This window comes from Bubalus kerabau, chromosome 16 (genome assembly GCF_029407905.1).
Source record: "Bubalus kerabau isolate K-KA32 ecotype Philippines breed swamp buffalo chromosome 16, PCC_UOA_SB_1v2, whole genome shotgun sequence".
In the NCBI taxonomy this organism is placed as follows: domain Eukaryota; kingdom Metazoa; phylum Chordata; class Mammalia; order Artiodactyla; family Bovidae; genus Bubalus; species Bubalus kerabau.
The window spans coordinates 48,100,763-48,172,851 of NC_073639.1; the positions used below are offsets into that span (position 1 = coordinate 48,100,763).

At 42.0% G+C, this 72,089-nt stretch overlaps 2 protein-coding genes across 12 annotated transcripts in view; one reads left to right on the forward strand and one right to left on the reverse strand.

Moving 5' to 3' along the window:
- Positions 1-13,661: 13,661 nt before the first annotated feature.
- Positions 13,662-43,800, reverse strand: ZNF605 (zinc finger protein 605). Of its 10 annotated transcripts, XM_055549446.1 has the most exons (11): positions 43,731-43,800; positions 40,835-40,867; positions 39,148-39,222; positions 38,925-39,046; positions 38,121-38,144; positions 36,882-37,042; positions 31,768-31,844; positions 26,624-26,745; positions 20,315-20,435; positions 19,982-20,074; positions 13,662-16,583 (listed from the first exon to the last, which is right to left on the reverse strand). In XM_055549446.1, exons 8-11 carry the CDS (start codon positions 26,657-26,659, stop codon positions 14,788-14,790), a joined length of 2,046 nt encoding a protein of 681 aa, XP_055405421.1. In that variant the 5' UTR covers positions 26,660-26,745; positions 31,768-31,844; positions 36,882-37,042; positions 38,121-38,144; positions 38,925-39,046; positions 39,148-39,222; positions 40,835-40,867; positions 43,731-43,800; the 3' UTR covers positions 13,662-14,787. The 10 variants fall into 10 exon arrangements, with proteins under 10 accessions (XP_055405421.1, XP_055405420.1, XP_055405426.1 ...); XM_055549445.1 differs by lacking the exon at positions 31,768-31,844; XM_055549451.1 differs by lacking the exon at positions 31,768-31,844 and having other exon boundaries at positions 39,148-39,278; positions 43,731-43,769.
- A 5,710-nt stretch (positions 43,801-49,510) lies between these two features.
- The window catches only part of ZNF26 (zinc finger protein 26), a 26,610-nt gene continuing 4,031 nt past the window's right edge, over positions 49,511-72,089 (forward strand). The window contains exons 1-5 of one of the 2 annotated variants that reach the window (XM_055550114.1): positions 49,511-49,645; positions 49,810-49,862; positions 68,128-68,254; positions 68,492-68,587; positions 70,729-72,089. The exon at positions 70,729-72,089 is cut by the window's right edge and continues 1,314 nt beyond it. In XM_055550114.1, coding sequence (XP_055406089.1) covers positions 49,830-49,862; positions 68,128-68,254; positions 68,492-68,587; positions 70,729-72,080 — 1,608 coding nt within the window. In that variant the 5' untranslated portion in view covers positions 49,511-49,645; positions 49,810-49,829 and the 3' untranslated portion in view covers positions 72,081-72,089. The remainder of the gene's footprint in view (positions 49,646-49,809; positions 49,863-68,127; positions 68,255-68,491; positions 68,588-70,728) is intronic. The other variant, XM_055550115.1, reaches the window with a different exon arrangement.

Below are 72,089 nucleotides of genomic sequence, written 5' to 3' on the forward strand. Positions count from 1 at the left end.
ACTGAAGTGACTTAGCAGTATGCAAGTACATAAAAATGTCTATTGTGTACATATAAAATCACATGTGTATTGCCTGATCAACTTCTGTTCACATTTGAGGATTTAAAAATCTATATTTATGACAAAGACAAACTTGTAAAATTCTTTTTTTAAGGCCCATGTGTAGTATTTTTATCACTAGACCATTTTTTGGAGCAGTGTCAGTTTTACATAAAAATTGATTGTAAAGTACAAAAAGTTCCTTTATATCCTCCATCCCCTATCTTCAGACAGTGTCCCCTATATTTACACTTTTATTATTTTTTTATATATGATATTATACGTGTTTCAATGCCATTCTCCCAAATCATCCCACCCTCGCCCTCTCCCACAGAGTCCAAAACACTGTTCTGTACATCTGTGTCTCTTTTGCTGTCACATATAGGGTTGTCGTTACCATCTTTCTAAATTCCATATATATGCGTTAGTATACTGTATTGGTGTTTTTCTTTCTGGCTTACTTCACTCTGTATAATAGGCTCCAGTTTCATCCACCTCATTAGAACTGATTCAAATGTATTCTTTTTAATGGCTGAGTAATACTCCATTGTGTATATGTACCACAGCTTTCTTATCCATTCATCTGCTGATGGACATCTAGGTTGCTTCCATGTCCTGGCTATTATAAACAGTGCTGCGATGAACACTGGGGTACATGTGTCTCTTTCATTTCTGGTTTCCTCGGTGTGTATGCCCAGCAGTGGGATTGCTGGATCATAAGGCAGTTCTATTTCCAGTTTTTTAAGGAATCTCCACACTGTTCTCCATAGTGGCTGTACTAGTTTGACTTCCCACCAACAGTGTAAGAGGGTTCCCTTTTCTCCACACCCTCTCCAGCATTTATTGCTTGTAGACTTTTGGATCACGGCCATTCTGACTGGCGTGAAATGGTACCTCATTGTGGTTTTGATTTGCATTTCTCTGATAATGAGTGATATTGAGCATCTTTTCATGTGTTTGTTAGCCATCTGTATGTCTTCTTTGGAGAAATGTCTATTTAGTTCTTTGGCCCATTTTTTGATTGGTCGTTTATTTTTCTGGAATTGAGCTGCAGGAGTTGCTTGTATATTTTTTATATTAGTTGTTTGTCAGTTGCTTTATTTGCTATTATTTTCTCCCATTCTGAAGGCTGTCTTTTCACCTTGCTAATAGTTTCCTTTGTTGTGCAGAAGCTTTCAAGTTTAATTAGGGCCCATTTGTTTATTTTTGCTTTTATTTCCAATATTCTGGGAGGTGGGTCATAGAGGATCCTGTTGTGATGTATGTCAGAGAGTGTTTTGCCTATGGTCTCCTCTAGGAGTTTTATAGTTTCTGGTCTTAACGTTTAGATCTTTAATCCATTTTGAGTTTATTTTTGTGTATGGTGTTAGAAAGTGTTCTAGTTTCATTCTTTTACAAGTGGTTGACCAGTTTTCCCAGCACCACTTGTTAAAGAGATTGTCTTTAATCCATTGTATATTCTTGCCTCCTTTGTCAAAGATAAGGTGTCCATATGTGTGTGGATTTATCTCTGGGCTTTCTATTTTGTTCCATTGATCTATATTTCTGTCTTTGTGCCAGTACCATACTGTCTTGATGACTGTGGCTTTGTAGTAGAGCCTGAAGTCAGGTAGGTTGATTCCTCCAGTTCCATTCTTCTTTCTCAAGACTGCTTTGGCTATTTGAGGTTTTTTTGTATTTCCATACAGATTGTGAAATTATTTGTTCTAGCTCTGTGAAAAATACCGTTGGTAGCTTGATAGGGATTGCATTGAATCTATAGATTGCTTTGGGTAGTATACTCATTTTCACTATATTGATTCTTCCAATCCATGAGCATGGTATATTTCTCCATCTATTAGTGTCCTCTTTGATTTCTTTTACCAGTGTTTTATAGTTTTCTATATATAGGTCTTTAGTTTCTTTAGGTAGATATATTCCTAAGTATTTTATTCTTTTCACTGCAATGGTGAATGGAATTGTTTCCTTGATTTCTCTATTTTCTCATTATTAATGTATAGGAATGCAAGGGATTTCTGTGTGTTGATTTTATATCCTGCAACTTTACTATATTCATTGATTAGCTCTAGTAATTTTCTGGTGGAGTCTTTAGGGTTTTCTATGTAGAGGATCATGTCATCTGCAAACAGTGAGAGTTTTACTTCTTCTTTTCCAATTTGGATTCCTTTTATTTCTTTTCCTGCTCTGAGTGCTGTGGCCAAAACTTCCAAAGTGTTGAATAGTAGTGGTGAAAGTGGGCACCCTTGTCTTGTTCCTGACTTTAGGGGAAATGCTTTCAATTTTTCACCATTGAGGATAATGTTTGCTGTGGGTTTGTCATATATAGCTTTTATATATACACTTATATACACATATATACACTTTTATATTATTGAAGTATAGGGCTCCCCTGGTGGCTCAGGGGTAAGAGTCTGCCTGCCAATGCAAGAGATGTAAGAGATGTAGGTTCAATCCCTGGGTAGAGAAGATCCCCTGGAGAAGGAAAGGCACCCCACTCCAGTATTCTTGCCTGGGAAATCCCATGGACAGAACAGTCTGGCGGATTACAGTTCATGTGGTCGTTCAGAATCAGACACGCCTTAGTGACTAAACAACACACAACAACAGTCAACAATTACTGTGGTATATTTGTTACCTTTGATGCACTAATATTGATATATTTATTATTATTACTATTATTAAAGCCAACCATTCCCTATTGCAAAATTCAGACTTAATTTTTTCTTTTTTTTCTTTTTCTTTTTTGCAGGCTTAAGTTGAAGAAAGGAGGGAAAACCAGTAGGCCATTGAGGTATGTCCTAAATCAAATCCCTTATAATTATGCAGTGGAGGTGACAAATAGATTCAATGGATTAAATCTGGTAGACACAGTGCCTGAAACCTATGGACAGAGTTTGTAACACTGCACAGGAGGCGGTGACCAAAACTATCCCAAAGAGGGAAAAAAATGCAAGAAGGCAAAGTGGTTATCTGAGGAGGCTTTACAAATAGCTGAGAAAAAAGAGAAACAAAAAGTGAGGGAGAAAAGGAAAGATATACCCAACTGAATGGAGAGTTCCAGACAATAGCAAGGAGCAATAAGACAGCCTTCTTAAGTGAACAATGCAAAGAAAGAGAGGAGAAAAAACAGAATGGGAAAGACTAGAAATCTCTTCAAGAAAATTAGAGATATCAAGGAAACATTTCATGTAAGGATGGGAATGATAAAGGGCAGAAACAGTAAGGACCTAACAGAAACAGAAGCAGAAGATATTAAGAATAGGTAGCAACAATACACAGAAGAACTATACAAAAAAAAAAGTCTGAATAACCCAGATAACCATGATAGTGTGATCACTCACCTAGAGCCAGACATCCTGGAGTGTGAAGTTAATTGGGCCTTAGGAAGCATTACTATGAACAAAGCTAGTGGAGGTGATGGAATTCCGGTTGAGCTATTTCAAATCCTAAATGATGATGCTGTTAAAGTGCTGCATTCAATATGCCAGCAAATTTGGAAAACTTAGCAGTGGCCACAGGACTGGAAAAGGTCAGTTTTCATTCCAATCCCAAAGTAGGGCAATGCCAAAGAATGTTCAAACTACCATATAATTGCACACATTTCACATATTAGCAAGACTGCTCAAAATTCTCCAAGCAAGGCTTCAGCACTAAATGAACTGAGAATTTCCAGATGTACAAGTTGGGTTCAGAAAACGCAGAGGAACCAGAGGTCAAATTGTCAACCTACACTGGATCACAGATAAAGCAAGGGAATTTTAGAAAAACATCTACTTCTGCTTCACTGACTACATGAAAGCCTCTGACTGTGTGGATCACAACACACTGTGGTAAATTCTTAAAGAGATAGGAATACCAGACCACCTTACCTGTCTCCTGAGAAACCTGTACACAGGTCAAGAAGCAACAGTTAGAACTGGACATGGAACAACAGACTGGTTCAAAATTGAGAAAGAAGTATGACAATGCTGTATATTTTCACCCTGATTATTTAACTGCTGAAGAGTATACCACTCAAAATGCTGGGCTGGATGAATTACAAGCTGGAACCAAGATTGCCTGGAGAAATATCAACAACCTCAGATATGCAGATGATATCACTCTAATGGCAGAAGGTGAAGAGGAACTAAAGAATCTCTTGATGAGGGTGAAAGACAGGGGTGAAAAAGCTGGCTTAAAACTCAACATTCAAGAGGCTTCCCTGGTGGCTCAGTGGTAAAGAATCCACCTGCTAATGCAGGAGACACCAGTTCAATCCTTGATCCAGGAGGATGCCACATGCCTCAGAGAAGCTAAGCCCATGCACCAAAACTACTAAGCCTGTGCTCTAGTCTAGGAGCTTCAACCACTGAAGCCCATGTGCCCTAGAGTCTGTGTTCCACAAGAAAATCCTCCATAATGAGAAGCCCATGCACCACAACTAGAAAGTAGTCCTCATTTGCCACAACTAAAGAAAAGCCCACGCAGCAACAAAGACCCAGCACAGCCAAAAAATAAATAAATAAAATCAGGGCCTGAAAGCAACATCTGTACACCCATGTTAACACTGACATCATTCACAACAGCTAAAATGGGTAAACAGCTCAAGTGTCCATCAATGGATAAATGGGTTAGCAATATGGGATGTATATATACAATTGAATATTATCCAGCCTTAAAACAAAGGAAATTCTGACATTTGCTACAACATGGATAAACCTTGAGGACACTGTGTTCAGTGAAATAAGGCAGTCACATAAGGACAAATATTTTACCATTTCACTTGAATGTTACCTAATGTGGAAAGTAGAGAGGAGGTAACCAGAGGCTGGTGGAAGGGGCCTTGGGACATTTAATGGGTACAGAAGTTTAGTTTTGCAAGATGATAAGAGCTATTGAGATGGATGGTGGTAATATATTCAAAATATTATGAATATACTTAACACACTGGAATTGTTGTTGTTCCATCACTAAGTCATGTCCAACTCTTTGCAACCCCATGGACTGCAGCATGCAAGGCTTCCCTGTCCTCCACTATCTCCTGGAGTTTGCTAAAATTCATGTCCATTGAGTCAATGATGCTATCTAACCATCTCATCCTCTGTCGCTCCCTTCTCTTCCTGCCCTCAGTCTTTACCAGCATCAGGGTCTTTTCCAATGAGTCGGCTCTTTGCATCAAGTGACCAAAGTATTGGAGCTTCAGCTTAAGCATCAGTCTTTCCAATGAATATTCATAATTGATTTCCTTTAGGATTGATTGGTGTGATCTCCTTGCAGTCCAAAAGACTCTCAAGAGTCTTCACCAGCATCACAATTTGAAAGCATCAACTCTTCTGCTGTTGTCAGACTTAAAATAGTTAGGGTGGTACATTTTATATTATATGTATGTTAGCACAGTTTTTACACATAAAAAAGTAAGAGGCCTATGCACTATTTTTTACCTCAGTCTTATGAAGAACCTTGGAAACAGTGAAGCAGGTGTAATACCTATTTTAGTCAAAACTCTCTTGATTGCAAGAGACAAAATGCAACTAAAGCAGAAAAGAAACTTAGGAAACAGGGAATTTGAGTGTAGCTACCTCAGGGAAAAGTGGGTCCAGACCTCAAACGACACTAGGGACTTTCCTTAGAGTCACATATCTGCTTCATTCTTGATAATGATTTTACTTATTTATTTATTTGGCTTTGCTGGGTCTTCGTTCCTGCGTGGGTTTTTCTCTAGCTGCGGTGAGTGGGGACTACTCTCTAGTTTCAGTGTGTGGGCTTCTTACTGCAGTAACTTATCTTGTTGTGGCTCACAAGCTCTAGAGCACAGGCTCAATAGTTGTGCCACATGGGCTTAGTTGCTCCATGACATGTGGGATCTTCCCGGATCAGGGATCTAACCCATGTTTCCTGCATTGGCAGGCAGATTCTTTAGCACTAAGACACCAGGGAAGCCCTCTACTTCACTTTAAGTCTTACAACTCTCCATCCTGGCTGATGGCTGGGTTCTCCCTGCAAGGAGCGGGGATGGATAAGAGCAGCTCTGCCCTCCGAGTGAGGTCACTTCTCAGCACCTGTTTATATGGTTTTGGTAAATACACTTCTTGAGTCACCTGCCCAAAACATGGGCAGTCACTCACCACTGGGATAGAATACAGCTGCAGCTAGGCAGGCCACAGTGCTGCCCAAAAGTAAGTAGAGCGTGCCAGGATTCCAGGCCCCAGAACAGGATGAATGGACTGGACACACACTGCAAGACTCCACAACCCCATTTTAATTTAAAGATAGGAAACTAGAGCTCAAAAAAGTTTAATTTGTCAAAAACTATGCAATAGTAAAATGGCTAATAATCCAAATGAGATATGCCTTTTGTGATCTTAATTTTTTCAGACCCTCAACCTTTCCAGCTTTAGCTTGTGACAAATGCCAGTAAGGACTTTGAGGTATCTGAATAAATTAGCTGATTTATACAGGGATGAAAACAGCATAATTAACAGTAGTATAACAGAGAGCACTTCATGTCTAGGGAGATGGAGGAGTTCACGCCCAATCCTGCCACCTGGTGGGACTGTGGTATCAAAATAGCTTAGAGCGAGTGTGGAGCAGCACACTAAATAGATAAATGTAGGAGAAACAAGGGAGGCACCAGACACAGCTCACCTGTCACCAGCACAGCACTGACTGCACCAGAGCAGGTGGTTTCTCATTGCTTCCATAAGGAAAGCTCTCAACAAGGCAAATGAGTGACATATAACACCCATACTCAGGCATGAGTCAAAGATGGGACCTGATGTTCAGTTCAGTTCAGGCTCTTAGTTGTGTCCTAGCCTTTGTGACCCCATGGACTGCAGCACACCAGTCTTCCCTGTCCATCGCCAACTCCAGGAGCTTGCTCAAACTCATGTCCATCGAGTCGGTGATGTCATCCAACCATCTCATCCTCTATCATCCCCTTTTCCTCCTGTCTTCAATCTTTCCCAGTATCAGTCTCTTTTTCAATGAGTCAGTTCTTCATATCAGGTGGCCAAAGTATTGGAGCTTCAGCTTCAGCATCAGTCCTTCGATAGAATATTCAGGACAGATTTTCTTTAGGATGGACTGGTTTGATCCCCTTGCAGTCCAAGGGACTCTCAAGAATCTTCTCCAACACTATAGTTCAAAAGCATCAATTCTTCGATGCTCAGCTTATCAATTCTTCGATGCTCAGCTTTCTTTATGGTCCAATTCTCACATCTTCGATGCTCAGCTTTCTTTATGGTCCAATTCTCACATCCATACAAGACTACTAGAAAAACCATAGCTTTGACTATACGGACTACTGTTGGCAAAGTAATGTCTCTGATGCTTTTTTAATGTCTCTGCTGTCTAGGTTGGTCATAGCTTTTCTTCCAAGGAGCAAGTGTCTTTTAATTTCATGGCTGCAGTCACCATCTGCAGTGATTTTGGAGCCCAAGAAAATAGTCTGTCACAGTTTCCACTGTTTTCCCATGTATTTGCCATGAAGTGATGAGATCAGATGCCATGAGGTTAGTTTTTTGAATGTTGAGTTTTAAGCCAGCTTTTTCACTCTCCTCTATCAACAGGCTCTTTAGTTCCTCTCCACTTTCTGCCATAAAGATGGTGTTATCTGCATATTTGAGTTTATTGATATTTACCTCAGCAATCTTGATTCCAGCTTGTGCTTCATCTAGCCTGGCATTTCACATGATGTACTCTGCATATAAGTTAAATAAGCAGGGTGACCTGCTTACACCCTTGACGTACTCCTTTCCCAATTTGGAACCAGTCCACTGTTCCATGTCCAATTCTAACAGTTGCTTCTTGACTTGCATACAGGTTTCCCAGGAGGCAAGTAAAGTGGTCTGGTATTCTCATCTCTTTAAAATTTTCCACACTTTGTGTGATCCATACAAAGGCTTTAGTGTAGTCAATGAAGCAGATGTTTTTCCGAAATTCTCTTGCTTTTTCTATGTTGGCAATTTGATCTCTGGTTCCTCTGCCTTTTCTAAATCCAGCTTGAACATGTGGAAGTTCACGGTTCACATACTGAAGCCCGTCTTGGAGAATTTTGAGCATTACTTTGCTAGCATGTGAGATGACTCCAATTGTGTGGTCGTTTGAACATTCTTTGGCACTGCCCTTCCTTGGGATTAGAATGAAAACTGACCCTTCCCAGTCCTGTGGCCACTGCTGAGTTTTCCAAATTTGCTGGCATATTGAGTGCAGCACTTTCACAGCATCATCTTTTAGGATTTGAAATAGCTCAACCAGAATTCCATCACGTCCACTAGCTTTGTTCAGAGTGATGCTTCCTAAGGCCCACTTAACTTCGCACTCCAGGATGTCTGGCTGTAGGTGTGTGATCACACCATCATGGTTATCTGGGTCATTAAGATCTTTTTTTTTGTATAGCTCTTCTGTGTGTTCTTGCCACCTCTTCCTAATATCTTCTGCTTCTGTTAGGTCCATACTGTTTCTGTCCTTTATTGTGCCCATCTTTGCATGAAATGTTCCCTTGGTATCTCTAATTTTCTTGACGAGATCTCTAGTCATTCTCATTCTATTGTTTCCCTCTATTTCTTTGCATTGATCACTTAGGAAGGCTTCTCATCTCTTCTTGCTATTTTTTGGAACTCTGCATTCAGATGGACATATCTTTCTTTTTCTCCTTTGCCCTTCACTTCTCTTTTATCAGCTATTTGTAAGGTCTCCTCAGACAACCATTTTGCCTTTTTTCATTTAGCAAGGAAATTAAGACAGGACAGCACCAGACGTGGGATGTAGAATCTGGGCCTAGCTGTGACATCCCTGGTAAGACTACCCTATATTCAGTGGGGATGTGGATTCAGCATCTGATGGGTTTCCAGCTTGAATTGTCTATGGCCCTACCCAGACCCTCCTCTTCAGAAGGTGGAAGGTAGGTGTGGGTGATCCTTATTATATATGTTTCATCTCTTTTTTCTTGAAAGTTATGCTCTTGGTATGGCTAATCTCTAAGTATCCTATGCTTGTTTAAAAAATTATTTATTTCTGGCTGGGCTGCATCTTTGTTGCTGCTTGAACTTTTCTCTAGTTGCAGCAAGTGGGGGCTACTCTCTAGTTGTGATGTGTGGGCTTCTCATTTCAGTCACTTCTCTTATTATGGTTCTCAGGGTCTCTAACACAGGCTCGGTAGTTGTGACACACAGGTTTTGATCCGTGGCAGATGGAATCTTCCAGGATCAGGGATCAAACCCATGTTTCCTGCATTGGCAGGCAGATTCTTTACCACTAAGAAACCAGGGAAGCCCTATCCTTCTCTTTTAAAACTCAGAGAATTAGGGGAGTCCCCAGATTAATTTGTAAAAGAAGCAGACTATTTTCCTCTGTACAGACCCCAGGACCCACGCAGGTGAGCTAAGTTCTGGGCAGAGTATGAACTCATACCATCACTACCAACTGCTTTTTCTCTGTGACAAGTGTATCTGCATCATGACAGGTTGGAAAGTGGTGTGACTTCAGACTGTTTGCAATACCTCGTTGGCAAGGAAACTAAAGTTTACTGTTCCTAATGATCACACTCACACATATTAATTCATCAAACTGTTTACTCAGTATATATATATGGGTACAGATGTTTTCCTTTCAAATGTAGCACTGAGGAAGTATCAGCAGCAGGCGTGATTTGACACAGCCATGTTCTGATCTCTGGATGCCCCAAGTCAGGGCAGAACCTGCTCCTCAACAAGGGGCAGCAGCCTGGCTTCATCATCAACCACTGACCCCACCCTCACACCGGAGCACATGGTCCTGACTGTAGACATCGCCATCACCGGATGCATTCTGCTTTCTATTAATGTTATACCCAGGAGGACAAAAATATATGATTTGCTTTTGCACTCATAGCTGTCTGGTGATGTCTTGGTTTGAGGACACATCCATACCACTTTGGATGGCTGCAGTACCAGCATCTCATCTCTGGTTTCATTGTTTCCTTTTTTTTTTTCTTTTTTTTTTTTATTTTATTTTATTTTTAAACCTCAAACACTGTCATTGTTTCCTTCACATGGTCTCTAACAAGCACGCGAAAGTTAATCCACTTTGCACATCTTTTTGTGAGTCTGAGCTTGATGTGTTTTTTAATGAAAAATTTAAATGAGAGTAGTGCTTTAATTGAGACCCTCAATTTACAAACGTCACCTCATTTGTGTTTCTCTCCTTTTCATCTCACCAGTGACTGATTCACAGCTACATTATCTTTGCTGGGCACCTTTAATGATTTGGGGGCTTCCCAGGTGGCTCAGGAGTAAAGAATCCACCTGCCAATGCAAGAGACACGGGTTTTATCCCTGTGTCAGGAAGATGCCCTGGAGGAGGAAATGCAAACATACTCCAGTATTCTTGCCTGGATAATCCCATGAACAGAAGAGCCTGGAGGGCTACAGTCCATGGGGTCACAAAGAGTCGGACACGAAGGAGCAATTGAGCACACATGCACAAATATCTAAATATAATGATGTAGGTATTCAGGCATTAAATAAATTTGTTCCTAGTGTATTTCATCTTAGCATTTTAAGAGTCTTGATAACAAGATGTCAAAACTGCCTGGATGAATTGTGTAGTAATTGTGAAAAAAAGCTACAAAGAGCCCACAGAGAAAATAAAGAGTAATCATATAGCATCACCAAATCTGCAGACTTGGCCCTGGAACAAATCCACTACTTACCAAGGTGACTTGATATGGAGACTGAGCTTGCAGTGTTGAGAGCAATCTATCCCATGTGGAAGAAAAGCACACTTTAACTTGCATTTCATTCTTTTGAGCTAATCATGACATATCAAGGTCACACTGCCTGCTTCTAAGCTATAGACAGACATCAGGAGACAAACAGAATTTTCTAAGATAATCAGAGTGAGAAGGGCTTTTCCCTTCACTATGTGGCCAATAAGGGTCAGGGGAGAATCTCAATGGGGGAAACCATTTCACTATCATAAACAGATCACAGAGTACTATTACAGACAGGCCGTTTGTGTGCAGAAGCAGAGAATGGGTGCAAAAGGATACCTGATAAATGACAGGGAGGGTGCTACACTGGATCTATGCTGGCCTCTTAACAGTCTACTTCAGCCTAACTTATTATGCTTCATGGAGGGCTTACCAAGTGGCTCAGTGATAAAGAATCCATCTGCCTATGCAGGAGATGCCAGTTCAATCCCTGGGTTGGTAAGATCCTCTGGAAAAGAAAATGGCAACCCACTCCAGTTTTCTTGCCTGGGAAATCCCATAAACAGAGGAGCCTGGAGAGGCTACAGTCCATGGGGTCACAAAGAGTCTCACACACACACACACACATACACACGAATCTATACCTTAAGAACCTCTGTTTTAATCTTAGGAAAGTTGATTTTCAATTTGGCATGGTGTCTGTGATGGAATCTAGTATGGAGCCTTTGAAGAGGTTTTCTGGGGGTGATTCTGAATCCTGAAATGGGAAATCATGTGTACAGATGACAGATTGTGAATTATACAGAATTAAAAAAAGCCAAATATGGAATAAGAGTATTTTAATTGCACAGCACAAGTTTTTAAAATAAGAGTACAGGGAAGTACAGTACATCATTCCTTTCTTTCTTCACTCAGTAATGAGTTACCTTCTTCTTGCCCATACATATTTAACAAAAATAATAATGCTTTCTTGTAAGGTCAACCAACCCAGAGGTAGCACAAAGACCTCATGATGTTCAGTCTATTGCTGCAAGACCACCGGCATACGGAGCAAATGGTAACAATCTCCAGAGTCATTTATGTTTGCAGCAAAACAAAACAAAACACACAAAGAATTCATAATTTTTACTGAATTATTAAAATACAAAGAGAAAATACTGATATTGAGTGTGAGAAATCTCAACAGATGTCAGCCTATGCCCCATGGACCAGTAACTGATAACTCAAAATTTGGTCAAACGTTCATCATTTGTAACAAACGTTGTACTCAAAATTATTAACTCAAGAATATTTAATAAACAAACTATTTACAGAAGTGTGTCTAGAATTAAGAAAATCAACCAGCGATGGTGAAGTCCCCAGAAGCAGTTAACACCACCCTTATGTCTGATGAGCAGGGGGAGGGTCTGTGGTGAACATAGGAGCTTCAGCCACATGGACAGACACCCCCAGATGTGTGCCAGCAGGAGAGAGGCAGGGGTGACACACACCTCGCCTGTCCAAACCTAAGCAGAAATCCTAGGAAGCAGTGCACTCCCTCTGGGCATACAGAGAAAGGAGGAAAATGGTGTGGACATGGAGAACACTCAGAACATGAGCACATGTACAGATCCATAACACAGACACTTTTCATCATGTAGCTGCTATAGATACAAGTCATCCCACATCTCTGACTCAGACAACACAAGTATCTTCAACTATTTTTATAGATTCATACTTAAGTACTACTGTAGCACTTTACTTCTAAGTAGATCTTAACCCAAGGTATGCTGTCATTAGTTTGGTTTAAAGCAGTTCATTACCTTTTTAAAGAATTTTAAAATAAAGACAAAAATCTTTCATATTCACCCATGCATTCACCATTTCCAGAACCTTTCATTTCCAGAGTCGTGTTCTCCTGTTGTCCCCAAACTTCCTTCAATGTTTCCTGAAGGCAGGAACTCTCTCTGATTTTGCTTTTTTGAAGTCCTTCTTGGTTTCATTTTTGAAAGATGTTTTTGACAGGCAATTGAACTCCAGGCTGTGGGGCAGGGGAGGTTCTTTATTTTCTTTTGTAACTTAACAGCGTCATTCTGCTGTCCTATAGTTTGCATAGTTTCTGACCAGAAGTATATTGTACTTTTTTGCTCTGTGGGTGTGTCCTGTCCTTTTTTCTCCAGGCATTTTACAATTGCTCAATTAAAAAAAATTTTTTTTGACCGCGCCACACGTCATGGGGGATCTCAGTTTCCCGACAAGGGATTGAACCTTCACTCCCTGAATTGGAAGGCAGACTCCCAGCCACTTGGCCACCAGGGAATTCCCAACAATTGTTCTCTTTAACTCCAGTTTTCATCAACTGACTGTGATGTCCATTGGCATCTTTATGTTTCTTCTGTGTTGGGTTCTTTGAACTTCTTGAATAAGTGCGTTTATACTTTTCATCATAATGGGTATTTTTCAGCCATCATTTATTCAAATCCCTTTTCTGCCGCCTCTCACTTCTCTCCTCTAGACCTTCCATTACATGTATATTACACCACTTTTAACTAATTTCCTATCCTCCTTTCCCCCCACCCACATGTTTTTCTCTGTGTATATCATTTGATAATTTTCATTCTTACTCTTCAGATTCATTGATTTCTTTCCTTCTTCTATGTCTAATATGTTCTTAATTCCAGTTGGGTTTTTTTATTTTTTATTTTTCAGAGTTGTTCTCAACCTGAGAAGTTCCATTTGAGCTTTTAAAAGTGTACCTTACACTCCAGGTTTTGTCAAATTTATGTTTTCTTCTACTTTATACTTACAGTAGCTATTTGAATATACTTGTCTACTACTTCCCATCAATTCAGTCTTTCCTTTTTCTATTGACGGATTTTTCTTGTAGTTACAAGTCATATGTTCCTGCCTCTTGGTGTGCCAGGTAAGTTTCTGGATGTCAGACACTGTGGGTCCAGAGTAGCTTTTAATCTAGGTTAAGTGACTCTCCACCCTCCCCAAGACAACTCAGTTCTGGGAACTCCCCTTGATGCCCCTGTGCAAAAAGCTGCCTCCAAGTGGCTGGTGGGAACATAAACTGTCTCAGCCTGTGCTAAGCTCCAGGGCTTATTCAGCTCCCTGCTGCCTAGCTCCTCTCAGAGTCTCAGTTTTCTTCCACACACATGCAAATAAGGGCTAAAGCCAAATACTCAAAGAGGGACTCACTGAGGATTTATACAGCCTCCTCCCTGGGAAGCTCCTTCTTACCCAGCACCCTTCACCTGCAAATTCTAGCTACCGAGGTTCCTCAAATGCCAACTCAGAAACCCTCTTCGGTTCAGCAAGACCATGTTCATTCAACTCCCTGACCTGCAGCCTTGACAGTGGCCCCCAGGTAGTAGGCTGGGCAGTCGTAGGGCTGTCCTCATTTTGTCCACCTCCTGCCAGGGATCATAAACCTGCACTTGACATATATCTAAAAACCACTATTTAATAAATGGTAGTTTCTAGCTGTTTAAAGCAAGAGAGTTTATGTGGTTCTTATTATACCACCCTAACAGAAAGCAGAAAGAAGTCTTCACACCTCAAACACAGCTACCACTTTAAAAATGCCTATTTTCTTACAATTTATATACAATAAACATAACCTCCTTAAAGAATTTTCAACAGGGATCATGCTTATCAAATTCTTCAATGTACTGGGACTACTCCTCTGTATGAGACGTTACTTCCTTTGTGTATGTATCATCTAGTGTACTCTGGGCTACCATTTCCCAATGAAATTTTCACTCACTCATTACAACAACTGAGTTTTTCTCCTGTTTATATCTTCTAAAATTTAATAGCCTGGCACTTTTGACTGAAAGGTCTATACCTATCACAATACTGATAAGACTTCCACACTGAGGAGCCATCAATATGTCACAAGTTGTGTTTCCTGGGAGAAGACTTTCCTATATTGTCTACTTAACAACAACAACAAAAAAAGGTTCTCTTTCTAAATTCTATGTGGTGAGACAGTCACTGCAGTGACAGAGTTTCTCTCCCATACATGTCCTTGGAGTGTCAGGGACCTGATATCTGATGGCAGACTCCCCACACTCACCACATTCACCCCATGTCTACAGCATATGACTTCTCTGATGAATCAGGAGCTGCGCCTTCCTGTGGAAGACAGTCCCACATTCACTGCATCCATAGTACTTATCCCCTGTATGGATCCTCTGATGCCTCATAAGGTGTGACTTCCTAGTGAAAGACTTCCCACATTCCTCACATTTATAGGGTCTCTCTCCTGTATGAATTCTCTGATGTATAATGAGCTGTGCCTTCTCAAAGAAAGCTTTTGCACAGTCATTGCATCCATAGGTCTTCTCTCCTGTATGATTTCTCTGATGTTTAATGAGCTGTACTTTCTGAACAAATGCCTTTCCACATTCACTGCATCCATAGGGTTTCTCCCCTGTATGAATTCTCTGGTGCCTAAGAAGCTGTGGCTTCCAGGCAAAAGCTTTCCTACACTCACCACATTCGAAGGGTTTTTCTCCAGTATGGGTTCTCTGATGGTGAATGAGACTTGACTTCTCACTGAAGGTTTTCCCACATTCACTGCATTCATAAGGTTTCTCCCCTGTATGTGTCCTCTGATGGGACACCAGGCTGGACTTCTGGGTGAAGGCTTTCCCACAGGCACTACATTCATAAGGTTTCTCTCCAGTGTGAGTTCTTTGATGTGTCAGGAGCTGTGACTTTCCAAAGAAGGTTTTTCCACATTCAACACATCTATAGGGTCTTTCTCCTAAATGAACCTTTTGATGTTTAATTAGTTCTGACTTCTTAAAGAAGGCTTCCTCACAATTACTGCACTGATAATTCTTCTCTCCCGTATGAGTCATTTGATGTTTAACAAGTTGTGGTTTTCTGATGAAGGCTTCACCACATTCACTGCATTCATAGGGTTTCTCTCCTGTATGGATCCTCTGATGCCTAATGAGGAGTGAGTTCCTGCTGAAGGCTTTTTTACATTCACTACAGGCATATGGCTTCTTCCCTGTATGAACCCTCTGATGAGTAATAAGCTGTGACTTCCAAAAGAAGGCTTTTCCACAATCACTACATCTGTAGGGCTTCTCGCCTGTGTGTGTCCTCTGATGTGTAATGAGCTTTAATTTCTGGGAGAAGACTTTCCCACAGTCACTGCAGCCATAGGGCTTTTCTATCGTATGGGTTATCTGATGTCTTTTAAGCTGTGACTTCCTGCTGAAGGCTTTCCCACAGTCACTGCAGCCATACGGTTTCTCTCCTGTGTGAGTTCTCTGATGTAAAATGAGCAGTGACTTCCTACTGAAAGCTTTCTGACATTCCCCACACCCATATGGTTTTTCTCCTGAATGAGTCCTTTGATGAATAGTGAGCAATGACTTCTGGGAGAAAGCTTTCCCACAGTCCCGGCATCCATAGGGCTTCTCTCCTGTATGAGTTCTTTGATGTATAATGAGCTGTGACTTTTTATTAAAAACCTTGCCACATTCCATGCACAAACAGACTCCTGTGTGTGGTATATGGCTCATAATGAGTCCTGGCTCTTTACTGCTGACTTTTCTACATGTATTGCCATCAGAGTATTTTATTCCACCATAAGTTCTGGCAGGTTTAATACAAAATAATAATTTCCTATTAAGCTCATCAAGTTTCTTTCTTTCACAGTTACTTTTTGGAATAAGAAAATCAAAAGGATCCTTCAGACTTTTTTCACCTGTGCCACATTTATGGGATCTCATTCCTAAATGATCAAAGTTAATGCCTAAATGAAACATTCTCTCAAAGATGTCATATTCATGGCCTCTCTCCAAACTTTTAAGCTTGTCTTGATTATCCTGATGCCACATTTTGAGATTATTATCTAGCCAGACTTTTTCTAAAAAGGAAAAAATGAACCATACTGTGTAAATTTCCCTAATCATTAAGCTTATTGAACAAATCAGAAATGGAGCATGAGCCCAGTCCATAAAAAAAAAATCTCCCACATACAATATCTACTTATTAGGCTTTGAACTTTTTAATAGAAATGAAAACAGATTTTGAAATTACAAATGTTTATAAACACAAACTTTAAAATAAGGAAAGATGAAATATATTCAAGTGATCATGATGAGATAAAAAAGACAAACAATTTCTAATCAAACACTGTGCTCATTCCACAATAACCTACTGATTATCTTCTATATGCCCAGACATTATTAACAGAAATCAGAAAAAGGTAAGTAGGTACTCCCATGAGAGAAGACTGAGTACTTCTGAGTATCACAGTATCAGATGTACTGAGTATCACAGTGCAGAGAAGAGCAAGATTAATACACAGTGCTGAATGTCACACAGGAAGAAACACTGAAGACAATGACAGCAAACACAGGATATCAACTTTCATGTCTGAAAGGTGAGATATGTTAGTTTTCTGTACTATCAGTACATTCAAAAAGCATCCTCATTCAAAATCATCACCCAAATCACTGATATCTGTAATTTCACCATCATGAGAACTGCTTTTTTGGAATTATCTAAGAGTTCTCCAGAGGTCAGCATCAACATCTTTATTAAGGTTTCTGATACTTTAATTGAATCATCATCTATATACTGAATCTGTATATGATGTAAATTACTCAAAACCACAAGTATGCTTTGCATAACATTAGGACAGTTTTCTTTTTTACCATGTAAGTACAGTTATCTGTGATCTCCCTTAATGATCTTTTAAGCTTGTTTACTTTATGATATTCTTTACTAGGAATTGTGAGATAATACTCCCAAGATGAAAAAAATATGGCAAGATCTCAAATATAAAGCAATCACTCCTTTTTTGTAGGATAATTTATCTGGGGAGGGAAAAAGCCTCATCTAACAACTCTAAGATATATCAGAATTTCAGAGGAAGAGCTAACTAGAGCTGTGGATATGGAGGAGAAAAAAAAAAGATTCAACGTTTTGAGCTTCAGTGACTACAAGATGATAACACTGTTCATGGGCATTTTAAAGACTAGAGAGGGATGTTAGATACCATTTATATAAGCTTCTCATATAAGTGTGAGACACTTATATGTCCTACAGACATGTAAGTGTGAGATACTCCTTAAGAGTTTATAAAAAATTGTTTCATGAAATGTAAGAGTAAAGAAAAATAAATTTTAATTCAAATCAAGGAATAAGATTAAGATATATATCCAAATTAATAAGTTAAATGATATAAAACCATACTGAGGTTAAACTGTACCCAAAAAAAATATTAAAGAAATTTTTTAAAAATCTTGGCACTTTGGCAAACACATAGACCATGTTTTACTGGCATCATCCTTGGTAGGGGTACAGGTCTGTTTCCCCACATCTCTGTTTCCATTACACTCTGATTCATTCAGCCTTCATTTCATCCTATTTTTCAGTTGATATTCCCACTTCCAGGCTCATGCCCTCCCAATTCTAGTCTCCACACATCAATCTTAGAAAATGTACTCTAACCTTTTGCTTAAACCTCTTGCTTAAAAACCTTTGATAAATCTGGGCTTTTAACACAGCATACACACCCCTGCATGCCTGGCTCCTTCCAGCCCTCATCTTCCTCTCACAACATTGGGCTCCTCCCTGCCCTCAATGACCCCAAAAGCCTCTCCCTGCCCAGCTGCCAGTATGCCTATTTCATATCATTTTAAGGGCACACTAACACCCTGTTTATTCTCTTCATAGCACTTATCAGATAGGTAATCACCTTACTTCTGTCTCTCCCACTGGAATGTAATGAAGGTAGGGAACAGGTTTGAGTTTTTCACTGATGTACTCCCACTACATAGTACATAACAAGCCCTCAATACAACCCTATTCACTTATCATTAAACTTCTAAAGCAATTCCTTTCTATATAGTTAATCCTGATAATGAACTTTGCATTTTGACACAAATGTATTATGTTCAAACTGAATTATTTTATATTATCTTCTAAATTAAAATTCCCTGGTCCTGCAATGTTATTTCATGACTCATACTTTATCTCAACTCCTCTCATTTCACAAAATAGCAGTGGTTCTAAATTAATGGAGGAATATAAAGTCCATCTTGACAGCTTTTCCAAACTACACATACCCAGTCCTAATCATCCATGTGAATGGTGCTGACATCTGTAATTTGAAGTATTTTCCCAAATAAGCTGAAACACTTACTTAGATGAAAACCTTTGTACTAAAGAAATTATTTGAAAAGTAAGACAGATCCTGTTTTACCTGGCCTCACAACAACCAATTAATGAAATATTTAGTAATTACACAGCATAAATGTCATAGAGAACAGAGAATAATAAGTTAGTTACCATCTTTCTATGTAGGGAAAAAACCTCAAGACCTAATTAGTTAAGAAATTCTAGATAATGTGTGATCATAGCCAGGTTCCTACAATACTGCTCAGTAGGTAGAGATTTCAGAAAAGGCTGGGAGTTAAGAAACACTGTGGAAGTGAAAAAATAGAGCTTAAAGAGGGGGAGGGTATCTAATTGAAAAAGTGTGCACAAAAGCCCACATGCAGAGAAACATATGTGAAAGACACAAGGAAGGAATTACTTCAATTGGAGTCAACTGTGACCTCTGGGCACCGGAAAAAACTTCACAGGTAAGATGCTGCCATACTGTGAGGGTCCTCAACTCAAATGGAGGTAAAATATCACATAGCAAGTCTTAAACCCCCACAGACCATTTGAAGGGATAAACAAGAAGCTTTAGAAGCTAAACATCAAAGGCACCAGAAAGATGCCCTGGATGCTGACCCTGAAGTTCTTATATGCAAGGAGACAAGAAGAATGCTTTTAGGCATTAGACTTCTATCCTCTGTCCATAGACTCACAGTCTACTCTATGTGGGTTTGAAACAGAAATTTGATAAATTAGGGAGAGAAAAGCAAAATAATAAAGGAAATTCAAAGGTAACAGCATCACCTAAAACAGGAAAAAATTATGAATTCTTCAAGAGGAGAAAAGAAGCCTACCTCTGCAGATGGGACCGGGGCAGGAGAGAAGAAAAAGTCAACTGGGGAAACTCAAAGAAGGGTCTGATCAAGAATGCAAGGTCCTAAATGACTGTGCCACTAGAGGCACATTTCATCACCAGCTCCAAAGGGGACACATCCTGATGCGGAGCCCAGGACACAGAGTCCTGAGTCAACTCCAAAGATGGAGAAGCTTTAACCGGAGTTATTTACAAATAACATTTCAAAAGTACCAATCTATCATCAAAAACCTGAGATTTAATTTTCACTGTCTGCCACTAAACTGATTATTTCTCACCTGAGAAGTTTTGACTTAGGATTTCTTCATCTAATAACCATGGCTTTTCTTGCTCCAGCTTGAAGATCATCTCAGGTTTGATAACTTGATAACCTGTCAATTGGAAACACAGAGAGTCCCAATTGCTTGGGCTGAGGGGACTCTTAAATATGAAGACTATTTCACCTCAGAGGCTATAAAACAAAGAAAGCATATAAAAACCTTTCACTTGGGTGTCAAAATCAAAGACTCTTTGACATCTGAAACTTAAATCCAAAGTCAGTAATATCTTAGAGGTATGTGCATATCCAGTTACTGGATATGCACCACTGTACTACATGAGAATGTTCTTACCCAATAAAACTAGATTGCTATAGTTCTCCAACATCACGTCTCTGTACAAGGTCTTCTGAGTAGGATTAAGCAGCTGCCACTCCTCCAATGTGAAATTCACAGCCACATCTTCAAATGATATCTAAAAAAGTACAATCCCTGTTAAATCTGAAGTTATTCTCTTTGCTGAATGTAGGCTTTCTTTTCTACAGTAACAAGTGGCCTGAAAGCTGGACCCATGATCTCCAACTCCTGGAAATGTGCTTTTGTTTAACCCTCACTGCCCCACGTCCTGAATATGGGCTGCATTTATCAACTCACTTCCACTGAATGGAATAGGGTAGAAGTAAGGGATCTCCCTTCCAAGACCAGGTTATAAGAGAACGTGACGTCTACCTTGGGAACCCTCTCCTGCTCTCTTTGGGCAAGTCCAAGGGCCACATGGTGAGGCAGCTCTGTGTACAAGCCTACATGGCAAGGACCAGAGGTCTGCCAACACCCATGTGAGTAAGTGTGAAGGGTGTGACCTTCATACCCCAGCAATTCTCAACACTTTGAAGACAGGGTCGTGTGAGATTCTCCACTAGAACCAAATGGGTGAGCCACTGGCAGATTCCTAACTCACAGAAACTGCGATAAATGTTTAAACTTCAGCCACTGAGGTTTGGGATAATTTTCTCTGCACAGTAAAATGATATCCTAATCTTGCATTATTATACTTTGACAGAAAAAAAAAGAGTTATTAAAATATTCATCATTATGAATTCATAAACTTATCCACCCATCTATCCATAGGATAAGAAGTTGGAATAGGCTGTCTTTAAACAAGCAGTATTTCTCAAAGAAGGTGCCACTGGGATTTGGGAATAATTCTTAGCTGAGCAAGGGCTTCCCCGAGAGCTCAGTGGGTAAAGAATCCACCTGCAATGCAGGAGACACAGGAGATGTGGGTTCAATCCCTGAGTCGAGAAGATTACCTGGAGAAGGAAATGGCAACTGCAGTGGACAGAGGAGCCTGGTGGGCTACAGTCCATGGGGTCACAAAGAGTTGGAGAAGACTGAGCGACTAAACCACTTAGCTGGGCACGTCTGCCCCATGCAGTGCGAGGCCTAAGGGACAGGAATGGTTCTCAGTCACTGTCAGAACTAAAACCACATCTACCTTTCTAGAACACTCTCCTCCCTTTGAACAGTACTGGTCTGAAGTAGGAACTAGCTATCCTTTAGAACGCATGCTTTTTCCCAGCAATTAAGGGGCTTGGAACTATGCCAGGTGCTAGAAATATAAAGATGAGTAGAAAAACATCATATTCTCCTATACTTTTCAGTCTTTTCTGGCCAGAGGCAATAAGGCATTACAGAGGCCATGATACAAGTACATTCAGGGTATGGGGATAAAAGGCAAAGGAACCAGAATATCCAAAACAATTTGGAAACAGAACAGCAACATTGCAGGACTCACGTTACCTGGTTTCAGGACTTCCTATAAATGCACACGATAACAAGGTGGTATCAGTGAGAGGTTACAGATGTTGGTGACCAGAAAAGAATGGAAAGCCCAGAAGTGGACCCCCAGAGGCAACCTCCCTGGCTTTTGAGAGGTGCACATACAATTCCTCGGAGCAGGGAGTTTTCAGCACATGAGCTAAAGTAACTGGATACCCACAAGCAAAAGAACAAACCTTGATACACACTACACCTTACCAAAAAATCAACTCAAAAAGAATCACAGGGCTTCCCTGGTGGCTCAGTGATAAAGAATCTGCCTGCCAATGTAGGAGACACAGGTTCAATCCCTGATCCAGGAAGATTCCACATGCCATGGGGCAGCTAAGCCTGTGTGACACAAATATAAAGCCTGTATTCTAGATCCCAGGAGCTGAAACTACTGAGCCCACATACTGAGACTACTGAAGCCTACCAGCCCTAGGGCTTGTGCTCAGTCATAAGAGAAGCCACCGCAATGAGAGGCCCATGCACCATAACTACAGAGTAGCCCCGACTTACCACAATTAGAAAAAAGCCCGCACGGCAACAAAGACCCAGCATAGCCCAAAACAAATAAACAGATTTTTTTAAAAAAGGAACACAGACCTAAATGTGAAACACAAAACAATGAAATTTCTAGAAGAAAACAAGAGACAACCTGGGTGACTGGATTTTGCAATGAGTTTTTAGATACAACACTGAATACACATGGTCCATTTAAGAAATAATTAATAAAACTGAACTGTTTCAAAATTAGTTTTTTTTCCTCTATGAAAGGCACCATTAAGAGAAAGAAAAGACAAGGCACATACTAGGTGAAAATAGTTGCAAATCACTTATCTGAGAAAGCATGTTAACGGGACTTAACAACACTAAAACTAACATCGTTTAAAAAAAATGGGCAAAAGATCTTACCACAAGCTTCACCAAAAAAGATGTAAGATGGAAAATATATGAAAAAATGTTCAATATTATCTGTCAATAGGGAAATGCAAATTAAAACAATATTGAGTTGCTACTATCCCTAGCCATCCCTATCAGAATGGCTAAAATGAAAAAGTAACAGAACAGAACTGACAAATGACAGTGAGGACGCAGAGCTACAGCAACTCCAGTTCACGCTGTGGGAACACAGGGCAGGGACTCTGGACACTTTCATAGCTTCTCATAAAGTTGAACATACACCTACCCAGCAAGACCATTCGTAGGTATTTACCCAAATAAACTAAAAACTTAGGCTCACCCAAAAACTTATGTTCAAACCTATATGCAGATGAACACAGCCTATTAAGAACTGGAGGCAACCAGGACGTCCTGCACCAGCAAACAGAGAAGCAAACCAGTGTCTCCACACATAGGACCTACTGTATGAAGCCATTCGGCAAATGAAAGGGGACCAACTGGGGCTTCCCTGGTGGATCAACAGTAAGGAATCCTCCTGCTAATGCAGGAGACACAGGTTCAATCCCTGATCCAGGAAGATCCCATATGCCAAGAAGCAATTAAGTTCGTGCACCACAACTATAGAGCCTGTGCTCTAGAGCCTGGAAGCTGCAACTGCTGAAGCCTGTGTGCCTAGAGCCTGTGCTCTGCAACACGAGAAGCCACCACAACAAGAAGTCTTGGCACTGCAACTAGAGAGTAGCCCCCACTTTCCACAACTAGAGAAAAGCCTTGCAGCAATGAAGACCCAGCACAGCTAAAAGAAAAAAAAAAGAACTCTTCCCTGAAATCCATCAGGGAGTTTGCATCTTTTGAAAAAGGGACAAACTACTGAAGAATGAGCAAAAAAGTCAGTATGAAAGGTTATACACTCATGGTTACATTATCTAACATTCTGGCAAAGGCAAGACTATGGAGACAGAGAACAGATCAGTTATTGCCAGAGGTTAGGGATGCAGGAAGGTGACACCCAGGAATTTTGGGAGAGAGAGAACTATCCTGAGTCCTGACTGTGAGGTTAATTACATGAATTTATACATGTTTTAAAACTTATGAGAATTTCGGCTCAGAATTTTTCAGGCTTAACCACAAGCAATTACAAAGGCTCTACCTGACAGGTTGTAGGGCGGGAAGTTGCCCTCCCACCCCAAACCTGACACCCAGCCTTAAGGGCGCCACCAGCTCCAAAGATAACTATCCTGGGCCCCATTACTGAGTGTGCAACTGGCACTGATGGAGTATCTGTGTGCCCCTGCTGGCCTCCACCCCCAGCCGTGATGGAGACTGTGGAGACTGCCACGGTCAGGGTTGGAACACAGAGGCATGTTGGGGACGCTGAGTCTCTCGCCTCATGAGCTACAGCTGACCCCACAGCAAACTTCAAACCCACATAAAACAAGCCCCCCATGGGGGTGACACATTTGGACGAAACCAAGTTCTGTTCCTAACAAGACTGATGTCAGCTGTGTGGATGCTCACCAAAGAGAGTCTGGAATTGCCCCCGTCCGAAGCAAGAGACATGTTCAATCCCTTCTGGATCCAGGACAGGATGCTGTGGAGACTGACACTGTCCCAGGCTGGGCACATATGCGTATGCTGCCATGTTGTCAGAACGGGCCAAAACATTGAGGAAAGCTGTCCCACCTTCCAGATGCTGGACAAGGTGGAAAACACTGCCCCAGGACAGGCTCCTGTTCCAGGATGTACTCAACAGGTGGACCTCGCTGGGCTTCTCATCCCATCTAAAGGGTTTCACTGGACCCTGACACTTTCTTGGGGTCTGCTCTGGCCATCCTCGTGGGTTCCCCCAATGCAAATCACACTCTCAGGCTCCACCTGACCACATTTACTCCCTTTTTGGGTTTTGAATTCACTGCATCTGATCACAGCCCCAGATTTGTTGTGGGGTTCAGTGAGTGTCTTAATTAACAGTTTAAGGAGAGACTTAAGGGGCTGATAAGAGGTCAAGGTAACCCCAGTCTGGAGCACAGAGCCCAGAAAGGCAGCCTGGGACCCAGTGCAGCAGCTCCCACGAGGGCCCTTCTCACTGTGCTGGATGCCTGGAAAGGCTGTCTGCAATCACAGTCCTCCTTTCACAGTCGCTGATACCTCAGACTCTGTGGGAGCCACTGTGAGAGCCTTCCACTCCCTACCACGCCATCCTGAAGACTCAACAAGTGGGAGATAATGTAAAACCATTTTATTTAATTTTTTTTTAATTTTACATTATTTAAAAAATTTACGCCATGCTGTGCAGTATATGGGATCTTAGTAGTTCCCTGACCAGGCATCAAACCTGTGCCCCCTACATTGGGAGCATGATGTCTTAACCCCTGGACTGCCAGGGAAGTGCCCACGTAAAACCATTTTTAAATCTTTTAAAATCTCAGGAGTTTCTGCTAACCAATTCTTAAACATGATCGCTCTACTTAAATTACATAAAAATATCTGCTCCTCTGTGTAGGGACAAAGAGTCTTTCCAGACAGAGTCTGGATAAAAACAGAAGATGATTTCTTTCAAAGTTTTGATTATCATATGGGATACAGTGATGATAACAGAAAAAAGAAAATAAAGCCCAGCACCAGGAGAGGCACAGGGGAGGGAGAAGGATATAAATGATGTTTGTTTTTCAGACTTGCTCCTAGAGCTTTCCCTTTCTTCTGGGGGAAAAAAAAAAAAAAAACAAGAAACAAAAGAAACGACTCCTGTGTTGCTCTGTCTGGATGCAGACTGACACCTTTCTGGCCTTCCTGTCCTGATGGGGCTGCTGGCCAGAAGCACAGGGTGGCCTTGGCCCATGCACTTCCCAGACACCACCGCCTGGGTGCTGTTGCCACCCCATGAGGTGGGAGGTCCTGGACAAACAGTTTGGAACTAAGCACCCCAGGCAGTCCCTCACAAACCAAGGACTGAACTAAATTATTCAGACCAGGCTGATGTCCTGGGAGGCCCACAGAAAGGCCCTGTTTAACCTCACTGCCTGATGAAAATGTATCCTGCTTGGGGACTCTGGGATTGCACTCCCGGTGTGTAGCCCCAGCTATGGGAACCCCACTGTCTCAGCCCCGGCAGGTAGGCATTCCAGCCAGCTTCTACCTGCTTCCAGGGCTGTGCTAAGTGAACCACTGTCCTGTGCCAGATCACAAAAGACTCACAAAGCAACTCCAGAAGCCTCCTGATGGACTGAGACAAGCCTTCCTGATTCAGAAACAGCTAAGACCACCTGGGAGGCAGTCCTCATCACCCTGCTCCAGGGTCTTCCTCAGGGCCCTGTCTGCTGCTGCCCCAGGTTAATTCCCTGGTTCCTGTCTCAGTCCCTCCAAGTCTGACCTGCTCAGGTTCATGATGGGGAGCCTGTTTCTCACTCAGGTCCTGAAAAAATCAAGCGGTGGAACAGAGGAGTCTGGCTCCTGGTTAAAAACCTACATGTGAATCCTCAGGTCTCACCACAAGTCACAAGGGGTTATCTCCAGGCTTCCTGGGTGATGCTGCCCCCACCTCCACCCCCAGACCTGAAGCACAACCTGTGCTCTCCCCAGAGATTCGAGGGGTGAGGGGTGTACTATGTCTACCTGGAACTTCTGGCACAGGCCTTTCTTGGGTACCTCGCTAAAATCCCCTTGTGGTGGCAGGACAGAGTGGGATGGCAGGCAGGGAACCTGAAGACACTGTCCCTACTCTGACCCAGTATCCTGTACTTTCCACTCCCACCTCCTCTTCCCCTCCTTCTAACCCCCAAGTCCATAAACCTGCCGGAACCTTTTGTTCACGGCTCCCAGGCAGTGAGGGCAAGACACCTCTACAACCGTGCTGAGCTATCCACACACGGTCAAGGCACCATTCACTCCTCAGGAAAAGGTAACGGGAAGTTAGCACCTTCATCAGCATCTGGTTCTCACCTGTGCCATCACAGCGATTAGAGGCTTTGATACCATCACCCTGATGCTGCAGTTATCAGCAGCTCAGCCCTCTCAGCTCTGTTGAACTCCTGACTCAGAACACAGCAGGAACAGGGAAAGGCCTACAGTAGTTTAAACAACAGAATTTTTAAAAGAAAGAAAGGGAGGGAGGAAAAGAGTATGGAGGTTAGCTAGGTGGATAGGAATCGCTTTGAAGGGACACTACAGTCCTGTTTCTTGAGTCAACAAAGTCAGGAAGAGGGGGTGGGGAGGGATGAATTCAGAGTCTGGGGTTAGCAGATGCAAGCTATAATATATATATATATATATATATATACACACACACACACATATAGGATAGATAAACCACAAGGCTCTACTGAATAGCACAGAAAACTATATTCAATATCCTGTGATAAACCATAACCGAAAAGAATATGAAAACTATGTGTGTGTATGTGTGTGTGTGCGCATGTGTGTATGCACTTCCCAGGTGGCACTGGTGGTAAAGTGTCCGCCTGCCAATGCAGGAGATGTAAGAGACACAGTTTCGATCCCTGCATCAGGAAGATCCCCTGGAGGAGGGCATGGCAACCCACTCCAGTATTCTTACCTGGAGAATCCCATGGACAAAGGAGACTGGCAAGCAACTGTCCACAGGGTCACAAAGAATCAGACACAACTGAAGCAACTTAGCACACATACATACATACACACACATATATATAAATGTGTAACTGACTCACATTGGTGTATAGAAGAAACTAACACAACACTGTAAATCACCTATACGTAGTAGATCAAAAAAAAGTCAGGAAAAGGAGCTAAAAGCAGACATCTTCCTGTCCAGCTTTTGCCAACAGAAGCCAAAAAACTCCTAGCTAAAATGTACTGAAGGATTCCCTGGTGGCCCAGTGGTAAAGAATCCACCTGCCAACGCAAGAGACATTGGTTTGATCCCTGATCGGGAAAAATCCCACATGCTGCGAAGCAGCTAAGTCCATATGCCCCAACTACTGAGCCTGTGCTCTAGAGCCTGGGAGCCACAACTATGAGTCCATGTGCCGCAACTACTGAAGCCCGCATGCCCCAGATCTTTTTTCTTGTTAACAACCAAATCTTTTCTAAAACGAAGTTAAATAACTCAAGAATGTCTTTCTTACAGACCTGGGAGGTGTCTCTGAAATCATCCAGGAAGACACATCCCTGTCTCCTGTTCTCTGGGAGAACAGCAGCCTGACTGGCCTGACTGGGGCATCCAGTTCCAAGCTGGAAAATTACGTCCCATCATAAAGATATGAGAAGTGTATTTTTCCTTTGGGTGAAGGCAAAAAGCTAATACAGTAGCCACTCCACTTCTCCTCAACAAGAGAAGCTACTGCAATAAGAGACCTGTTCATCACAACTAGAGAGTAGCCCCCACTCTCTGCAACTAGAGAAAAGCCTGTGCAGCAATGAAAACCCAGCACAGCCCAAAATAAATAAATAAATTTTTTTTTAATGTATTGAAATTCCAACTGAGAGAATATTTATGGAGGCCGTTTTAAGGTTTTGTAACAACCAATTCTGCAAGATGATTCAGGTTTTCTTCCCTAAAAGCAGAACAGAAGTAGGGTGTGTGCCCAGGCCTGCTGTCCACTCCCATGTCCTCCACCTACACTGAGGATCCCCGCAAGGAATAGCCCTTGGAAATATGTTCACCCATTCCAGGACATCATTCACCATGCCATCTACATAAACAGTTATCCAAGCATTTTCTTTACATGTAATCATCAGGAAATGTTTGCTTCTGCTAAGTCAGTAATGGTCTGCTTTCTGACAGAGAAAACCACGCAGCTATTCCTGTTTCTCTTTCTATGGCAGCTTTTGGGGACACCTAAGGAAGCTTGCGGCTCAATTCCAACAGTGCAGGGCCTTACCTCTCACATGTCTGTGTCCCAACTTCAAGATTTTTGTATGATTCTATGGTCCACCTTGTATTTCTTTTGACCACCTTCCTTTCCAAGTTTACGTTTTCTCTGGCTATAATTTAAATGTATTTAAACCTTTCCTGTTGGTTGTAGAAATGCCTGGAAGGAAGATGGTGGAGGAGTAGGACGGGGAGAACACTTTCTCCTCCACAAATTCATCAAAAGAACATTTAAACGCCGAGTAAATTCCACAAAACAACTTCTGAATGCCGGCAGAGGACATAAGGCACCCAGAAAAGCAACCCAAGTCTTCAAAAGGAGGAAGGAAAAAATAGAAAAGACAAAAAAAGAGACAAAAGAGGGAGGAACAGAGTTCCGTCCCGGGAAGGGAGTCTTAAAATGAGAGAAGTTTCCAAACACCAGGAAACCTTCTCGCTGCCGAATCTGTGCCGGGCCTTGAAAGCACAAAGGGCAACATAACAGGGAGGAAAAATATATAAACAATTAAAAACCACAGATTACGAGCCCTATGTAACTCCCCCAGTGGAGAAGCAGCACAGACGCCTGCACACGCCACTAGCAAGCGGGGGCTGGGCAGGGAGGCGCGGCGCGGACTGCATCGCTTAGAGTAAGGATCTGGCCTGAATACCCCGAGCGCTATCTGAGCGAAATAATTTGGGCCAGCAAACCAGACTGTGGGATATCTAACCATGCAAAAAGCCAGCCCTAACCTAAGACACCTTCAGGCCCGCACACAGAACAAAGGACTTAACAGAGATAGCCGGCTACAGACCATCCCTCTCCTGTGACAGGCAGCCAGAGCCGGAAGGGGGCATTCGCAGCCCCAGAGAGACATTATCTATAAAACTGTAAGCAGGCTTCTTTGCTAACTAAAACTTCTTGGGGGTCTGGACGGTCAACATCTGCCTGAGAAGGTGCGCCAGTTGTACACCTAGATAACTGAGCGGCGGGGAGGCGATAAGTCACAGCAATCGCGCTTGCCAAACACCTCGTCACCTGAGCTGCTCGGACCTGGGAAGGGCACAAAACGCAGGCCCAACCGAGTCTGCGCCTCTGAGGACTACCGGAGTGCCTGAACCTGAGCAGCTTGGACCTGGGAGGTGCAAGCAGCCCAGGGCCGGCCACAGATGGTTCCCGGCGGAGCAGCCTAGAGCCTGAGCAGTGTGGGCAGGGAGGCTCACGCGCCGTGAGCAGGGGCAGACCCAGTGAGGCACTGCGAGCACACGCCAGTGTTATTTGTTTTCAGCATCCCTCCCTCCCCACAGCGTGACTGAACAAGTGAGCCTAAAAAAAAAAAAGTGTCCTCCACTGTCCCCTTTGTGTCAGGGCAGAAACCAGACACTGAAGAGACCAGCAAACAGAAGAATCTATAACAGAGGGAACCGCCTTGGAAGCTACAGGCAATAGATTAAAACCCTGTGGTTAGTACCGACTATGTAGGAAGGGGCCTATAGATCTTGAGAAATATAAGTCGGACCAAGGAACTAGCCAAAAATGAACTGAACCCACAATACCCACAACAAAACTAGAGAAAGTCCTAAATATATTTTTACTATTTTTATGATCATTCTTTTTTTTTTAATTTTTTAAAGAATTTTAAGTCCTCTATTATTCCTTTAATTTTCACTTTTATAACCTACTATTACTTAGCAAAAAAAAAAAAAAAAAAGACCCTATTTTTTTAAAGCAAACTTCATTTATATATTTTTTTTATAATTTTTTTGACTTTTTTTTTTCTTCTTTTCTTTAACATTGCATTTTTGAAATTCCAAACTCTACTCTAGATTTTTAATTTTAGCTTTTTGGTATTTGTTATCAATTTTGTACCTATATTTTTTTTTATATATAATTTTTGTGACTTTTTTTTCCTCTCTTTCTTTCTCTTCTTTTATATAACATTGTATATCTGAAATTCCAAACTCTACTCTAGATTTTTAATTTATGCTTTTTGGTATTTGTTATCAATTTTGTACCTATACTTTCTTTATAATTTTGCAACTTTGTTTTTGTTTGTTTTTTTCCTCTCTTTCTTTTCCTTCTTCTTTTCTTTAACATTGTATTTTTGAAATTCCAAACTCTACTCTAGATTTTTAATTTCTGCTTTTACGTATTTGTTACCAATTTTGTACCTTTAAGAACCCAATCTTCAGTACTCATTTTTCACTAGGGAGCGAGATTACTGGCTTGACTGCTCTCTCTCCCTCTGGACTCTCCTTTTTCTCCACCAGGTCGCCTGTGTCTCCTAACCCCTCTCTACTCTACCCAACTCTGTGAACTTCTGTGTGTTCCAGACGGTGGAGAACACTTAGGGAACTGATTACTGGCTGGATCTGTCTCCCTCCTTTTCATTCCCCCCTTTTATCCTCCTGGCCATCTCTGTCTCCTTCCTCCTTCTTCTCTTCTCTGTATAACTCCGTGAACATCTCTGAGCAGTCCAGTTGTGGAGTGCACATAAGGAAGTGATTACTGGCTAGCCCACTCTCTCCTCTATTGATTCCACCTCATCTCATTCGGGTCACCTCTAACTCCCTCCTCCCTCTTCTCTTCTCCATGTAACACTGTGAAGCTCTCTGGGTGACCCTCACGGTGGAGAAACTTTTCATCTTTAACGTAGATGTTTTATCAGTGGTGCTGTATAGAAGGAGAAGTTTTGAAACGACTGTAAAAATAGGACCGATAACTGGAAGTAGGAGGCTTAAGTCCAAACCCTGACTCCAGGGAACTCCTGACTCCAGGGAACATTAATTGACAGGAGCTCATCAAACGCCTCCATACCTACACTGAAACCAAGCACCACACAAGGGCCAACAAGTTCCAGGGCAAGACATACCAAGCAAATTCTCCAGCAACAAAGGAACACAGCCCTGAGCTCCAAGATACAGGCTGCCCAAAGTCACCCCAAAACCACAGACATCTCATAACTTATTACTGGACACTTCATTGCACTCCAGAGAGAAGAAATACAGCTCCACCCACCAGAACACCGACACAAGCTTCCCTAACCAAGAAACCTTGACAAGCCACCTGTACAAACCCACACACAGCGAGGAAATGCCACAATAAAGAGAACTCCACAAACTGACAGAATACAGAAAGGACACCCCAAACTCAGCAATTTAAACAAGATGAAGAGACAGAGGAATACCCAGCAGATAAAGGAACAGGATAAATGCCCACCAAACCAAACAAAAAAGGAAGAGATAGGGAATCTACCTGATAAAGAATTCCAAATAATGATAGTGAAATTGATCCAAAATCTTGAAATCAAAATGGAATCACAGATAAATAGCCTGGAGACAAGGATTGAGAAGATGCAAGAAAGGTTTAACAAGGACCTAGAAGAAATAAAAAAGAGTCAATATATAATGAATAATGCAATAAATGAAATTAAAAACACTCTGGAGGCAACAAATAGTAGAATAACAGAGGCAGAAGACAGGATTAGTGAATTAGAAGATAGAATGGTAGAAATAAATGAATCAGAGAGGAAAAAAGAAAAACGAATTAAAAGAAATGAGGACAATCTCAGAGACCTCCAGGACAATATTAAACGCTACAACATTCGAATCATAGGGGTCCCAGAAGAAGAAGACAAAAAGAAAGACCATGAGAAAATACTTGAGATAATAGTTGAAAACTTCCCTAAAATGGGGAAGGAAATAATCACTCAAGTCCAAGAAACCCAGAGAGTCCCAAACAGGATAAACCCAAGGCGAAACACCCCAAGACACATATTAATTAAATTAACAAAGATCAAACACAAAGAACAAATATTAAAAGCAGCAAGGGAAAAACAACAAATAACACACAAAGGAATTCCCACAAGGATAACAGCTGATCTTTCAATAGAAACTCTTCAAGCCAGGAGGGAATGCAAAGACATACTTAAAGTGATGAAAGAAAATAACCTACAGCCCAGATTATTGTACCCAGCAAGGATCTCATTCAAATATGAAGGAGAAATCAAAAGCTTTACAGACAAGCAAAAGCTGAGAGAATTCAGCACCACCAAACCAGCTCTCCAACAAATACTAAAGGATATTCTCTAGACAGGAAACACAAAAACGGTGTATATATTCGAACCCAAAACAATAAAGTAAATGGCAACGGGATCATATTTATCAGTAATTACCTTAAACGTAAATGGGTTGAATGCCCCAACCAAAAGACAAAGACTGGCTGAATGGATACAAAAACAAGACCCCTACATATGTTGTCTACAAGAGACCCACCTCAAAACAGGGGACACATACAGACTGAAAGTGAAGGGCTGGAAAAAGACTTCCCATGCAAATAGGGACCAAAAGAAAGCAGGAGTAGCAATACTCATATCAGATAAAATAGACTTTAAAACAAAGGCTGTGAAAAGAGACAAAGACGGTCACTACATAATGATCAAAGGATCAATCCAAGAAGAAGATATAACAATTATAAATATATATGTACCCAACATGGGAGCACTGCAATATGTAAGACAAATGCTAACAAGTATGAAAGGAGAAATTAACAATAACACAATAATAGTGGGAGACTTTAATACCCCACTCACACCTATGGATAGATCAACTAAACAGAAAATTAACAAGGAAACACAAACTTTAAACGATACAATAGACCAGTTAGACCTAATTGATATCTATAGGACATTTCATCCCAAAATAATGAATTTCACCTTTTTCTCAAGTGCACATGGAACCTTCTCCAGAATAGATCACATCCTGGGCCATAAAGCTAGCCTTGGTAAATTCAAAAAAATAGAAATCATTCCAAGCGTCTTCTCTGACCACAATGCAGTAAGATTAGATCTCAATTACAGAAGAAAAGCTATTAAAAATTCCAACATATGGAGGCTGAACAACACGCTGCTGAATAACCAACAAATCACAGAAGAAATCAAAAAAGAAATCAAAATTTGCATAGAAATGAATGAAAATGAAAACACAACAACCCAAAACCTGTGGGACACTTTAAAAGCAGTCCTAAGGGGAAAGTTCATAGCAATACAAACATACCTCAAGAAACAAGAAAAAAGTCAAATAAATAACCTAACTCTACACCTAAAGCAACTAGAAAAGGAAGAAATGAAGAACCTCAGGGTTAGTAGAAGGAAAGAAATCTTAAAAATTAGGGCAGAAATAAATGCAAAAGAAACAAAAGAGACCATAGCAAAAATCAACAAAGCCAAAAGCTGGTTCTTTGAAAGGATAAATAAAATTGACAAACCATTAGCCAGACTCATCAAGAAACAAAGGGAGAAAAATCAAATCAATAAAATTAGAAATGAAAATGGAGAGATCACAACAGACAACACAGAAATACAAAGAATCATAAGAGACTACTATCAACAATTATATGCCAACAAAATGGACAATGTGGAAGAAATGGACAAATTCTTAGAAAAGTACAACTTTCCAAAACTGGACCAGGAACAAATAGAAAATCTTAACAGACCCATCACAAGCACGGAAATTGAAACTGTAATCAAAAATCTTCCAGCAAACAAAAGCCCAGGTCCAGACGGCTTCACAGCTGAATTCTACCAAAAATTTAGAGAAGAGCTAACACCTATCCTACTCAAACTCTTCCAGAAAATTGCAGAGGAAGGTAAACTTCCAAACTCATTCTATGAGGCCACCATCACCCTAATACCAAAACTTGACAAAGATCCCACAAAAAAAGAAAACTACAGGCCAATATCACTGATGAACATAGATGCAAAAATCCTTAACAAAATTCTAGCAATCAGAATCCAACAACACATTAAAAAGATCATACACCATGACCAAGTGGGCTTTATCCCAGGGATGCAAGGATTCCTCAATATCTGCAAATCAATCAATATAATACACCACATTAACAAATTGAAAAATAAAAGCCATATGATTATCTCAATAGATGCAGAGAAAGCCTTTGACAAAATTCAACATCCATTTATGATAAAAACTCTCCAGAAAGCAGGAATAGAAGGAACATACCTCAACATAATCAAAGCTATATATGACAAACCCACAGCAAACATTATCCTCAATGGTGAAAAATTGAAAGCATTTCCTCTAAAGTCAGGAACAAGACAAGGGTGCCCACTTTCACCATTACTATTCAACATAGTTTTGGAAGTTTTGGCCACAGCAATCAGAGCAGAAAAAGAAATAAAAGGAATCCAAATTGGAAAAGAAGAAGTAAAACTCTCACTATTTGCAGATGACATGATCCTCTACATAGAAAACCCTAAAGACTCCACCAGAAAATTACTAGAACTAATCAATGATTATAGTAAAGTTGCAGGATATAAAATCAACACACAGAAATCCCTTGCATTCCTATACACTAATAATGAGAAAACAGAAAGAGAAATTAAGGAAACAATTCCATTCACCATTGCAACGGAAAGAATAAAATACTTAGGAATATATCTACCTAAAGAAACTAAAGACCTATATATAGAAAACTATAAAACACTGGTAAAAGAAATCAAAGAGGACACTAACAGATGGAGAAATATACCATGTTCATGGATTGGAAGAATTAATATAGTGAAAATGAGTATACTACCCAAAGCAATCTATAGATTCAATGCAATCCCTATCAAGCTACCAACGGTATTCTTCACAGAGCTAGAACAAATAATTTCACAATTTGTATGGAAATACAAAAAACCTCGAATAGCCAAAGCTATCTTGAGAAAGAAGAATGGAACTGGAGGAATCAACCTACCTGACTTCAGGCTCTACTACAAAGCCACAGTCATCAAGACAGTATGGTACTGGCACAAAGACAGAAATATAGATCAATGGAACAAAATAGAAAGCCCGGAGATAAATCCACGCACATATGGACACCTTATCTTTGACAAAGGAGGAAAGAATATACAATGGATTAAAGACAATCTCTTTAACAAGTGGTGCTGGGAAAACTGGTCAACCACTTGTAAAAGAATGAAACTAGAACACTTTCTAACACCATACACAAAAATAAACTCAAAATGGATTAAAGATCTAAACGTTAAGACCAGAAACTATAAAACTCCTAGAGGAGAACATAGGCAAAACACTCTTCGACATACATCACAGCAGGATACTCTATGACCCACCTCCCAGAATATTGGAAATAAAAGCAAAAATAAACAAATGGGACCTAATTAAACTTAAAAGCTTCTGCACAACAAAGGAAACTATTAGCAAGGTGAAAAGACAGCCTTCAGAATGGGAGAAAATAATAGCAAATGAAGCAACTGACAAACAACTAATCTCAAAAATATACAAGCAACTCCTACAGCTCAATTCCAGAAAAATAAATGACCCAATGAAAAAATGGGCCAAAGAACTAAATAGACAGTTCTCCAAAGAAGACATACAGATGGCTAACAAACACATGAAAAGATGCTCAATATCACTCATTATCAGAGAAATGCAAATCAAAACCACTATGAGGTACCATTTCACGCCAGTCAGAATGACTGCAATCCAAAAGTCTACAAGCAATAAATGCTGGAGAGGGTGTGGAGAAAAGGGAACCCTCTTACACTGTTGGTGGGAATGCAAACTAGTACAGCCACTATGGAGAACAGTGTGGAAATTCCTTAAAAAACTGGAAATAGAACTGCCTTATGATCCAGCAATCCCACTGCTGGGCATACACACTGAGGAAACCAGAAGGGAAAGAGACACGTGTACCCCAATGTTCATCGCAGCACTGTTTATAATAGCCAGGACATGGAAGCAACCTAGATGTCCATCAGCAGATGAATGGATAAGAAAGCTGTGGTACATATACACAATGGAGTATTACTCAGCCATTAAAAAGAATACATTTGAATCAGTTCTAATGAGGTGGATGAAACTGGAGCCTATTATAAGGAGTGAAAGAAGCCAGAAAGAAAAACACCAATACAGTATACTAACGCATATATATGGAATTTAGAAAGATGGTAACAATAACCTTGTGTACGAGACAGCAAAAGAGACACTGATGTATAGAACAGTCTTATGGACTCTATAGGAGAGGGAGAGGGTGGGAAGATGTGGGAGAATGACATTGAAACATGTATAATATCATGTTTGAAACGAGTTGCCAGTCCAGGTTCGATGCACGATACTGGATGCTTGGGGCTGGTGCACTGGGACGACCCAGAGGGATGGTATGGGGAGGGAGGAGGGAGGAGGGTTCAGGATGGGGATCACATGTATACCTGTGGAGAATTCATTTCAATATTTGGCAAAACCAATACAATATTGTAAAGTTTAAAAATAAAAAATAAAAAAAAAGAAAGAAATGCCTGGAAGCCTCATCCACCCACAGATAAAACGACTGGAGGACAAACAACTTACCTGTGACTTCATCATCTTCCCCAGTTCTGGAAAATCTGCTCTCTCTGTGACTTCTCTCTGTCCTGATACTCTGAACCTCTGGTCAAAGATGGGAATGCACCCCAAGTCCTGAGGCTTCTTCTTTCTTATCTCACACAAGTCTTGATCCTGAGACCCATGGCCTAGAGTTGCAATGGGAATCTTATTTGAGATGATGTCATTCATTTGGGGACCTCAATCTTGGTTCTCTATAACTGGGAACTCAGACGGGCTATTTGCTAGCGCTAAGGAACAAGATGGAGAGTGAGCTACTGGCACATGTCAATCGAGCCAACCACAGCCAGGCCAGGCCTGCAGCACACTTTGTGCTCTGCAGCCCAGCTCCCACCTGGGAATGCCTGACGGGAGCCACCTGCCTTGTTGGTTCAACCAAAGGCTCCAGGGGAGCCTAACACCTCAAACCATTCTGCAGAGGCAGCAATAAAGTCTGGAAAGACAGTCCTGGCTCACTGACCCTGCAGCATCTTTTCCTGAGGGCACTTAAATGAAATGCCTGGCACTGGTGCTACAGAATAAAATGCAATTCACTTCCAGGCAAGATAGGGGACAGGAAAGGGCTTTTAGATCAAGATGGAGAAGCATCCTGGGGTGCTGGCCCTCTACTCCAAAATCAGTCTTGGAGCCAAAGGAAAGTATAGATCAGAGGAACTAAAAGAAATGGCCAAAAGGTGTGAGACCTCAGGGGAGACAGGCCTTGGGGAAGCTGACACTTGGGTGTGGGTTTGCAGCTGATCCACAGGGTTACAACCCAGAGCAGACACCACAAGAAGAGAGGCCTAAAGGAACCTTTACCATCCTTTCTTTCTCACCTCACGCTCGGGCAAACACTGCCTGCTCCTCCCTCAGAAACCAGCACAACAGCCCAGGCCATGGGCTCCCAAGGGGTGACAGGAGACAGATCAAAATCCCTGCTGAGTTTAGGCATCACAGAACTGGCAAGGCTCCCAGCTGCCTTCAGGCACATTTGCATCTCCCACCTTCCCATGTACCCTAGAGAACTGCTCCACAGCCTGCTTCTTTCTAAGGTCTCTGGTCCCTGCTCAGAAGAGCTGCTTGCAGAGGGGGTGATATGGGGCTATCCAATGGTTCTGAGGTCAACACTGCTGGCCCTGGGGCCCCTTCCCTCCCCTCTGCTTCCAAGGCCTGGTCTCAGCCCTTCTCTAATACAATTACTGGAGCAGGAGAGCAGACAGATAATACCTTTAGGGTGATCCAGCTCAGAGCCTGTGAGGGTGAACAAAAAGAAAAAGACCCCTCAGATCCCTATTTCAAGAGCATTTACTGTAGAAAATGTGTAATTACAAAATCTTTCTCTGCCCCTTTGGGATGTACGTAAATCTTTTCTAAAACTAAGTTTAACAACTCATCAGTGTCTTTCTTATGGACCTAGGAGGTGTCTCTGAAATCATCCAGGTAGACACATCCCTATCTCCTGGTCTCTAGGAGGACAGCAGCCTGACTGGCCTGACTGTGGCACCCAGGTCCAAGCTGGAAAATTACCTCCCATCATAAAGACATGAGAAGTGTATTTTTCCTTTGGGTGAAGGCAAGTAGCTAAAACAGTAGCCATTCCAACTATCAGGTAAGTTTAGGATGAACTCTGTGTGACAGATGATCCCTTAAGACTGTGTTGCAGGTCTGTCTAGCAGGTTGTACCTGCGCGGCTACAGAAAAGAACACCATCTCTTCCTGTCTCTTGCAATATTTTTAGCAGATTGTCTAAAGTGGACATCACATTCTGGTTTAATTTTTATTCAATAATAAAACTATTCTTTCTCTTCTATTTTTGTGGAGAAGTTTTCTGGATTGGTTTGTTAAACTATATCCACATAGAATCAAATAACCACATAAATAAATACAACCACTACTTTAAAAACTTTTTAAAAGATCACAAACTGTAAAAAGAGATCACCTTAGGCAGAATTATCGGAACAGATGGACCAACAGTTAAGATCAGCATGATCACAAATAAAATACTACATCTTCATGCACACAAATACTTACACTTTCAATTTCTCCACCACTCATGAGCCAGGTCACTGACATCAGCCAGACACCGGATCAGAGCCAAGGACGCCACAGGGGCGGGGTCACACAGGGATGTGATTTCCTTCATGAGGGTACACCTGAAAGGAAGTGTCCAAAAACACAGTTCCTGGTAAACCTGGGGACACGAGGGACAAACTCCATCTCCTTACTGAGATCTGTCCAGTGCTGTGGTCCAAACCTGTGGTCTGGGAGTGACTGCTGGGCGCCCCCTGAGATGTTCGTGCTCCTGGCTTGGTCCCCACAGGCTGACAGGCTGCAAGGAAGACCAGATGTGATGGACAATCAATGGACACTTTTCTAGAAAGTAAACTGAGAAAGAAGAGAACATAATTCCTACAGGAGATCCAGCGCAGGAGCCTGTTGTTCTATTAAGAATGGCGGGAAGGGGAAGGAGGCATCCTAAGTGTCCCAGTTGAACAGAGAGAGATGTGTGGACTCGTCCTCCACAAGTGAGGGCAGAAAGTTATGCCTGGGTGTCAGCACACTGCCAGGTTTTGCTCCAGGGCCACTAACAAGAGTGGAGAGAACACTGGCCCCTTTGAGGTCCTTCCTGCCACCCTCAGGGTTGGGCTGAGGGCTGTAATCAGACAAAGGAAGTCTGCTTTCATCACCACCTGCTTAGGAGCCCCAAACTGCTCAGTCGGCAAGGGAAAGAGAAAGGAAACCCAGGAACACTGCTCAATGCCGGCCAGACCACAAACCAGCTCCCAGCATCGTCGATCGAGGGCCTTGAGAGAATCAAGAGAAGACACAGGCCAGGCAGGGAGGGCAGGTCCCAGTGTGGACCAGGTACAGAGAGGACCTGCAGTGAGTCAAGAACCAGCGAGGCTGGAAAGACAGACTGGATTTTGAATTTTGACTGAAACAGTGGTAGAGGGCAGAGCAAGGGCATCCAGGGCAGGAAGAACTCCTACTGGTGGGAAGGGAGAGTAATGCCATGGGTTCTGCCCACGTGTGGGTGCAGCGGACACAAAGATCAATGTCCCCCAATGAGACTGGACTCTCCTCAGTCCAGTGTGAAAAGCGTGGTGCTTGAGAACAGGTCTCTCAAGAAAAACATCCTTCGAGAGCAGAGAGTGACACCCAAGGGAAAAGCACCTCCTCCTGGGACATGCAGGGAGCTCTTTGGGGCTCCTGGGCAAGGGCATGTCCCAGTGGTCTAGGAGGCTGAGGGAAGAGACTCCAGAGTCAATGCTTTTCAAACCTGGGGTCCTTGAGATGCAGGCCCACCTGCCCTGGAAGCGTCTATCTCATCTGGACCCCTTTTGGGTTGATGCACAGGAGCCCTCCTGCAGCTTCTCTGGAAAAGGGGACGTGCTGACTGTACTAACACCCAAAACAGTCACTCTGTTTCTCCCCCAGGATCCAACATACTCCTGCACTCTGTTCTCACATCCACACCAGATCTCTCTCACTCACACACTCATACTCACACTCTCTCTCTCACACACACACACACACACACCCCAGTGCATACACACACACTCACAGTCTCATTTATGGCTCAGGAAAGCAACAATTTGTTAAGGGTCTCTTTCTACTGGGCCCTGCTCTGGACACATGGGAGAGACCACAAAATAAGACAGATGATCCCTGCCCTCTCGGGTGGGATACAAACATCAACAAAATTTCTGATTGTCAGAGCGCTCAGAAGAAACTTCAAATGTGACAGACAAGTGGGTAGATGGAGGATACTCCTTGGAGATGACTCTTAGCTGAGCCCTGAGGAGGTGGAGCCCCCTTTGGAAGGCCATAGGCCAACCACACCCATGAAGGTGCATCAGACACAAGTGGGAGGATTCAGAGTCAATGGGGTCACTGAGAATTCTTAAGAAAACATTCAAGTAAAAGGAGCCATCACTCACCAACAAGGCCACACAGGTGCTGGATGAGAGGGGCTAAAGAACAAAAGACAACATAGTTATTGAACAGAGGTCACAACCTGAGAGTCTTGCCTGAGCCCACACATGATCCATCCAAACCCCAAAACACCACGCTCACAGGCCCTGCAATCACCAACACCCACAGCCCCTCAAACACACGTTCCAAAGACCACCTCAATCACACTAACTGACCACCTGAGAATTCCCCAGCCCCAATAACTGAACACAAACCACTGACCCCCACGTGTCCACCATCCCTCCAGGGTGTCTGGGCCATCACTTACACACACTGTGGGTCCCCAACACTCTTCTAGCAAAGCTCCCAATCACCAACCACCAGTGACAAAACCAATCCACAGAAGTATGTGAATCAATGAATCCCAAAGTCTCTCACCACAGCTCGATCCCCAATCAGACAGTACAGAACCGTTTGCTCCTGGTCACAGCAGGCTCTCCCTCACTCAGCCCTGCGCATAGCCACAGGTATCCCAACAGACCCCTCAGTTGACTAAAACCCCAGAGCCCCTTACCTCCAATTCCCACAGGTTTCTCAATGCCACCAAGAAACCCCATCACTGGCTCCTCCAAACTCCACTCAACAATCTCCAGGCTATTCGTTGACTAGAAACTGTCACTGGAATCTCACATGCTGAGTCCCAAAGGACACCTGCAGACCTCCCATCACTCCCTTCTATGGGTACCCACCCACTCACCTTCACAGGTGCAGGCTTGCTAAATCCCATCACGACCTACCACCTAAACTAGCCCCCATCACTAACCCCCCAGTGGTCCCCAGCCCCTCATCACATAGGGCTGCCAGCCACTCACCTCCTTGATATCCACTCTCTAGTCCACCCTGTGCTCACCCACCACTTGCTGATATCCCCACAGCTCATCACTCTGCAAGGGCCTCCAGAGCCATACAAACACCAACACCCCCAGCCCCTCCAACAATGCCAAATACCACCCCCATTTTCCACTCTCATAACCCCCAACAGGCCACCTATCAACTTAAGCGCAGACCCCCAACACTGATACACAGCCCCCAACCTGACATCTCGGTCACCAGATCCCCAAACACAGACTCAGACCACTCACCAGCCTGGGCCACCCTAGTCACTCCCCTCCACTAAAAAAGCTACCACTAAACTGTCAGGCCAAAACAAATGCAGGGCTTCCCTGGGGGTCCAGTCGTTAAAGAGTCTGCCTTGCAATTTAGGGGACACCAGCTCAATCCCTGGTCGGGGAAGATCCCACATGCCTCATGGCAACTAAGCCCACACACCACAACTAATGAAGCATGCGCTCTAGAGCCCAGGCTCCACAACAAGACAAGCCACCACAAGGAAAAGCCTGAGCACAACTGAAGAGCAGCTCCCACTTGCAACAACTAGAGAAAGCCTGCATGCAGCAACGAAGACCCAGCACAGCCAAAATAAATAAGTGAACCTTTTAAAAAATGCAGACTTGGGAAAGAAATATTTCACTCCAAGAATTTATTATCGTGGGTGGTGCGGGGTGCTGAAGTAGGGAAAACGCTGTGGCCCTAAGAGGTAGAAGCATCTCGGCAAGGTGTCAGGATGCCGGATCAAAGGGCAGGGTGACCAGATGGCAGATGACAGGACATTTCACCAGAGGCTGGCCATTTCTCAATGGGCGGGCGGCCGGGGGTGGTGGGCCGGGGTGTCAGGGCTGTAAGGCTGCTCAAGCTGCAGTGCACCAAAGTTCAGTAAACTGCAGGAAAAAGAGAAGCTGAACCAAAGAAGTTTGGTTAACAACTGCTTTGATGTGTGAGGACAAACGGTTCAGCTAATCATTGATGAGGTAAAGGATGAGAGGAGTTGGTATCATATTTATCTATGGCCTTGTCACAGGTAAACAAGGGAGTCCTGTGAGGGGCACAGGGTTCTTGGAAGGAGGGGTTTCCTTGAACCCTGGAAAGGGGAACATTTCTTAACCTTCCTGTTTTCCAGGGGCACAGGGAACAAAGTCTAACACTGCAGCAACCAAAAGGCCTGTCAACGAAATCCTCAGTTCAACCACTCGGAGCCCTCTCAACGCTGCCCAAACAGACTCCCCTCAAGGGCCTTATCATTCATCCCTTTGGGTCCAGTCCCCAATCCAAGGCACCCAAATCATGGATCACTAGAGCCTTAACTATTCCTACAAACCCTCAATCCACTTCCCCAGTGCACAATGACACCAAGCAGCCCTTCATTCACTCCAGAGGGTGACCTCTGGGCTCCCTCTCTCCCAGCGCCTGCTGTCGCCGCCCCCGCCCGCCCCCCCAAAAAAAATCCTTCCCTCCACTGGTTTCACAACAATTCACCCCTCCCTAACCCCAAATTATTGATTTCCACAGACATTCCAATATCTCAACCCTCAAGTGACCCCCAAATTAATCAGCTTCACGGTCTGCTTCACAGTCCCTTCATCGCCCACCACCACCGGAGGCCTCTCCCGGACCCCCAAATCTCCCACCAGACTCCCACACCACCGATACCTACACCCAACCCTACAGACCCCAGTCCTCCAAACCTTGCCCCTCATCCCGCTCCCTCCCGCCTCCGCGCTGCTCTGCCATCTCTAGCCCTTACCCCGCGCCGCCCCGCCCCCCATGCAGCCCTATGCCCCTCCCCCACAGCCTCACCCGCAACGTACCCCCGCACCTGCACCGGAATCGAAGCCTGCGCAGCAGGAAAATCCTTCCGAGCCTCCCCCAGTTCCCGGCTCCGGAGCTGGTTCGTACACACGCCGGCGTCGCCCCAAGCCGGTCCGCGCCGGGGTCATCACACGGCCCCAGTCGGACGCAGAGGCCACAACCAGCCCGCAGCCCCGTCCCCGCCCCAGCCCCAGCCCCAGCCCCCCACAACCTTACCCCTCTGGTCTACAGAACCGAGGCGGACGCGGCTGGGCCTCGGTAGTGTCCACGCAGAACTACATTTCCCAGAGTCCCACTCGCTTTAGAACTACATTTCCCAGAGGGGCTTGCGGCGCGGCCCTCTGAGGGACAGGTGTGCGCTTTCCTGTTGCAAAACGCTTTGTGGCTGAGCTGTAAGATACAGGGGGCGCTTCCTTCATAATCTGCACACAGTCCTTTTCATTTTTGATCATGCGTAAGTGTTAAGACGCTTCAGTCATGTCTGACTCTTTGTGACCCCATGGTCTTTAGCCTACCAGGTTCCTTCGTCCATGGAATTCTCCAGGCAAGAACACTGGAGTGGGTTGCCATTTCTTTCTCCAATGCATGAAAGTGAAAAGGGAAAGTGAAGTCGCTCAGTTGTGTCCGGCTCTTAGCGACCCCATGGACCGCAGCCTACCAGGCTCCTCCGTCCGTGGGATTTTCCAGGCAAGAGTACTGGAGTGGGTTGCCATTGCCTTCTCCATTGGTTGTTTTAGGTACAGTTAATCTTCAGTTCCAGGGTACATTTGTTCCCATTTCTTTGAGGCCAATTCTCCGCACTGTGGCAACAGGACCCATTATGCTGTGGGTACAGTCTGGTCATCATGTAGTTAACTTTTTCACCCTGGTGTTTTTCGTAGCTATAAGACTGCTCCCGGGATATGATTCAGAATATTATCTATAGCCCTTGAGAAAGAACTGAAGGTCCTTGACTATGCTTAATGACTATATTATTATTATTTGATCTCCTTTGACTGTTTTCCTTTGTTTCTGCATTTCTCATTTCTCCAATTAAACTTATTCTTTGACTAAAGTTTTCCACAGACAAAAGGCAGACAGAGGACATGGTGGGTAAGGACTCTAGGGTCCTGTTCCATTTCAAAACCACAGAAAGAGAATGGAAGATCAGGGAAGCTGAGACTGAGAAGAAATTGTTATAAAAAAGACAATTTTTAAATGGAGAAATAATTTTTCTAGGCATATTCCATATAAATCAATGAACAAATTCAATATCTAAAATAATCTGTTTTCAAGATTGGGAATAAAATAAATAGGAGTACTTTTTTACCCAAAGCTTAGAACTTAAGTAGAAAAAAAAAATTAGACATGCAAGGAGGAAACAAAGAATGACGTGCTATAAAGGCCATAAGAATAATTTACATGGTTCAGATTACAAGTCCTACTGCAGTTCATAAATATGGTGAGATCAAAATTCACTGGGGCAGACAAGAATGAGTTTTGAGGCTTTGCAATATGACTTGAGCATTGAAAATGTCACACTGCTTCCTCATGCTGTGACTGTCCCAGGATGAATTCACGTATCAGGGGAATCAGTAATTCTAGAAATAGAGGACCTAAGAAATTTTATTTTTGCCTTCGTTACATCCATTCCTTTTCTTCTGATAATTTATCTCAATTTCTCTTTAGGAAACAAGCTTTCTCCTATGCTTGATCTGTGTGGTTTCAGTGGAGCTCCAGACAATGAAGTATTGGTTTTATACAATAAGCCAAGGGCTAGATCATTGGTCATTGTGACTCTTGTTCAGGGAAAGGAGACTGACTCTGTGAGAGTCAATCCCCATATATTTTCCAGAACTATGATGAAAGAAATGTCAGTTTTCCTCTGCTACTTCATGAGGAAAGCTTGACTGAAAATGAGGCCAACCGGAAAGAACGGAGAAAGGGAGAAAGTAGTGTAATGCTGATTGAAGTTTTGAGTCAAGTCATTCCTGAAGCCTACTGCCTGTTCCTTTCAGTTATTATATAAAACCTATAATTTATTTTATAATTTACACATTATATTGGAGAAGGAAATGGCAACCCACTCCAGTAGCTTGCCTGGAAAATCCCATGGACAGAAGAGTCTGGTGGGTTACAGTCCATGGGGTTGCAGAGAGTCAGATCCGACTGAGCGATATATAATACCTATGTTATATACATTTATGATATCTTCCCAGGTGGTGAGGGGGAAAGAAAGTACATTTATATACATTACATATACGTTTATATATTATATATATACATTAATATATGAGAGCTAATACATTTTCTCTATTAGTTTAAGCTAATCTGAGCTATATTTCTGGCATTTGCATCCAAACGAATCTTAAAAATTTTAATGCATTAATTAAGCATGGTTTTTCTGATCTCACAGAGACAACAGTGAGTGGTGGTTTGAACCAGAATCTTAGTTCCCTGCCCAAGAAATGAACCTGGGGTAGCTGGGGTGAAAACCAGGAATTCTAACCACCAGAGGCTAGAGGCTAGATTTGAAGCTTCTCTGGCTCTTGTCCCTGTTGAAAACAAGTGTTTCAGGGAGACAAAAACTTGAAAACAGGCACAAGATTTATTACTAGGGACACAGCATAACATGTGAGAGAGCACACAGAGAAGCATTTTATTTATTTAAGACAAAAACAGGGCAGAAATATGCACCCAGAGAAGAGGGCGGGCATCCTGCTTAACAAGGAGTGTGCCATCCGAGGGTAGTTCTTCTGGGTCTTTGTTTTTCTCTGGCCAATTATCTCGCTTCCTTCTCCCCATCTGACCTGGACCAGAGCTCTCCCCAATATGCATGTACATCTTTTAGCCTATTATGGGATAGCACACCCTTCCTTTTTGACCCCAGAGGAGCCTTTCTGTGCATGCGCGGTCAGGGCAGGTCTCCTTGATCTCAAAAGTGATAGACGTGGTCATCTTATCTATTTTCTTCAGCAGAGTTCGGCTCCTGCCTTAAACTGTTTCCTTTTTAGTGTCAAGGAAAACAAAACTTCAATTTACTCAGCTTGACAAATTCCAGCTGCTCAGCCCTGTAGCCCATCTACCTTCTACTTCATTTCCAGCATCAATTCCCATGCCAATTAAAACAAACGATAACAAAAACCTAAGTTAAATCGCTGAAAAATACAGAAACAAATAGGTATGCATTTATTCATTGTTGTAGCTTTACTTCCTTTTTGCATGCAGTTGCCCCTATCACTGTCCCTGATCTTCTATGAACAGAATGGTTATCTCTGTGTTGTATTCTATCATACCTTACACACTCTAATGTTCTCCTTAGTTTCCTCTTTGCTATACACTGTCATTAATTATTCTTACAGCTGTCTATTTCTGTCACACACTTTCCCAAGACTTCCTGCCATTTCATTATAAACCAATATCAATCCTAGGACCTCTTCCCTAAAAATAGTTCTGCACTGTTTTAAGGCAGTAGCAGTTTTAGATCATAACAAAAGTTTCAGAATTATGAATAAGGGGAATTAATCCAATTCCCCTTAGAATTAGACTAAGGTCTAATATGGTAAGATCTCAAAAGACAGTAGGATTAGGGATTATTCATTTAAATTTACTTAAATGACATAAAATGACAATTCAAATGGGAGAACAGCCTAAGAAAGATCTTAAATGCTGAGTTTCCTTCCATCAGAGAACAGGGCATAGAGCATTAGGGATTTGTTAAGAATACAGTTTGTTTGGGAATTTTATGAGATCATAATAGCGACTGAGCAGTTCTGGGTTCAGATAGAAAGGGAAGATTAAATTGAAGGTAAGTGGAATAAAAGAAAGAGCTCAGGATTTGGATTTCTAGTGATGTAGACATTTACAGTACATTGCATTTTCACTTCAATTCAGTTCAACATATTCTCTAATTTTCCTGTGATTTCTTCTTTGAGTTAGCAATTACTTGAAACTGTGCTTTTTAATTTCAAAAAACCTGGGGACTTCCTACATTTTTCTAGGGTTTATTTCTAATTTAGTTCTACCATTGTCAGAAAATATACTTTTAATGGGTGCAGCCTTTTCAAATTTATTGAGATTTATTTTGTGATCCAACATAGGACCTATCTTGGAGAATGCCCCGTGTGCATGTAAAAGTTATGTATATTTAATATCTTTAGTTACCGTGTTCTATATATGTCAGTTACTTTGAGTGGATTCACAGTATTATTTCACTTTTTTTCTGTCCTTGCTAATTTTGGATAATTTTTTTTCTTTTATCTTTACTATTTCCTCTGCTTTGCCTTTTTTAGGTTTACCTTGTTTGGGGTTTTTTTTAATATATATATATTTATTTATTTTGCCTGCTCTAGGTTTTCATTGTTGTGTGGGGCTTTCTCTAGTTGTGGTTCACAGGTTTCTCATTACACTAGCTTCTCTTGTTGCAGAGCACAGGCTGTAGGTGCCTGGGCTTCAGTAGTTTCCCCAAGTGGTGGCAGGAGTTGCTGCTCACCTCCTTTGGCGTGCAGGCTCAATAGTTCTGGCGCCTGGGCTCAGTTGCCCCGAGGGATGTGGGCTCTTCCTGAAACCAGGGATCTAACCTATGTCCCCTGCATTGCAAGGCAGATTCTTAACCACTGGACCACTAGGGAAGCCCTAGGCTTACTTTGTTCTTTAGCTTTTTGAGAATTCAATTCTTATTGTTTTGTTTTTACTGTTTAAACTACTATAATTACTTATGCTATGCTATGCTTAGTCGCTCAGATGTGTCCAACTCTTTGCGATCCCATGGACCGTAATCCACCAGACTCCTCTGGCCATGGGATTCTCTAGGCAAGAATACTGGAGTGGATTGCCATTTCCTACTCCATATAATTACTTAAGATTATGAAATTTCCTGTCATCATTGCTCTTAGTTTCTCCCACAAATTAATGCATAGTGTTGTCTACAGTTTTGTATTTCCCTATTTCATTTGCTGTCAGTTGAAGATAAGACTTTTTAAAAACAATTTTTTTTTCAGACAGAAAGACCTTTTTAAATTATGCTTTCAATTTATAGTTAAATACTGCCTAGTATATCAGTAAACAAAGGATGTTGCAGCCTTCAAGCCATCACATTACAGCTACCTGACTGTGAGCCTTGAGGGGGTCTCAGGATGAGAAAACACAGACTACTGGCCCCAGGTAGCTGAGGTGCATATCAAAGGAATGATTTCAGTGAGCACAGACTATTGTATCTTCCCATAGATGGAAAAGCAGTAAATCCCTTAACTTGAGCTATCTAGTTTTCTTTAATCAATAATCTTTTGATGTTCCAACGACTAGATCTTTGTTGCAAAAACTCCTACCTATCCTGACTTCCCCTTGCCTCTTCAGAGCAGTCCCCTCTCAAGAGTTATCTGAGCTGCTGTGTCCCAGGCTTAAGTCCTCAGTTTTGCCCACAGAATAAAACAGAACACTCAACTTTCAGGTTGTGCATTTTTTTCCAGTTGACTATTGTTTGCTCTGTCTTGGACAACCGCACGTTTGTGTGTCCCAATATTGATGTCCTTCTACTTCTCATCTACTATACTTTCTCCTCTATAAAGTTGGTAACTATTATTTCGTGCACTGATATTCAGTATAACACTGACATACTGTTTTATAACCCTGTGCACTGCACCTCATAGTCTCACACGGTGTCGTTCTCGGCTGTGCCTTCCTCTACGAACTCTACCTGGTTTGGCCACAAGACCGAACCACCGGCCACTGCCCAGACGCTAGCTCTTCTCTGAGGTAGCGGAAACGACCTATACCGACTCTCTTAGAGCCCGCCCGCCTTTCCCATGAGGCCTCGCCCGTCTATCCAGGTCCTCTTCCTTCACAGAGGAGTCTGGGAGATGTAGTTTTCTGCCTGCCGCTGGTCGTCACGTGACGTACTTCCGCCTGCGCCGCCCTGCGGCTGTAAAGGAGTACGCGCCTAACGGGCTGTATCCGTCAGGGCTTCTGTGCTCAGGGGCGGGGCGGGGGCGTTCTGTTTCAGAGACTGCGGAGCTAGCTGAGACGCGAAGTTACCCTGGCCCAGAAACGTCCTGTGCGAAACAGGATCTTGACCAGCTGAGCCCCCACGGTCGATCCCGGCGTAGAAGCAGCCAGCCCGGCCTCGGTCCCTCCCGCATCAGGGCTACAGAGCGGTACAAACTCATTGTCCAAGTTCCCTCTGCCCGGGCCCGGAGGCCCCTTCCCTAAGAGGGACTCAGCCCCGGAGGGGCAGGTGCCTAGTGCCCGCGGACCCCCTCTTGGTGGGCGGGGTGGGATCAGCAGGGATATCGTCAGAGTTCGGTTCTCTCCTCCGCAGCCTGCACGAAACAGCCCGGGATGGCCACCAGGTTCCCGACAGCTTCGTGTTCGGTAAGTAGGGACTTTTTCACTTAAGAAAGCTGACTCGGCCGTGAGGGCGGACCTCTTCATCCCTTCACGGTCACACCAGGGCCTGAACTCACATATTCCCCGCCATCCCCCTGAGTCTCCATAAACGTTCCTTGTCTTCTGGCACTTGGTGTCCGGTGCCCTGTCCGTGCGCAGTTACTCTGCTTTGTTGTCTACAGCGGACCCTGAATTCTGAGGGCAGTGAGGGCCCTTGTGAAGGAAATGATCCTCTATCGTTTCAGGTTTTCCACACACAAGTATAGAGTTGTCTTCGCGTCCACATTTTCAGGGCATCAGCAGGGAAATTATCTCCTTTTTGTTCATTAGCTTGTTCAGATGTTTGTATACTGAGTACCCTCGTGAGCTGGATCCAGAGATTGATGCTGGCAGTGCAAAGAAATCACGTACGTTTCTTGTTTTAGAGGAGCTGTGGTCTGGCGCACAGAGTCGTTGGGCAGGATGGCGGGGAAGGAGTTTAAGGATTCAAAGCGGGAAGGAGCAGTGTTGTGAGAGGAGAGAGCCAGTGGACCCTCTGGACCGTGCAGGTGGTTGGAGGACTGAACCAGAGGGAGACTTAACAGCGAATGCTGAAATCCTGAGCTGTTGGTACACCGGTGATGTGTCCGGTCTTGAGAACACTGTTGGAAGAAGTATCCAGGGACAGAGTGTATGTAGCTTTTTTTATTTTTCCCTTTCCTTCTTTTAAGATTTATTTATCTTTGCCTGTGGCTGGGGGTGGTGGTGGCGGGGATAGGTCTTCCTTGCTGCTCCGGCTTTCTCTAGTTGCAGTGAGTGGGGGCTACTCTCTAGTTGCAGCGTCTGGGCTTCTCATTGCGGTGACTTCTCTTGTGGTGCACAGGCTCTGGGGCAAGCGGGCTTTAGTAGTTGCAACATGTGGGCTTAATAGTTATGGTCCCTGGTCTCTAGAGCGGGGGCTCAGTAGTTGAGGTGCAAGGGATTAGTTGCTCCGAGGCATGTGGGATCTTCCTGGACCAGGAATCAAACCCATGTCCTCTACAGTGGCAGGTGGATTCTTTACCACTAGACCTCAGAGTGTAGCTTTGTAGGTATTTTAATATGTGGTGCCTACAGTCGAGTCTGTAGCTCAGGTGGGAGTTTTCAACTAACATGTACCGATTAAAGGCACCTATGTTAGTGCCTTTAACTATAGGAGTTATAGGTATAGGAGTAGAGCACCAAAAAGGACCAAATAGAGGCCTCAGAACAATGACAAGGGCTGCATTAAAGAGGGGCTGGGGTGCAGGAGAGGTGAGAGAACATTTGGAGAGTGGTTTTTCCCCTACAAACTTGAGAAAAGAGAACTTCTTAGAAGCCATGATGTGAAATTCCTTAAAAGTATTTCATAAGGCCAAAAGGTGCTTCTTGGATTTCAGAATTTACAGGTCTAAAGCACTTTTTCCAGAGCAAACAGAATACCGGGTGTGCTACAGATATTCACCTCCTAAGAGGTGAAGGAATTGCATTAGGCTGTGGACAGCAGGATGTAAAGAAGTGATTAGTAATAGTATAGGTGGTGATGGTTGTTCAGTCACTCAGTCATTTCTGACTGTTTGCAACCCCATGAATTACAGCACACCAAGCTTCCCTGTCCTTCACTATCTCGCAGAATTTGCTCAAATTCATGTCCATGGAGTCCATGATGCCATCCAACCATCTCATCCTCTGTCACCCCCTTCTCCTGCCCTCAGTCTTTCCCAGCATCAGGGTCTTTTCCAGTGAGTCGGCTTTTCACATCAGGTGGCCAAAGTATTGGAGCTTCAGCTTCAGCATCAGTCTTTCCAGTGAATATGCAGGGTTGATTTCCTTTAGGAGTGTAGGTGGCACTAATGGTAAAGAACCTGAGTGCCACTGCAAGAGACAAAGGAGATGCAGGTTTGATCCCTGGGTCTGGAAGATCCCCTGGAAAAGGAAATGGCAACCCTTGCCAGTATTCTTGCCTGGAAAATCCCATGGACAGGAGCCTGGTGGGCCAGAGTCCATGGGGTCAGAATGAGTCAGACATGACTGAAGCGACTTAGCACATGGACAGCAGGATGTAAAGAAGCAATTAGTAATAGTATAGTAAAGTATTTTTTTTTTAGGTGATCAAGTATGATAGGAAGGGTTTTGGTGTCAGGGGGAAAGGATTTCATTAAGGTGGCCTGAGGGATACAGTTAACCTCAAAAATCAATTAACTTTTTGTCTTTAAACAATAATTATACAGAAAGTACAATGAGAGAATGTATTTGCGATAGCAATTAAGAAATATAAAATAAATGAACATTATAAGTGTACTGCTGCTGCTAAGTCGCTTCAGTCATGTCCAGCTCTGTGCAACCCCATAGACAGCAGCCCACCAGGCTCCGCCTTCCTTGGGATTCTCCAGGTAAGAACACTGGAGTGGGTTGCCATTTCTTTCTCCAGTGCATGAAAGTGAAAAGTGAAAGTGAAGTCGTTCAGTCATGTCTGACTCCTAGCGATCCCATGGACTGTAGCCTACCAGGCTCCTCCGTCCATGGGATTTTCCAGGCAAGAGTACTGGAGTAGGTTGCCATTGCCTTCTCCGTTATAAGTGTACAGGACCTATTAATAAAGAAGACTTTACAACTATTGAATAACATTAATAGACACCACTCTTGGCCTAGGCACTTTGTGTGTGTGACGTCATTAAAGTCTCAGGGCCCTGTGAGGCAAGTATGTCCCCATTGTACAGCTGAGGAAACTGGTGAGGCTGCCCACAGTCCCAAACTAGTAAGGGAAACAAGGAGACGAGGGTGGCAGAGCTAAGATTTAGACCCACGCAGAATGTCTTCAGAGTCTGTGCTCTTATTGCCCTTAGGACCTAAGAGACTTTGACAAACGTAAACTGTATTTCCTTATTTTTGAGTGCATGTATTTAGCAAACATTTATTGACTCTTATGCCAGGTAATTTTCTAGGATATGTAGGGATGAACAAGATTAACAGGGCCCATAACCCCATGGAGGGTGTGGGAGGTGGTAAGACATATCAGAGGAACATCATGAACAAAACTGTGGGTGTTTCTGCACATGAGAGTGGCTGGGTGGCTACTTGTCTTGGGGCAGCATTTAAGCAGAATCTGAACGACAACTTGATGATCATGGGCAGATGAAGGCACAGAACATGACGCATTCCAGGCTTTGGAGGCAGCCAAGTTGGTGGCCTTGCCGTGAGAACCAGCAGATGCATTGTGTAGTGGAAAGAAGGCATATGGCCAGAATGGGGAGCATGTGAGAGGAGGGCTAGCTTGTGAAGGGCCCTTTAAGTATGCAAACGATCATCTGGAGAGCCCAAGGAGTTTATTGTATTTTATGTTTTATTTTGAAATGATTTCAAAACTAGAGAAGTGGCAAAAGTAGAATAAAATAACCTCCTGTATTATATTAAAAAAAAAAAAAAACCACTCTTCACCCAGATTCCCCCATTGTTATTTTGCCAAGTTAGCTCTGTTATTCTTTCTTGACTTGTGTATGTGTGTGTTTGTGTATGTGAATTGGTATAAAAAGAACCACAGAGACTGAAGTTCAATGTTACTTTCTACCAGAGTGTGTTTCCCCTTTGCTTTGTTGTGCAGATGGGGAGTGACTGATCATTTCATCTAAACAGGCATCAAGCTGGTTTGGGACTGGATTGCTGCTTTAGTTGAACTTGGATCACCTTGTTTTCAAGGGGTGTGCTGATCGCAGGCTCCTACCTTGCGTACTTTGTGTCCTTGGTGCCTTGAAACCATGGGAGAATCAGTCTGCCTTTCCTGCCCAGTTCCTGCACTGACCACACTCAGCAAACACTCGGTGGGAAGAGCCTGCTGTCCAGGGTGGGCACGAAGGGTCTACTGGTTTCTTTTTCTCTTGGTGTCATCCTCTATCTCAGCTGAGCCCACCCTGCCTATTCGCAGGCTGGACAAATGCCCTCAGCGAAGTAAACAACCAGAGCACTCTTAGCTTATCTTGGAAGAGCTCTCCCCTCTTTGGAATTTAGCTCATTTAGTTCTCCTTTCATCCGTGGGTCTCGATGTTCATGGATTGTAATTTACCATTAATTTTCTAGTTGTAGCAGCTGTAGTCCAAATGTATAATTTTATTTATCGTGAATGAGTATTAGAAAATACTTACCATTAGATGAAATAAAGTGCAATATCTTCGTATTTTGATAATACATTGAAATTATAAATTAATTTGTTGAGATATTTATACCATATTGAATCTATATATCATAAATGTTACTCAATTATTCAGGTCCTTCGGTTTCTTTTTTCTTTTTTAAAAAAATATGAATATATTTGAAATATAGTTGATACACGATATTATGGTATTTTCAGATGTTCTACATAGTGATTTGACATTTGCATACATTATGAAATGATCTCTGCCCCAAGTCTAGTAATCTGTCCCCATATAATATTATTGACCATATTCCTTATGCTGAATCCCCGTGGCTAATTTGTTCTATAACTAGAGATTTGTACCTCTTAATCCCTTTCACCTGTTTCACCATCCTTCCACCTCTGGCGACCACCTTTTTGGTATCTGTATTTATGTGTCTGTTTTTCTTCTGTTTATTTGTTCATTTAATCTTTTAGATTCCACATGTAAGGTCATATGGTATTTGTATTTCTGTCTGATTTATTTCACTTAGCATAATACCTTCTAGTTCTAGCCATGTTGTTACAGATGGCAAGATTGTGGGTTTTCTTTTAATGGATGAGTAATATTCTAGTATGTGTGTGTGTCTGTGTGTTGTATGTTTATCCATTCATCTGTCAGTAGATACATTGCTTCCTGTATCTGGGCTATTGTGTTTTCTTTTTTTATTTTTTAATTGATGGATAATTGCTTTACAGAATTTTGTCGTTTTCTGTCAAACCTCAACATGAATCAACCCCCTCCCTCTTGAACCACCCTCCCATTTCCCTCCCCATCCCACCATTCTAGATTGATACAGAGCCTCTGTTTGAGTTTCCTGAGACACATAGCAAATTCCTGTTGGCTATCTATTTTATATATGGTGATGTAAGTTTCCATGTTACTCTCTCCATACACACCCTCTCCTTCCCTCTCCCCATGTCCATAAGTCTGTTTTCTATGTCTGTTTCTCCATTGCTGCCCTGCAAATAAATTCTTCAGTACCATCTTTCTGCTGCTGCTGCTGCTAAGTCGCTTCAGTCGTGTCCGACTCTGTGCGACCCCATAGACGGCAGTCCACTAGGCTCCTCTGTCCCTGGGATTCTCCAGGCAAGAATACTGGAGTGGATTGCCATTTCCTTCTCCAATGCATGAAAGTGAAAAGTGAAAGTGAAGTCTCTCAGTTGTGCCTGACTCTTAGCGACCCCATGGACTGGAGCCTACCAGGCTCCTCCATCCATGGGATTTTCCAGGCAAGATTACTGGAGTGGGGTACCATCTTTCTAGATTCCATATTTATGCATTAGTATATGATATTTATCTTTCTCTTTCTGACTTACTTCACTCTGTATAATAGGCTCTACGTTCATCCACCTCATTAGAACTGATTCAAACACATTCCTTTTTATGGCCAAGTAATATTCCATTGTGTTTTTGTACCACAACTTCATCCATTCATCTGTCGATGGACATCTAAGTTGCTTCCATGTTCTAGCTATTATAAATAGTGCTGCAGTGAACCATGGGATACAAGTGTCCTTTTCAATTTTGGTTTCCTTAGGGTATATGCCTAGGAGTGGGATTGCTGGGTCATATCGTGGTTTTATTCTTAGTTTTCTGAGAAATCTCCATACCGTCTTCCATAATGGCTATATCAATTTACATTACCACCAACAATGCAGAATGGTTCCTTTACCCCACACCCTCTCCAGCATTTGTTGTTTGTAGACTTTCTAATGAGGGCCATTCTGACCAGAGTGAGATGATATCTCATTGTAGTTTTGATTTGCACTTCTCTGATGATGAGCGATGTTGAGCATCTTTTCATGTGTTTGTTAAGCATCTGTATATCTTCTTTGGAGAAATGTCTGTTTAGGTCTTTTCCCCACTTTTTGATTGGGTTGTTTGTTTTTCTGGCATTGAGTTGTATGAGCTGCTTATGTATTTTGGAAATTAATCCTTTGTCAGTTGTTTCATTTACTATTATTGTCTCCCATTCTGAGGGTTGCCTTTTCACCTTGCTTAGAGTTTCCTTTGCTGTGCAAAAGCTTTTAAGTTTAATAAGGTCCCACTTGTTTACTTTTGTTTTTATTTCCATTACTCTAAGAGGCAGGTCATAGAAGATCTTGCCTTGATTTATGTCATCAAGTGTTCTGCCTATGTTTTCCTCTAAGAGTTTTATATTTTCTGGTCTTACATTTAGGTCTTTAATCCATTTTGAGTTTATCTTTGTGTATGGTGTTAGGAAGTGTTCTAATTTCATTCTTTTACATGAACTGTCCAGTTTTCCCAGCACCTTTTATTGAAGAGGCTATCTTTGCCCCATTGTATATTCTTGCCTCCTTTGTCAAAAATAAGGTACCCATAGGTGCAAGGGTTTCTTTCTGGGCTTTCTATCTTGTTCCATTGGTCTATATTTCTGTTTTTGTGGCAGTACCATACTGTCTTGATGACTATAGCTTTGTAGTATAGTGTGAAGTCAGGAAGCTTGATTCCTCCACCTCCATTCATTTTTCTCAAGACTGCTTTGACTATTCAGGGTCTTTTGTATTTCCAAATGAATTGTGACATTTTTTGTTCTGCTTCTGCTGCTGCTAAGTCGCTTCAGTCGTGTCCGACTCTGTGCGACCCCATGGACTGCAGCCTACCAGGCTTCTCCGTCCATGGGATTCTCCAGGCAAGAACACTGGAGTGGATTGCCATTTCCTTCTCCAGTGCATGAAAGTGGAAAGTGAAAGTGAAGTTGCTCAGTTGTGTCTGACTCTTAGTGACCCCATGGACTGCAGCCTACCAGGCTCCTCCATCCATGGGATTTTCCAGGCAACAGTACTGGAGTGGGGTGCCATTGCCTTCTCCCTTTTTGTTCTAGTTCTATGAAAAATACCATTGGTGATTTGATAGAGATCTCATTGAATCTGTAGATTGCATTTGGTAGTATAGTCATTTTCACAATATTGATTTTTCCTACCCAGAATATCTCTCCATCTGTTTTCTGTTTATGTCATCTTTGATTTCTTTCATTAGTGTCTTATAATTTTCTGTGTACAGTTCTTTTGTCTCCTTAGGTAAGTTTATTCTAAGATATTTAATTATTTTTGTTGCAATGGTGAATGGGATTGAGTCCTCAATTTCTCTTTCTGATTTTTCATTGTTAGTATATAGGAATGCAAGTGATTTATGTGTATTGATTTCGTATCCTACAACTTTGCTATATTCACTGATTAGCTCTAGTAGTTTACTGATAGTCTCTTTCAGGTTTTCTATGTACAGTATCATGTCATCTGCAAACAGTGAAAGCTTTACTTCTTCTTTTCCAATCTGGATTCCTTTTATTTCTTTTTCTTCTTTGACTGCTGTAGCTAGGACTTCCAAAACTATGTTGAATAATAGCAGTGAAAGTGGACACCCATGTCTTGCTCTTGATCTTAGGGTGAATGCTTTCAGTTTTTCACCATTAAAAATAATGTCTGTTGTGAGCTTATCATATTTGGACTTTACTATTTTGAGGTAAGTTCTTTCTGTGCCCATTTTTTTGAAGAGTTTTAATCATCAATGGGTGCTGAATTTTGTTAAAGGCTTTTTTTACATCTGTTGAGATTATTGTATGGTTTTTATCCTTCAGTTTGTTAATATGGTGTATCACATTGATTGGTTTGCATGTATTGAAGAATTCTTGCATCCCTGGAATAAACCCAGCTTGATCATGGTGTGTGACCTTTTTAATGTGTTGTTGAATTCTGTTTGCTAAAATTTTGTTGAGGATTTTTCATGTGTTCATCAGTGATATTGGCCTGTAGTTTTCTTTTTTGTGTGTTGTCTTTGTTTGGTTTTGGTATCAGGGTGATGGCCTTGTTAAATGAGTTTGGAAGTGTTCCTTCCTCTGCAATTTTTTGAAAGAGTTTCAGAAGGATTGGCATTAGCTCTACTCTAAATGTTTGATAGAATTCTCCTGTGAAGCCATCTGGTACTGGGCTTTTGTTTTTTGGGGAGATTTTTTATTGCAGTTTCAATTTCAGTGCTTGTAATTGAGTTGTTCATAGTTTCTGTTTCTTCCTGGTTCAGTGTTGGAAGATTGAACATTTCTAAGAATCTGTCCATTTCTTCCAGGTTATCCATTTTATTGCCATAAAGTTGTTCATAATAGTCTCTTATAATCTTTTGTATTTTTCCGTTGTCTATTGTAACCTCTCCTTTTTCATTTCTAATTTTGTTGATTTGATTCTTCTCTCTTTTTTTTCTTGATGAGTCTGGCTAAGGGTTTGTCAATTTTGTTTATCTTCTCAAAGAGCCAGCTTTTAGTTTTATTAATCTTTACTATTGTTTCTTTCACTTCTTTTTCATTTATTTCTGCTTGGATCTTAATGATTTCTTTCCTTCTACTGATTTTTTGGGGGTTTTTTGTTCTTCTTTTTCCAGTTGTTTTAGGTATAAAGTTAGGTTGTCTATTCAATGTTTTTCTTGTTTCTTGAGGTTGGATTGTATTGCTATAAACTTCCCTCTTAGAACTGCTTTTGCTGCATCCCATAGGTTTTGAGTTGTCACGTTTTCATTGTCATTTGTTTCTAGGAATTTTTTTATTTGCTCTTAGATTTCTTCGGTAACCTGTTCATTACTTAGAAGCATATTGTTTAATCTCCATGTGCTTGTGTTTTTTACAGTTTTTTTCTTGTAATTGATATCTAGTCTCATAGCATTGTGGCCAGAAAAGATGTTTGATATGATTTCAATTTTATTAAATTTACTGAGGTTTGATTTGTGACCCAAGATGTGGTCTATCCTGGAGAATGTTCCATGTGCACTTGAAAAGAAGGTGTATTTTTCTGCATTTGGATGGAATGTCCTGAAGATAATGAGATCCATCTCATCTAATGTATCATTTTAAGACTTGTGTTTCCTTATTAATTTTCTGTTTTGATGATCTGTCCATTGGTGTTAAAGTCTCCTACTATTATTGTGTTACTGTCAATTTTTCCTTTTATGTCTGTTAGTGTTTGTCTTATGTATTGAGGTGCTCCTATGTTGAGTACATAGATATTTACAATTGTTATGTCTTCCTCTTGGACTGATCCTTTGATTATTATATAGTGACCTTTCTTATCTCTTGTAATCTTCTTTATTTTAAGGTCTACTTTGTCTGATATGAGGATTGCTACTCCAACTTTCTTTTGCTTCCCATTTGCATGGAATATATTTTTCCATTCTCTCACTTTCAGTCTGTATGTGTTTTGAGGTCTGAAGTGGGTTTCTTGTAGGCAGCATATATATGGATTTTGCTTTTGTATCCATTCAGCTAGTCTGTCTTTTGTTGGAGCATTTAATCCATTCATGTTTAAAGTAATTACTGATATATATGTTACTACTTCCATTTTCTAATTGTTTGGGGTTGATTTTATAGATCTTTTTTCTTCTGTTGTATTTCTTGACTGTATAAGTCCATTTAACATTTGTTGTAAAGCTGGTTTGGTGGTCCTGAATTCTCTTTAACTTTTGCTTGTCTGAAAAGCTTTTGATTTCTCCATCAATTTTGAATGAGATACTTGCCAGGTAGAGTAATCTTGGTTGTAGACTTTTCCTTTTCAGTACTTTAAATATATGCTGCCATTCCCTTCTGGCTGGCAGAGTTTCTGCTGAAAGATCAGCTGTTAAACGTATGGGGTTTCCTTTGTATGTTACTTGTTGCTTTTCCCTTGCTGCTTTTAATATTCTTTCTTTGTGTTTAATCTTTGTTAGTTTGATTAGTATGTGTCTTGGCGTGTTTCTCCTTGGGTGTATTCTGTATGGAACTCTTTGCACCTCTTGGATTTGATTGACTATTTCCTTTTGCATCTTGGAGAAATTTTCAGCTATAATTTCTTTTAAAATTTTCTCACACATTTTCTTTTTCTCTTCTTCTGGGAGCCCTATAATTCAAATGTTGGTGTGTTTGATATTGTCCCAGAGATCTCTGAGACTGTCTTCAACTCTTTACATTCTTTTTACTTTATTCTGCTCTTCAGAAGTTATTTCCACCATTTTATCTTCCAGCTCACTGATTCGTTCTTCTGCTTCAGATATTCTTCTACTGATTCCTTCTAGAGTATTTTTAATTTCAGTAATTGTGTTGTTTTTCTCTGTATGTTTATTCTTTAATTTTTCTAGGTCTTTGTTAATTGTTTCTTGCATTTTCTCAATTCTGTTTTCGAGGGTTTTGATAATCTTTACTATCATTATTCCAAATTCTTTTTCAGGTATTTTTCCTATTTTCTCTTCATTTATTTGAACTTCTGTGTTTCTAGTTTGTTCCTTTATTTGTGTAGTACTTCTCTGCCTTTCATTGTGTTTTTTTATTTTAACTTATTGTGTTTGAGGTCTCCTTTTTCCAGGCTTCAAGGTTGAATTCTTTCTTCCTTTTGGTTTCTGCCCTCCTAAGGTTGGTCCTTACCTCCTAAGGTAAGGTGGTTTGTGTAAGCTTTGTATAGGGTGAGATTTGTGCAGAGGGCGAGTGAGGTGGTACTCCTGTCTGCTGGTGATTGGGTTTGTATTTTTGTCTTGTTTGTTTGAATGAGGCATCCTGCACAGGGTGCTACTGGCGTTTGGGTGATGCCAGGTCTTGTATTCAAGTGGTTTCCTTTGTGTGAGTCCTCACTATTTGATACTCCCTAGAGTTAGGAGTTCTCTGGTAGTCTAGGATCTTGGAGTCAGTGCTCCCACTCCAAAGGCTTAGGGTTTGATCTCTGGCCAGGAATGAAGATTCCATAGGTGGTTTGTTATGGCATTAAGTGAGATTAAAACAAATACCAGAAAACAAGAAACCAAAGATGAACCCCAGACAAATGGCAGTTACAAAATCAGGCAAATAATAATTAAAATAATGGAATATACAAACACACCTATACGCACAGTCAAAACAGTCCAACAAAAATAAAGTACAATAGATTGACCTAGTGAACAAAAGAAAACAAAAATGATATCTACCAGTTAACAAAACTTAACTAAACCACAAACTGGAAAATGAAACTAATGCAAGGCGCAAGTGGGAAATAAAGCAGTGAAACCAAAACTAACAAATATGAAAAAAGGGAAGAAAAGAAAGAATAGATATGTAAAGTTAAACAGAGGTAGATAAAGAAGATTTATGTACATTAAAGATTAATTGTAAGGGGAAAAGAACAATAGGGAAAGCAAACAGTGAGTAAATGTAGAAAAAATAATAACAGGCTTAATTTTTTAAATTAAAACTAAAAAAAGAGAGAGAAAAAGAGAATAAAAGCAAAACTCCACAGAACCGCAAAAGGCCAACATAGAGGCAGAGTTTTGTAACAACAATAAAAAGTGTGACTGAAAAAAAAATCTCAAAAGCTTAATTAGATTTCATAGGGCTAATAAAATTGGCAACTACAACAGAGGGAAAAAGAAAGAAATCCAAAAGAAACTACCAAACAAGTAAAAATATAAGAATAGTAAATATTTTTCTTGAGTCAGTGCTGTCAGCATTCTTTCCCGTGCTGGGAGTCACAGTCCACCTTGCCCCACGAGGGTACCTTCCAACACTGCACTGGTTTCTGGACCTGATGTAGGGGGCAGCTCAGACTCTAATCTAGTCCTGCTCCTCTGTGTTATTGTCTCTAGTGTCCACAACTATCAAAACTACTGTGTTTTCTTTTGTGGGAGCTCTCAACGTCCTTTTATATATTCCATAGATACAGAGTCTGCCTAGCTGATCATGTGGATTTAATCTGCAGCTGGTACAGCTGGTGGGAAGGTTTTGGGTCCTCTTCCTTAGCCACACTGCTCCTGGGTTTCATTTGTGGTTTTAATACCACCTCTTCATGTGGGTTGTCCACTGGGGTTTGCTCCTGAGTCTGCCTTGGAGGACTTGGGTCTGCCCCAGTGAGGGCCAGGTGTGGAAGTAGGGCAGCTGCTTGAGTCACAGGGGTTTTGTAAGCATCAGGTACTCAGGGGGGTTGGCAGCTAGGGCAGCAGGAAATATAGTGCTCTAGAAACGGACTGCAACCAGTATTGGCCAATACACTCCATCATTCTTGCCTGAAGTTGAACGGTTCTATGAAGACCTACAAGACCTTTTAGAACTAATACTCAAAAAAGGTGTCCTTTTCATTATAGCGGACTGGAGTGCAAAAGTAGGAAGTCAAGAAACATCTGCAATAACAGGGAAATTTGGCCTTGGAATATGGAATGAAGCAGGGCAAAGACTAATAGAGTTTTGCCAAGAAAATGCACTGGTCATAACAAACACCCTCTTCCAACAACACAAGAGAAGACTCTATACATGGACATCACCAGATGGTCAACACCGAAATCAGATTGATTATATTCTTTGCAGCCAAAGATGGAGAAGCTCTATACAGTCAGCAAAAACAAGACCAGGAGCTGACTGTGGCTCAGACCATGAACTCCTTGTTGCCAAATTCAGACTGAAATTGAAGAAAGTAGGGAAAACCACTAGACCATTCAGGTATGACCTAAATCAAATCCCTTATGATTATACAGTTGAAGTGAGAAATAGATTTAAGGGCCTAGATCTGATAGAGTGCCTGAGGAACTATGGAATGAGGTTTGTGACATTGTACAGGAGACAGGGATCAAGACCATTCCCATGGAAAAGCAATGCAAAAAAGCAAAATGGCTGTCTGGGGAGGCCTTACAAATAGCTGTGAAAAGAAGAGAAGCAAAAAGCAAAGGAGAAAAGGAAAGATATAAACATCTGAATGCAGAGTTCCAAAGAATAGCAAGAAGAGATAAGAAAGCCTTCTTCAGTGATCAATGCAAAGAAATAGAGGAAAACAACAGAATGGGAAAGACTAGAGATCTCTTCAAAAAATCAGAGATACCAAAGGAACATTTCATGCAAAGATGGGCTCGATAAAGGACAGAAATGGTATGGACCTAACAGAAGCAGAAGATATTAAGAAGAGGTGGCAAGAATACACAGAAGAACTGTACAAAAAAGATTTTGACCACCCAGACAATCACAATGGTGTGACCACTCACCTAGATCCAGACATCCTGGAATGTGAAGTCAAGTGGGCCTTAGAAAGCATCACTATGAACAAAGCTAGTGGAGGTGATGCAATTCCAGTTGAGCTATTCCAAATCCTGAAAGATGATGCTGTGAAAGTGCTGCACTCAATATGCCAGCACATATGGAAAACTCAGCAGTGGCCACAGGACTGGAAAAGGTCAGTTTTCATTCCAATCCCAAAGAAAGGCAATGCCAAAGAATGCTCAAACTACCGCACAATTGCACTCATCTCACACGCTAGTAAAGTAATGCTCAAAATTCTCCAAGCCAGGCTTCAGCAATATGTGAACCACGAACTTCCTGATGTTCAAGCTGGTTTTAGAAAAGGCAGAGGAACCAGAGATCAAATTGCCAACATCCACTGGATCATGGAAAAAGCAAGAGAGTTCTAGAAAAGCATCTATTTCTGCTTTATTGACTATGCCAAAGCCTTTGACTGTGTGGATCACAATAAACTGGAAAATTCTGAAAGAGATGGGAATACCAGACCACCTGATCTGCCTCTTGAGAAATTTGTATGCAGGTCAGGAAGCAACAGTTAGAACTGGACATGGAACAACAGACTGGTTCCAAATAGGAAAAGGAGTTCGTCAAGGCTGTATGTTTTCACCCTGTTTATTTAACTTATATGCAGAGTACATCATGAGAAAAGCTGGACTGGAAGAAACACAAGCTGGAATGAAGATTGCTGGGAGAAATATAAATAACCTCAGATATGCAGATGACACCACCCTTATGGCAGAAAGTGAAGAGGAACTAAAAAGCCTCTTGATGAAAGTGAAAGTGGAGAGTGTAAAAGTTGGCTTAAAGCTCAACATTCAGAAAACAAAAATCATGGCATCCGGTCCCATCACTTCATGGGAAATAGATGGGGAAACAGTGGAAACGGTGTCAGACTTTATTTTTCTGGGCTCCAAAATCACTACAGATGGTGATTGCAGCCATGAAATTAAAAGGCACTTACTCCTTGGAAGGCAAGTTATGACCAACCTAGACAGCATATTCAAAAGCAGAGACATTACTTTGCCAACAAAGGTCCGTCTAGTCAAGGCTATGGTTTTTCCTGTGGTCATGTATGGATGTGAGAGTTGGACTGTGAAGAAGGCTGAGCGCCGAAGAATTGATGCTTTTGAACTGTGATGTTGGAGAAGACTCTTGAGAGTCCGTTGGACTGCAAGGAGATCCAACCAGTCCATTCTGAAGGAGATCAGCCCTGGGATTTCTTAGGAAGGAATGATGCTGAGGCTGAAACTCCAGTACTTTGGCCACCTCATGCGAAGAGTTGACTCATTGGAAAAGACTCTGATGCTGGGAGGGATTGGGGGCAAGAGGAGAAGGTGACGACAGAGGATGAGATGGCAGGATGGCATCACTGACTCGATGGACGTGAGTCTGAGTGAACTCTGGGAGTTGGTGATGGACAGGGAAGCCTGGCGTGGTGCGATTCATGCGGTCGCAAAGAGTTGGACACGACTGAGCAACTGATCTGATCTGATTCTTGCCTGAAGAATCCCACTGACAGAGAAGCCTGGCAGGCCACAGTCCACAGGGTTGTAAATAGTTGGACATGGCCGAAGCGACGTCACGTGCATAGACGCAAGACTTTTTCGCTTGTCGCAGCTCTTCCCCAGGGAGGGTTGAATGTGAAGGTGGTGCAGCTGTTTGGATAGTGGGTACCCTGGTGGTGCCAAGTGTGCAGGGACACGGACTGCCTCAGCCACAGGAGTTATTGGCCCTATCAGAGTCTTTTTCAAGACCTTGATAGCTGGTGATCAGAAGGCCTTTTAGCTAGTCTTTCTCTATAGCTCCACCTGTTCAGGCATTACAAGGCTCCCTTTCCTAGGGTCCTTCTCTGTTGTTGGGCACGTCAGGCACATAGAGGGTTCCCCCTGGCTGGGGTCCTACTCTGTAGTTTGGCACATCAGTCACTTAAAGGAGCACCCTGGGTGGGGTCCTCCTCTGTAGTTCAGTGTGTCAGGAGCTTGATGGGTTCAGCTGCCAATGCTAGCATGTAGGGAGAGAGAGGCTATGGCGATGGCTCCACCCACTACACATGACTCAGCAGTATCGCCTTGCTTCCATGGCTGCCTATCTTTCCTCCACAGGTATTTCCCACCACAGTCTCCTCCCTCACATCCCCTCAGTCCATCTCTCTGCAGTCAACAGCAGCCTTCGCCCTGGGATTGCTCCACAATCCTATGCACCAGCTCCCAGCCACTGTGCCTTCTAGGGGGCCTGTGTCCCTGTCCAGGGTACATATGGCTGTGGCAAGGACTGTCTGATTCTCATTCCATTTAAGCTGCCACAGATCAGCTGTTTCACTCTTGGCCTTAAATGTTTCTCCTCTGACCCAGACAGTTGCCCCAATGTGGAGATTGGACCCCTGCTTCAGTTCCCCCACCCTCTGAGGGCAGGTCCAGTCCTGATAATACACCTGTCTCTCCCCCTAGTTCCTTCATCCTATGAAGTTTTGCGTGGTTCTCTATATTCTTTTCCAGTGGTCAGGTACTCCTGTCTGCTCTCCGCTGGTGTTCTGCAAGCACTTCTGTGTCTGAAGGTGTATTCCTGATGTATCCATGGAAAGAGATGTATTCCACATCCACCTACTCCTCCACCATCTTGTACCCTATTGTGTTTTCTTTTTCTCTATATTTATGTATTTTATCACATATATTTTTGGTTATGTTTTTCTCTATTTTTAAGTTTTATTCCTGAATACTTTATGTCAATTTGTGTTGTTGTTTTTCTTATTACATTTTCAAGTTGGTTACTGTTGATGTTTCAAATAGCTATTACATGTTGATTTTGTTAAAAATTTGCTGCCCTCTTGATGTGTCTTATTGGTTTTCACGTTATGCCAGCTGTTTCTCTTAGGTTTTTTAGTCAGAAAATCATGTTTTTAGACAATGAGAGTAGTTTTTCCTCCTTGCTTAATGTTTATCACTGGTATTTTGCTTTGTGCCCACTGTGCCGGGTCTTCTTGGACAGCACTGGCTAGTAGAGTTGATATGAAGATTTCAACTTGTTTCTGAAGAACAATTTCAAATTGTTCCTGATTTTAGAGGGAACACTTCTAATGTTTCACACAAAGTATGATATTTTTTATAGGCTTAGGGAAATTACTTTTACCTGTACTGAACTGAATTCTGATTTTTGAAGGTGTTAAGTTTCATCATAGTACTTTGTTTCTCTATTGAGATGATTGTTTTCCATTAATGTACTAATGTTACTTATTTTTTTGTTACAGTTTTGTTTCTTTGTAAAGTTTGGACTGTCCTTTAATTTTTGGGAATAATTTCTTTTGTAAACTATTGTTTATGCACGTATAGGATTCATTTTAATGTTTTTATCTAAATATTTGTTAGTATTTTTATCTAGGTTTTTAAAAAATATTCATTTTACTTATTTGACTGCACTGGCACTCAGACAGTGTCATGTGTGGGAACTGTTCTCTGAAGCCCTGCACCACTGGGATCTAGTTCCCTGAACAGGAGTTGAACCAAGGGCCCCTGTATTGGGAGTACAATCTTAACCACTAGGTCACCAGGGAAGTCCCTGTTAGGTTTTGGGTTTTTATTTTAGGATTTATTTATTCATTTATTTTTGGCTGTGCTAGGTCTTCATTGCCACTCTCGGGCTTTCTCTAGTTGTGTTAATTGGGGGCTATTCTCTAGTTGCAGTGCTTGGGCTTCTCCCTGAGGTGGCTTCTCTTGTTGCAGAGCACAGGCTCTAGAGCGTGGGTTCAGTAGTTATTGATCGTGGGCTTAGTTCCCCTGTGGCATGTCAATCTTCCCAGACCAGGGATCGAACTTGTGTCTACTGCATAGGGAGGCAGAGTCTTAACCACTGGACGCCTAGAGAAGCCCTAGGTATTTTTAACAAATGAAATTGTGCAAGTTGTGCTGTCTTGCCTTCTCTGTGAGATTATACAAGTTTGTATAATGGGTTTACCATCATTTCCTGGCTCTACATCTATGGGAGAAATTTTCTGTTTCTTGGATATTGATAAAACTTACTCTTATAGATAGTGTGGGGCTGTTTACTTTATGGAGAGGGTATACCTCTGATTACAATTTCAGTGTATTTTATGATCATGGACTAATCAGTCTGGTCTTCCTAATTCTTTCTGGGAAAATTTTGACTACTTTCATTTTCTAGGAAAGTTTCTATCTCTTCTAAGTTTTCGTATTTATTGGAACAAATGTATAAATACAGTCAATTCTGCTGTCATGTTTGCTTTAAAAATGTAAATTTGTTTCAATATGTTAGGGAATGCTGTGAGCTTTCTGATTTCAGGCAAGCCTATTTTCACCATTTTATAATAAACTACAGGGCTTCTGACACAAACATCAGGTCTTTTATAAGGTACAGTGCCATATTCGTGGTGGTATTTATATATTTCTTAACCATTAAACATGTATAAAACTCTACTGTTTTTATTAAGATTTTTTATTTTCTTTTTTTCATGTGTGGTGATAAAGGTGTTACACCCCAGCCCTGTTCTTCCCATAAGCCTGAGACTTTTCATAGTGGTGATTTTTTTTTTTTTTTTTTTTGTAAATACATACCACATTATAGCAGAACTGCCTTTGTATAGTGATTGCTTGCAAATTTTAAAATCGCTTCTATATCCTAGAGTTATGCACACAGTCTTGGTCATAATAATTTTCTTATCCTTATTTCTTGATTATGCTTGTCCCATTAAAAAAATTTTAGTAGTTCTTTTGTATTTTATTTTTATCAAGCTTAAAAATAGTAAAAGGCTTAAAATAGGGCTCCTGGTTGACTGCTTCCCCCACCCCCACCCCAGCCCCAGCATAGATGTTTGTTTCCCTCTACAAGACTAAAACCTTCTTGAGACCAGAATGGGTTTCACTCATCCTGAAATCTTCAGAACCCAAAAGATTATGTGGCACATGGAGGCTCAATTATTAGTAGTATTTTTAATTCCCTCTCAAAAGAAGTGGTGGCCTGGGCACAGGAGGCAGACTGTGGAGGATATTCTCCTTTCCTGGGTCCTCTACATCTTCTCCATGCTCCAACTGTAATTGCAGCCTATTGAGTAATGTGTGTGTTGTTACAGGAGTTGTTGTCATTCACGGATATATCTATGGAGTTCAGCTGGGAAGAGTGGCAGCTGCTTGATTCTGTGCAGAAACACCTGTACCGGGATGTGACTCTGGAAAACTATAGTAACCTGGTGTCTGTAGGTAAGTACAGCTTCATGAGCCTGTACAAGCCCAGATCATGAGTCATAAGTCACCATTGCCTTTTCTTTTGTTGATCTACCCTGAAGCCTCTGGAGGTCACATGTTTTTAGCCCCTACTGAACCCTCAGCTCCTCACTGTCATCTTCCCCAAGTGCAAACAAGCTGCTTTCTTTCCTCCCTCCTGACCTCTTAGTCCTCAGCAGTCTGGCTACATTCTCTATGACTTTCCCTTAACAGGGTATCATGGTACCAAACCTGATTTAATCTTCAAGTTGGAGCAAGGAGAAGAGCCATGGATCATAAACTTGGAGGTTTCCCATCAGAGCTGTCCAGGTGGGTAAGCAGATACCATGAAGATGAGAGGTGGGGAGTAAACCGTGCTGGCATTCAGGCAGTGTCATGTGTGGGAACTGTTCTCTAACCTCTTGTACCATTGGAGCAGCTCAAGATGAGCCCAAGAGTCCTCAGGTGAGGGCTATCACTTTCCTCCCATGACTCCAAGAGGCTGATGGGCTGTTCTCTACACACTGCTCAAAGGTTGCTTTCTGGGTTAGTTTCCTTCCCTCAAGCACATTCCTTACTGTGGTCATGGGCCTTATTTTCCCTTTTGCCTTTGCAGTTAATTCCCTCAACTTTACCTGCAGTCTTCTCCTTCTCGCCTCTTGACCATCTTAGGAGGTTTCATTGCTTCCTTCACTCTTCTCACACTAGTCATTTGGAAATTACAAGTCTTACCTTCTTGACCACTTTTCTTTCTTCTTCTTTTTTGCCACACCTCATGGCTTGCAGGATCTTAGTTCCTTGACCAGGGATAGAACTCATACCCCCTGCAGTGGAAACATGGAGTCTTAAGCACCAGACACTGGGGAAGTCCCTTGGGCACTTTTCTGAAAAGAATTCTGAAACCTAGCCTTAAGTGGTTTTTAGCACCTTATATTTGTTTCCCTGATTACTCTTCCTCTCCCTTTCAAGTTGTCCAAGTTTGGGCTTCTCCTCTATATTGCAACTCTGGAAGGACTCTTCCATCCTGAAAATTGAAGCTTTTTTCTCCCAGTGTTGTAACAGCAGAGCTGTCATCCCCTCCTCTCTTCTTCCTGCACTCTGGTTCCAGCTTTATATGCTTCAGGACAGAGCTCTTGAGCTCCCATTCTGCATTCTCAGTGGCAGAAATTGGAAGACACTTCTGAAATTGCTTTTCCTCTTCAGTTTTCCCACCATTTTCTTTTTTGGGGAAGAAAATGTTTATCAAGCAGTCCTGAGGAAACAGGACAGCTTCTGAGGTCCCCAGTACAGCAGTCATGTCCTAGAGTGACTGAGGCTTGTGTCTGATGGGTGCTGTCGAGACCTTGCCCTGTTCTTGCTGCTTTCCTTTAACCTTGCCTTTCTATAACTCTCATCATCACAGTGTTCAGGCTTCACAGATAGACTTTCCCATTTTCTCTACATCTCTTGTCCAACCTTAAATGTGACCTTCTCCAGGGCTCTTTCCCTCGTGTCATTCAATACCTTGTATGTGCTGTTGATGCCTAATTTTTACTGAGCACTGAACTTAGGTGCAGAGAAGGCAATGGCACCCCACTCCAGTACTCTTGCCTGGAAAATTCCATGGACGGAGGAGCCTGGTAGGCTCCAGTCCATGGGGTCGCTAAGAGTTGGGCACGACTGAGTGACTTCACTTTCACTTTTCACTTTCATGCATTGGAGAAAAAAATGGCAACCCACTCCAGTGTTCTTGCCTGGAGAATCCCAGGGATGGCGGAGCCTGGTGGCTGCCGTCTGTGGGGTCACACAGAGTCAGACACGACTGAAGCAACTTAGCAGCAGCAACAGCAGCAGAACTTAGGTGTAACTGCCTACCTGCTTCTGTGTTTGAATATTTAATGAAGATCTCCAGTATAATAAGATCCAAAACAAAGTCCTTTGTCTTTCTCCAAACATGTCTCTCTCCCAGTGTTTTCAGTCTCAAAGAACAGTACCTCCTGCTTCTCAAGTCTCAAATCGAGGAGTTTCTCTTGCTTCTGTCTAAAATGTTTTTACCTTAATTTTCTTATGGCTCAATCCCTGTTTTAATATCTCATTGTACCATCTTAAACGTTATACCTAGCTATTATGTACCCTGTTAATTCACCTTTTGAGTAAACTGAAATGATAAAATTGGCATAAATAGTTGGCAATGGATTTTATCAGTAAGTGCAGGCTAAATTTTTTAAACTTCTATATAAAAAACAGTTCTCATCACTGCTTATCAGCTGCCCATTTCTGTAGAGGGATTTATTGTGGTTTGATTCACTTCCCCTTGCCCCCACACTTGGTTATATGGTGTGTGTGCACTTGGCCATTCTTTCTTTTGAACCATTGTCAGAGGCCTGGACCAGAAGAAAAATACTCATTAAATAGCAGTTCTAAAGTGCTTTCATTCTATATCAGGTTTATTTATGATTTTTAAATTACAATGTTGCTTTTTTTTTTCTTAGACGGTTGGGAAGAATGGTACCAGAAAAATCATAATGAATTTGAAAGTGTTCAGAGAAGCTATGCTTGTAATGCATTTGGAAAACTTCATCTGAGCAAAACCCACATTTCTTCAAGACAAAGACTCCTTAAATATAAAACACATGGAAAAAGTTTGACACAAAACTTAGCTTCAGGCACAAGCTGTCTAAGAAAGAATACTGATCAATTTCATGGGTATAAAGAATCATATTTTATTAAGCATCAAAGAACTCATAGTATAGAAAAAAACTGTGTATGTAACGAATGTGGGAAAGCTTTTCGTTGTAAATCACAGCTCATTGTACATCTCAGAATTCATACAGGAGAGAGACCATATGAGTGCACTAAATGCGAAAGAGCCTTCAGTGCCAAGTCAAACCTCAATGCTCATCAGAGAGTCCACACAGGAGAAAAGCCCTACTCTTGCATCGAATGTGGGAAAGTCTTCTCTTTCAGGTCGCAACTCATTGTCCACCAGGAAATTCACACAGGAGGGAAACCTTACGGGTGCAGTGAATGTGGGAAAGCCTACAGCTGGAAATCACAACTGATTTTACACCAGAGAAGCCATACAGGAGTGAAACCATATGAATGCAGTGAATGTGGGAAAGCCTTTAGTTTGAAGTCACCATTTGTTGTGCACCAGAGAACTCATACAGGAGTGAAACCCCATAAATGCAGTGAATGTGGGAAAGCCTTTAGGAGTAAGTCATACCTCCTTGTTCACATTAGGATGCACACAGGAGAAAAACCCTATCAATGCAGTGACTGTGGCAAAGCCTTCAATATGAAGACACAACTTGTTGTGCATCAGGGAATTCATACAGGAAATAATCCTTACCAATGCAGTGAGTGTGGGAAAGCCTTTGGCAGGAAGGAACAGCTCACTGCACATCTGAGAGCTCATGCAGGAGAGAAACCTTATGGATGCAGCGAGTGTGGGAAGGCTTTCAGCAGCAAATCATACCTCGTTATACACAGGCGAACACACACAGGAGAGAGACCCTATGAATGTAGTTTCTGTGAGAGAGCCTTTTGTGGGAAGTCACAGCTAATTATACATCAAAGAACTCACTCAACAGAGAAGCCCTATGAATGTAGCGAATGTGAAAAAGCCTATCCCAGGAAGGCATCACTTCAGATACACCAGAAAACTCATTCAGGAGAAAAACCGTTTAAATGCAGTGAGTGCGGGAAAGCATTTACTCAGAAGTCATCTCTCAGTGAACACCAAAGAGTTCATACAGGAGAGAAACCATGGAAATGCTCTGAGTGTGGGAAATCCTTCTGTTGGAATTCAGGGCTTCGTATACATCGAAAAACTCACAAGTGAGAAATCAGA

Coding starts and splice junctions, on each gene's coding strand:
- ZNF605 (XM_055549447.1), bottom strand. CDS start 26,659: ATGGTATCAAAGCCTCTAATCGCTGTGATGGCACAG. Junction 20,075..20,314: donor TAGCAATCTAGTTTTATTGG/GTAAGAACATTC, acceptor TCCAATTGACAG/GTTATCAAGTTATCAAACCT. Junction 16,584..19,981: donor CCTAAGTCAAAACTTCTCAG/GTGAGAAATAAT, acceptor TTTCCTTTTTAG/AAAAAGTCTGGCTAGATAAT.